The sequence below is a fragment of the Triticum aestivum genome, chromosome 1B (assembly GCF_018294505.1).
Source record: "Triticum aestivum cultivar Chinese Spring chromosome 1B, IWGSC CS RefSeq v2.1, whole genome shotgun sequence".
Taxonomy (NCBI): Eukaryota; Viridiplantae; Streptophyta; class Magnoliopsida; order Poales; family Poaceae; genus Triticum; species Triticum aestivum.
Window position 1 is genome coordinate 514,332,247 of NC_057795.1, and position 72,089 is coordinate 514,404,335.

The window sequence follows — 72,089 nt, forward strand, 5'->3', positions numbered from 1 at the left end:
TACACGGGTCTTCGAGCTACGGTAGATGGTACACGTTTTTCGGAGAGGTACTTGGCGGACCATGCAGTCGATCTCGGCGCATCCGAAGGGGTACTTGACGAAATCCACCTCGGATGTAGTCGTACACGGCGTCGGTAGAGGAACTTGGCGTACCCATGTGCTTCACGGGTCGTCGTTGAACTTGACGAAATCCATCCGCAGGTAGCCGTCTGTGGTCGTACTCATGTTGGCGTGCAACTCGATGGTCTCGAGGATCGTAGTCGAACTTGGCGGTCCAAGGGGCTCCGACTGTCGTGGTACTTGGCGAAAATTCTCGAAGATGACCTTGACGATCCTGGTTTTGGAGCAGAGGCGAGGCTGGCTGGCTACGACCGGCCTTGCAGCCGCTGCGGCCCACGCGAGCGAGCAGAGGAGGCTCACGCAGGAACTTGGCGGGCGCGGCGAGTCATCGGAGGCCGGGGACGGGGCTGTAGGGCCGGCTCGGCACGGGGACCTGGCGAGCGTGTGGAGAGGCGAGGACGGGGCGTCGGCGAGGCTCCGGTGGCCGGCTGGCCGGGGCCAGCGCGAGGAGACGCGGGTGACGGGGAGGCGCGGCGCCGGAAGACTGCTCGGGGATCCGTCAGGCGGGGCCCACGCCGCGACGGCGACGGACAGACGAGGAGGCGGGCGAAGAGGAGGTTGGGCGCGCGGCGCGCGGCCGGTGCTCGAGGGGCTCCTCTCCTCGACGCTCGGCGACAGGGAGTTGGCGAGGAGGAGGCGCGGGGAAGGAAGGCAGCAGGGGCACGGCGAAGACTGGCGGCGGCGGCCGGTGCTCACGGGGCTCCTCCTCGTGGCGCTCGGACTGCAGGGAGCTCGGGGTCGCGGGAGAGAGATGGGATCGAGCAGGAGAGGCGATGGGATCGGACGATGGGTGACTGGCGGCGCTGGAAGAGGACGAAGGGAGGGAGAGATGAGGGGATCGGGAAACTAGGGTTAGAGGGGGGCGCTGCTGGGCCTAGGCCTTGGGCCGGTCTGGCTGCGCGGGTGGCTGGGCCGAGCTGCGGTAGCTGGGAGGCCCAGTTGGGCTGGCTTCTCCATCTCTCTTTTCTTTTCCTTAATTCTTCAACCAGAATTTAGGAGAAAAGAAAGAGGTGCTAGAGGTGGAATATTTCAGAAAAGAAAAATATCCCTGGAGTCTTGAGAGTATGTAGAATTTGAATAAATTGGTTTGGCAATTTTTAGGGGAAGAAAAATAATTCAAGTTTGAATTAAATTCAAACTTGAGCCATTTTAAAACCTAACCAAAACATTCCCAAAAGAGGTGAAATTTGGCGGTGGGGTTTAGGGCAATAAGTTTGACTATTTGGGAGAAGGTGAACATTAAAGGAGAAGGGGAAAAATGGCACTTGTCAAAAGAAGGAAGTAGAGGGAAGGAGAAGGTGGGTGATGCGAGATTCATGCATGGAACATGCAACAACATAATATGTATGAGAAATCACACCATGCACATGATGACATGATGCAATGCAAAAATAAAAGAGCAAGCACAAAAGAAACACATGGCAAAACTCGGAATAGCTGGAAGTCTTCTGAAGCATCGGTCTCGGGGCGTTACACTAGCACCGCCACTACTCCATCATCGTCGGTGAGGAAGAGCTTCACTGCCTCGACCTTGTCACCATCGTACTCGCACCGGCCGCGGAAATCTTCACTCCGCCGCCGCCGTAGCTGTCTTCCTCCGCCGAGTTAGGGCATGGAAGATCTACACCGACAAACTTCACTGTTCTACTTAATAGTTTATCGTGTTCTTCATCAAGGGTAATTAAAAGTTACTTTTACTGCCCTCTTTGATTCAGATTTTCACTACAAAATCTTCAAAGGTGTTTTATTCTTCAAATCCTCACACACAAAACACCTCACTAGTCATCTGTTCTTGATCCGTTTCTCTAAGCATCATTTTTCTTCAAGATTCCTCAATTGTGTGGATCCTCGATCTATACAACTCTGGAACCTAAGACAAAGAATGCTTAGTGAAATTCTTCAAGGCTCATCTGGTCAAATTCCTCAAACTTGTTTTTTTTGAAAAACCTTCTGAGAACGCATATGACCTCTCCAAATTCCTCGCAACTATACTCTGTTCACAGGTACTCATGTCTGCTGGTGAATCACTAGGTTCTCATCAACTTAACTCATTTGCAGTGTTCCTAGAAGAAAAGTTGCATACTTCTTCAGAGAATTCGATTGTTCAAATTCCTCATCTGAAGAATATGGCAGACGGTAAGAAGCCGCAGAAAGGAGGAAAGAAGCCTGAGGTCATGACTGCTTTTGAAATACCTGAGGCCATCTATGCTGACTATTGCACACCTGATGAGGCTAAGTTCGGAAAGGAAAATAAAAATCAGCGCAAGGTGCGCATACAGAAGATTGAAAGGAGATGGGCAAGAGAATGGAGGGAGTACAGATATGTAACTCCGAAGTATATGAAGAAATTCACACTAAATCCTCCATGGCCAAGAGCTCCATTGGCACCTGGCCAAGAAGCTGACCCTACCAGCATCAAGCGTGGTGAGGACTTTCCTGAAGAATGGGCCAAGCGCCAAGCCAAGTTGGCAAGACAAGCCAAAGAAGCAGTGAGGAAATTCAATGAAGACTCTGCTGCTGTTGCTGCCACTGAGGCCTCTGTCAGGCCTAGAAAATCAATGGCAAAGAAGCCCGCTCACAAGCCAAGTGCTTCACCAACTATGCCAACATGGCCAAGTTCCTCAACAATGCCCTCACGGCCAGAATCTTCAAGGCCCTCACGGCCAGTTCCTCATGCTGCTCCTGCTCCTCCAAAGTCCTTAGCTCCTCCTACAAAGTCCTCAGCTGCTCCAGCAAAGTCCTCAACACCTATACATCTGGCCACGTGCCAAAGGACTACAGGCATCTCTATTGCCTCTGGTGCCTCAGTGAATTCCTCAGCCGCACCAAAATCTTCATCAGGCCCCACTCTGCTGAAGACAAAGGCAACGGCTGGTCGAGGTCCTCGGCCAAGTCCAAAGAAGAAATAGGTTGCCTTCCAAGTGTCGTCTGACGATGAAGCTGATGATGATGAACTTGCTGAAATCATTAGAGACAGACAAGAAAGGGCCGCTAGAGCCAAAGGCACAAATGTGCCACTGCTTTTGGATCAAAGGGCGATCCTAGATTACATTGATCTCTGGCACAAGGACCCAAATACGCCTATGCCTGATTTCAATTTGACTCCTGGCCAAAGTCACATGCTGACCCATTTCACCACTGAAGAGAAATGGAAATTTGAGAAGGCTAGGCAAATCAAGAAGGCTCAGTTCAAGAAAGAGAAGTTCCTGAGGAAAAACGTTGTCAAAATGACAACTGATGAACTCCTCAAGATCCAGTCTAAAATCAAAGCCCTCAGCGATGATTTCAATGCTTACTATGCTGATTGGCAAGGAGCCAAAGTCAAGTTTGTGAAACTGACTGAGAAGTTCACCAATGTTGCAGCCCCATCGCAACAAGAAATTCCTCAAGCTGAAGTTTCTGCTCAGCCAACTGAAGAACATGCCAGCACCGCTGATGACATTCAGGCTGCTGATGAAAATGCTAGTTCCAGGGCTGATGATTCCATTCCAGCCACTGAAGAAATTGCCAGGTCATCCACTAGTGGTGCGCCTGAAGAAAATGAAGAAGTCAGGGCAACTGCTTCAGTTGCGCCTGAAGAAAATCAACCAGATTCCTCAGCTCCTCCTGCGTCTACACCAACTCCTACCCTTCCATCTGCATCAGATGTGAGGAAGACCAAGGCTGCAGAGCGAGCTGCAGTGAAGAAAAGGAAAACATCAAGTGCTTCAGAATCTTCAGCTCCAAAGAAGATGAAGCCTATGACTAGCTCACTTGAAAATCCAATTGATGTTGTTCCAATTTCCACCATGCCATCAAAGGACCTTGTTCCGTTTGGTGAAGAATATGTGATCCCTAGCGGATCTGATGAAGAAAATCATTCTACTGCTTCGTCAGAGCAGATTGATGAAGAAATTGAAGTGGATACGATCCCTTCAATGCTTGTTTCTTCCTCGCCAATGCCTCAGTTCACAGCTGAAGAGGCTGGCGTTCAAGAAAATGAAGATGAAGACGTGGACATTGGCTGCACAATGCCCGTGATGAATGATGACTTTTGGGAAAGTCAGCACCCCAATTCTCCACTCTTCACCCTGTTACAACAAATACCTTAGTCCCCTGCACCAACCGTTCAAATGGGCTCTGAAGAAACTCATCCCACCTCGTCTATGCATGAAGAAATTCCAGCCACTAGTGCTGAAGAACCTGCTGCTGCTGATCTTTTGAACACGTAGACTGCAAATGAAGAGGAACCAGAAATTCCTCAGTCTGAAGAACCTGAGATTGCGATTCCTGAGATTGTGATGCAACTCACTGACACTCCTGTTCCCAAGCCAACGGATCCATTCTCAAAGAAGCAAAAGTTCAAGGCTAAAGATTTCTTCAGCGAGCATGTATTCTTCACAAACTACAACCCCTATGATTCTGCTCGCATAAGGAAGAGGCGTTTCTGGACTGCTAGTCAAGCAAATTTCTATTCCTCAGTACTGTTCAACAAAGACAAAGTCTTAGATCATGAACATATTCCTCATGTGGACATGGAGTCTCTGCCGTGCTTCGAGCCAGTCCTCGGTGTTCTTCATGATGCTGGATTGCTAAATTTCTGCACTGATATCTGTGATTGGAATGAAGAACTCATTCTTCAATTCTATGCGACGCTGCACATCACAGGGAATTCTGAAGATGTGAATTCATGGGTGCTGGACTGGATGTCTGAAAATACTCACTACAAGGCACCAGCTACTGAATTGCTTCGTGTCTTACCACTCAGTCCTCCCCTTGACGGTGCTCGTTGCGTCTACAGTGAACCTGAGCTTTCAAATCATTACATGCAAGTGCTGATGAAGCCTCTGAAGCCGGGGCAGGCCCCTCGAACCAAATTCCTCGTCAAGGAATTACTGTATGTGCCTCGGACTATCTATCGCATTCTGACGAAGACAATGAGTCCTATCAAAGGCCACGACTCAAATGATGAAGAAGTCGTTGGTATCATGAAGAATATGCTTTTCAATATCATTCATGGTGTTCCTGTCAACTTCCATGATTTCTTCATGAGGACTCTGGCGAATATTGCTATGTCACCATTTGAGCTGAAGCCTTATGCACCATGGATTATGAGATTCATCAGGACAAGGTCTTCACTCAATTACAAGGCTGATACTCTGAACCACGGCAGCTACTTGCCTCCAATTGAAGTCCTCAAACGGACATTTTCCTCAGCTGATGACAAAGGCAAGGCAACTGCTGTGATAGATGAAGGCATTCGTCCATTGGATGGTCAATTTCGCAAAGCTGCATCCTACTCCACCAATGATGACTCTGCCACACATGACTTTGCCGCTAAGCAAAATCCTCAAGCCACAGCACCCAGGGTGATGACTGATCATGAGTTACTCCTCAGTCTTCATCAGAAAGTTGATCGCAAACATAAATGGGTCAAGTGTCAGTTTGGTTCAATTCTTCACAACATGACCTCAACACACAATGCAGTGAAGAAAAACCACTACTACCTCCATGAAACCTTCAACCATACCTGTGTTGTTCTATCTCATGTCTACAACGCAGATGATCTGAAGAACATGGGTCTCAAGGAAGAATTTGACTGGTCTGCACCTCCACCGAAGAAATTCAAGAAGGTCAAGATTCCTTCCTTGGTGGCCAGCTCCTATTCTTCATCGGTGACACTAATGAAAATGAAGACTTGGACGACACTGCGGCAGGCCCTACTACGACAACCAACCCTGACAACGCTGGCACTCCTCCATCAACTTGATATTCTTCAGGGGCGTTAGTCCTCAGTTTCGAGCCTTTTGGTCATTCGATGACAAAGGGGGAGAAATTTGAGTTAGTCTTCAAGCGGGTCTATTATATGGGCGTTTTTGCTAAGTTACAACTCTCGTTCTTCTGAAACTTTATTGGATCGAGTTGTAAACTTAAACCCGATGGTGCTCTGATACTTTTGATGCACTGTGCTCTGATACTCTGATGCGTTATTCTGCATGCTTGTTCCTCATTAATATTATTGCACGCATGCTGAATTTCATCAGGCACCATATTTCATCATGCATTTCAAATTCTTCATATTATATGTCAAATGCGTGTATGAATTACAAGATATAGGGGGAGATCTCCATGATTTAACTCTTCTAGTGTGCATTGCTTCAAAAGCAAATTCCTCACTATGCACATCTTCATGGGGAGTTCTTCTATATCTTGCAATCAAATTCCTCAATATTAGTACTTACACTTCATATGTTTATCCCCGTTGAAAACTTAACCTATATTGTCATCAATCACAAAAAAGGGGGAGATTGTAAGTGCATCTAGTGCCCCTTAGTGATTTTGGTGTATTGAAGACTTATAGGTTAAGGGACTAATGCGTTTGTGAGTGTACACAGGTCTATAAGTCTATGAGGAGTTTGATATTTACAGAGAAAGTCGACCCCTAAAAATGTATATCTTTGACTGAAGATTTTGGTATTCCTGAAGACTTTCATGAAGACTTTGAAAGTGAAGAAATTGGTGTGTCCGTGAAGACTTGATATTCATGCGAGGAATACGAAGCTTGAAGACTTTCATTTTCATAGTTTTGTTTTTTCTCTTTCTTGAGTCATAGGAAACACCGTACTGTTAAAGGGGGTCGAGGAAATACTAAGGAAAAAGTTCCATGTGATGCTCAACTCAAAATCCTACACCTACCAAACCCTTCGAGTGAAGCCTTTGGAAATCTCATACAGTTCAGACAATTTCTTCAGTGATAGAGATGAAGTTCTTCTGGTCGTTGAGGAATTTGTTCTGGCTGAGGAGTTAGGAATTCGCCAGTGCGGATTGCCTACACAGTGAGGAACATGATAGCCCTGAGGAATTTGAGAGTCAAATTTCCGACCGTTGTTGTGCTGCGCGCCAGCTGTCCCAAAATATCTTATCCACCTAACGGTCATATCATTGAAGGGCATTTATGTCTTATCATGTCGGGCTGCTCCCCAGGCTATAAATAGCCGCCCCCTACAACCACTAGCTGGTTGGCTGCTCCGAGAGAAACTGACACTTGTCATTTGAGAGCAACCCATCCTCCGAGGACTTTGAGAGAAAATCATCGAGTGAGAAAAACCCAAACCCAAACACCTACTGAGGGAGTCCTGGATTAGGGGGTGTCCGGATGGCCGGACTATGACCTTTTGGCTGGACTCCCGGACTATGAAGATACAAGATTGAAGACTTCGTCCCGTGTCCGGATAGGACTTTCCTTGGCTTGGAAGGCAAGCTTCGCGATATGATATGAAGATCTCCTCCCATTGTAACCGACTCTATGTAACCCTAGCCCTCTCCGGTGTCTATATAAACCGGAGAGTTTTAGTCTGTAGGACGAACAACAATCATACCATAGGCTAGCTTCTAGGGTTTAGCCTCTTTGATCTCGCGGTAGATCAACTCTTGTACTACCCATATCATCAATATTAATCAAGCAGGAGTAGGGTTTTACCTCCATCGGGAGGGCCCAAACCTGGGTAAAAACATCGTGTCCCTTGTCTCCTGTTACCATCCGCCTAGACGCGCAGTTCAGGACCCCCTACCCGAGATCCGCCGGTTTTGACACCGACATTGGTGCTTTCATTGAGAGTTCCTCTGTGTCGTCACCTTTAGGCCCGGATGGCTTCTTCGATCATCAACCACGACGTGGTCCAGGGTGAGACTCTTCTCCCCAGACAGATCTTCGCATTCGGCGGCTTCGCACTGTGGGCCAATTCGCTTGGCCATCTGGAGCAGATCGAAAGCTACGCCCCTGGCCATCAGGTCAGATTTGGATGCTTAAACTACACGGCCGACATGCGCGGGGACTTGATCTTCGACGGATTCGAGCCACGGCCGAGCGCGCCGCACTGTCATGATGGGCATGATCTAGATCTGCCGCCGGACAGCGCCCAGAGCGCCGCTCAGGTGTCCACTCCGACCCTTAGCTCGGAGCCGACCACGCCAGTCGGGGACGGATGGTTGGACGCCACCCCGGGAGCCACAATTTCTACGGCGATCGAGCCGGATACCGGCCTACTCCTTTGTGAGGCCTGTGACTCCAAGGTGCCGGACTCCTTTCCGGATTCCGAATCTCCCGCACCCCTTCCGATCGAACCCGATTGGGCTCCGATCATGGAGTTCACCGCCGCGGACGTCTTTTAGCACTCGCCCTTTGGCGACATCCTGAATTCACTAAAGTCTCTCTCTTTGTCAGGAGAGCCCTGGCCGGACTATGGTCAGCGAGGTTGGGATGCGGACGACAAAGAAATTCGAACCCCACCCACCACCCACTTCATAGACACTGTCGACGATCTAACCGACATGCTCGACTACAACTCCAAAGACATCGACAGCATGGACGCCGATGAAGGAGACAATCGAGAACCAGCGCCTATACAGCACCGGACAATCACCTCATCACACGATGTATACATGGTGGACACACCTAAAAGAAGCAATGACGAGGATCAAAAGGGCACAACCAGGGATCGTTCCCTCGAAAAACAATCAAAGCGGCGGCGTAAGCGCCGCGCCAAGCCCCACCTCGATAGAGACCCAGCCATAGAGCAGGGCAAATCAACGAAAGACGAACATGCCATCGAGCAACCATCCAAACAGGGCGGACAAACCGAACAATCCGTCCCCAGCAAAGATAATAGTCCGGACGACCTCAGGCCGGACAAGTCGTTGGAGCACCAGAACCTCCACCAAAGGCTCGTCGCCACTGCGTGTAGCCTGAAAAAGCAGAAGCGGAAGCTCAAAACAGCAGAAGATGCATTCAGAATCAGATGGGGCAAAGTACTCAATACCGCAGACAAGTACGGCAACAGTCATCACACAAAGAGCTATCCGAAGCGGAAATTACTACCGGAATTTGATGAAGAGGCCTTAGAGCCCCCACGGTCAAAAAACAAGGAAGCCACCAGGTCGGATAGACGACCCCACGATCGACCTCAAGCGACAAAGGGCGCCACACTCAGTACGGCACGCGATCCGCCCCAGGATTCACATCAAAAAACCGGTCCAACCAGATCCATCTACGGGCCAAGAAAGCAAGCTCCAGTGAGCAATGCAACGCAAAAAATATCCGAACATCACGGCACACCTACATACAGGGGCGCCGCACATCCCCTATGTTTCACCGATGAGGTACTGGAAATTTCCAGCGGGATTCATGCCTGTAAATATAGAAGCATACGATGGAACAACAGACCCTGGAGTCTGGATCGAGGATTATATCCTCCACATACACATTGCCAGAGGAGATGACCTTCACGCCATAAAATACTTACCCCTTAAGCTCAAAGGGCCAGCCCGGCATTGGCTTAAAATCCTTCCCAAAAACACCATGGGAAGTTGGGAAGAGCTCGAGGATGCTTTCCGGGCAAATTTTCAAGGGACCTATGTCCGACCTCCGGATGCAGACGATCTGAGTCATATAACTCAACAACCCGGAGAGTCAGCCTAGAAACTCTGGAACAGATTTCTTACTAAAAAGAATCAGATAGTCGACTGTCCGGACGCCGAAGCCCTAGCAGCTTTCAAACATAGTGTCCGAGACGAATGGCTCGCCAGACACCTCGGCCAAGAAAAGCCAAGAACAATGGCCGCATTAACAAGCCTCATGACCCGCTTTTGCATAGGAGAGGATAGCTAGTTGGCAAGAAGTAGCACCAGTGACCCAAGTACATCCGAACTCAGAGATGGAAACGGGAAACCGCGCCGTAACAAAGAACATCGCCGGATCAAGGATAACAGCCCGATGAGCACGGCAGTCAACGCCGGCTTCAAAAGCTCTCGGCAAAATCAGAAAAAGCCGCCCCCAAAGATGACAGGGACGAGCTATCTAACCTCAACAAAATCTTGGATAAAATATGTCAAATCCACAGTACTCCCGGGAGACCTGCAAACCACACCCACAGAGATTGTTGGGTCTTCAAGTAGTCCGGCAAACTCAACGCCGAACACAAGGGGCTCGACACACCAAGCGAGGATGACGACGCACCCCACAAGCAGAACACCAGAGAACAAAAGAAGTTCCCACAAGAAGTCAAAACAGTAAATTCACTTTAGGTGACAAAAGGGAAAAACAGAATGGCGCCTGCGAAGATACGCACCATACGGCCTGCCCCAGAGGAGCCCCGCCACTGGTTGTTATAGCCAATCACCTTTGATCATCAGGATTACTCCAGATGTATCCGGAACACGGCCTGGACTGCCTTGGTCTTGGGTCCGATTATTGACGGACTCCAATTTACACAAGTCCTAATGGACGGCGGCAGTGACCTAAACCTGTTATATCAGGACACAATCCGCAAACTGGGGGTAAACCCAGCAATAATTCGCCATGGCAACACTTCCTTTCAAGGAGTCACGCCGGGCCCAGATACCTAGAGTATGGGTTCCCAGATACCTAGAGTATGGGTTCCCTTTCATTAGAAGTCATGTTCGGCTCACCCGACAACTTCCGAAGCGAAAAGCTAACCTGTCACATTGCCCCATTCATAAGTCTCTATCAAGCGCTACTGGGACGCGAAGCTTTCGCCCGCTTTAACACAATACCGCATTATGCATCCCTTACACTCAAAATGCCCGGTCCACGAGGCATCATCTCATTAAAGGGAAATATCAGTTGATCCCCGAAGTACGGGTAATGGTGCGGCCGCCTTGACAGACGCACACTAATCCAGCCCTATTACCCCGGACACGGCTCGACGAGTCCGGCGTAAACACACAAAGGCTTAATAGCCGCATAACCCTGTACAAGGGGCTCCGCGTGTTTACACCAGGAGGCAATACAGCTCAATTTTACTCATGTCTCTGTATTATATTTTGTTTATTTTAATATAGATTTCTTGCATGATTATTTCTCACTAAGTTCCTCTCTTTCACAGACGAACACCGTGCTACGCCCGTCCAGGATACGGCACAACGGAGACACAGGCGCAGATGTGCAGTAGGGACCCGTTTTAAGGATTCTTTTCAAATTAAGTCCCTGCGTAAACCTTTTTTACTGTCTCTTGTTGATAACATCCCCCGGTTTTCACTATAACCGCGGAAGAGGCTGGCGTCTTGGCATGTGGCCACGCCAGAATTTTGCGCGTTCCTGGGCACCAGGGGCTTCTTACCAAGGGCTTTTGATCGGCCCATTTTCATAAAGACCGAATACCTTAGGGAGTGTTCGGCATCGTGAGTTTGGCCTTATATGCATCAGCTCCGAATCATTTCTTTGGTCAAATGTTGGGTTTGCTCGGCTCCTGTGTTTTGCTGCCTTACGTTCCGCTCTATCGGCTAAGGCGGCACCAAGAGAACAACTGCGATTGTGCCCCGGTTCGGCCAGGCGAGCACCTTAGTAGGGAAAGCCAAAAACTGACTGTCATGATATAGCGAGAGACTAGTCAACCACTCAATGACTTTCGGAATCTTTAGGATTCCTCCGCATTAATGAAGGGCCGCTTCCCGGTCAGGCACACACGCGCCCTGAATTCGGGCGAGCGCGGTGCCCCTAGGGGCTATTCAGTAGCCCCACTGTCAAACTCCTATGGCTAAGTGAAAGTGATAAAGCATTATAGTCCGGTTGCCTAGTTCGCTGCGCTATCACCTCCTTTATAGGACCAAGACGTTGGATTAAGTGTGAAAAGGCGCCTTTTCATGAACACCCCCGCATTATATGTGTGGGGGTTGAAGCCAACGACTGCCATCTTCCAGGTTATATACACATATACATTAACGGCCGCATAGAAGGCATTATAATTCTTGCAAGCACAAGTATAAAAAGCTTTTATATTCTATCAAAATATTTGTTTTACAATAGCATATTCTATTCGAACACAACATCCTTCGAGCACTGCGCTTCTATTAAACGAGTGCCCTGAAGAACTTCCTCAAAGTAGTGCTTGGCAGGTACTCGGCTTTCGTCCGAATCCCGGGATGCAACAACACTTGCCTTCATATCCACCCAGTATGTTTTGACACGGGAAAGAGCCATCTGTGCACCCTCTATGCACGCCGACCTCTTCATTGCATCAACATCCGGCACTGAACCAAGGAACTGCTACACCAAGCTAAAATAACTCTTCGGCTCTGGCTCTTCCGGCCACAGACGACTCACAACATACCTCATGGCGAGTCCGGATAACCTGTTCAGCTCCGCCCAGGCGGCCAAACGGTCGGATACCGAAAGTGGGCGTTCTGGATTGTGGAACTGCGACCAAAAAAGTTCTTCCAATTCATGGTCACCTCGACCCCGGAAGTGTTCGGTCGCGTCTGCCGCACTCACTGCCAAATCCAGATAAGTGTTCTCCGCACTCCGCTGCCGGTCTAACGGAGCATACTTAGGATCCCCGAACTTCATCCGCAGCATATAGGGCTTTCCAGCCATGATATCTCCTGCCTGACGTAGCTCCTCCTTCATAGCTCTCATTGCAAAGCACGTATCCTTGGCCTCAGCAGTGATCTTTTCAAGGTCCTTCTGAGCCGCCCTATCTTCTTGTTCAAGAAATTTACGCGGCCGGCAGCATCCTTCAATTTTATAGCCATCTCGGCTGTTACTTTCTTGCTCTAGCAGTGAGCAGTCTGTTCGGCTTTTAGCTCTTCAGCCGCTTTAACGGCAGCCGCATCACTTTTTCTTGCTTGCTCCTTGGCTCGGGCAAGTTCCGCCCGAAGGTTCTCCATGGCAGCAGCACCATCTACATTAAGCACATATCTTATAAGGCACGAGCATCGAGCTCCTCTTATCAGATGTCTTTGGAACATACCTTGTGCCTCGTCTAGCCGCTTATTTACAAGCGCGATGTCGGCATCTGCTACGTCAAGTTGCCGCTTTAGCTCGGCAGATTCGTCAGTCCGGCTAGCCACCGAACGCCTCGCCACCTTCATAGAAAAGGTGACATATTATACCTGGGGTTATGATCCTCTGTGCGCCGTCATTTTTGACAACACACAGAGTCTCAGGGGCTACTATTTATACAGGGCGCATTTTATATATGCGGCTCTACCAAAAGGTACACCTTTTCACGTACCTCAAAGCCTGTCAGTAAACTCCTGGCGGCCTCGTACAATCCGCTTTCCGCGGATGAAATCCTTCCAATCACCGTGTTCATCAACATACGGTGTTCTTCTGAGATAGACGCTCGCCCGAGCAGATCCTTCAGCCCCTCCGACCGCGCACCAGAGGGTGCCGGACTAGCCTGACGACCTTTTTCAGGGTCCGGACTTGGAAAAACCCTCCGAGACGACACCTCAGGGTCGCCTGCCTCGTAAGACGGTGCAGCTAGGGGAGGCGTTTCGCTCTCCATCATCTCCGGACGAAGATCCCCTGAGGATGAGCTCTGCTGAGAAGGGTTGAGATCCGAACTGCAAGGTAATATTTCGGTTATCTTCCTCAGAAATAAAACGGGGATGTCACTCATTTTGGAACCCCACTCCTTACTTACAGCTCGGTGGAGAGCTGATCCCCTTGGGAGCGTAATGCGGCCGGGGCATTCTCCGGCGCCGGATCCTCTGGTGAAGATTTCTTCCCCCGTTTTGAGGCCATCCCCTCCGGGTCTTCAGAGGCAGTCCTTTTTTCCCCTGGTTGGGGGAATTCTCGATTCCTCCCTTTCTGACAGCCTCCTTCATAGAGGCGGTAGCTCCTTGGTTCCCCTCTTCGCCTTCTGCCAAAGGCGCAATCTCCAGCATCCTGGTTAACACAGGATCCGACGTGGTCTCAGGCAGGGGGGCTGGACACCTGATAAGCTTTGCTTTCGCTATCCACTCCTGTTCAAAGGATAGCTCTGTTAAGGGCAATTTTATGATAAAAATACGGAAGGCGTGTCCAAATACGGGGCTACTTACTTGGGCATCCGGGCGATTGCAGCTCAGACCTGCTTCCTCGGACAAGTCCGGACACCTTGCTTGTGATCTGAAGAACAATTTGTACATCTCCATGGGTGTCGTGCCCATAAAGTGTTGGAGGACTCGTGGTCCCTCCGGATTAAATTCTCACAGGCGGAGAGGGCGACGTTTGCAGGGCAGTATGCGGCGAATCAGCATAACTTGCGCCACTACGGTCAAGTTGATATCTCTTTCTAGGAGATCTCGAATGCGGCCCTGCAGCAAGGGCACGTCTTTGGACGGCCCCCAGATAAGCCCTTCATTGACCCATGACGCTAGCCGTGGTGGGGGACCCGAGCGAAAAGCAGGTGGCGCCACCCATGTGGTGCCCCTGGGGGCTGTGATGTAAAACCAGTCCCGTTGCCATAAGCCGAACTCCTCTTGGAAAGAGCCCTCGGGCCATGGAGCATCGGCCATCTTGCTTATGATAGCTCCTCCGCACTCAGCGTGCTGCCCCTCGATCATCTTCGGTTCTACCTTGAAGGTTCTAAGCCACAATCCGAAGTGAGGAGTAATATGGAGGAAGGCCTCACACACGACAATGAACGATGAGACTTGGAGGATGGACTCCGGAGCTAAGTCGTGAAGTTCCAGCCTGTAATAAAACATAAGCCCCCTCACAAAGGGATCAATCGGGAAGCCTAGCCCCCAAAGGAAGTGAGATGCAAACACCACGCTCTCATCGGGCTGGGGAGTGGGAATGGCCTGCCCTTGAGCAGGCAGCCTATGCGAGATTTCGCCGGTTAGATACCTGGCATCTCTCAGTTTTTGCACGTCTTCTTCCGTAACGGAGGAAGTTATCCACCGGCCTTGAAGGTCGGAGCCGGACATCATCGAAGGTCTGAAGCGCCTAAAACTGGAGCTTTGGGTGTTGGAACTCGAGGCCAGGGGCGGATTCGATTGAATTAAAAAGAAAGGAGTCGAGCCTTGGTCTCTTTATAAAGAGGTTGAATACCAAGAGCCATCCCCGTAACCGTTTGGGACTCGCTTTCAATCAGGGAGTCGTATCAAAGGCACGGTTGGGTTACCCACACTCGTATTGATGAGAATCCCGGAATAAGGGGACACGATCTCTGCTTTGACAAGATGTGCCAAGGAAACCGCCTCGCTAAACGCGCTAAGGTGGAACAGTAAAATGATTCGAATAAAGGCTTGGCCGTGGCGTGATGTCACGCTGCGGAATACGTCAGCAGATTAGATTTGTGCAGATATTATTCTCTCTACGGTGATATGTGGAACTTATTTTGCAGAGCCGGACACTATCCTTGTGTTCAACATCTTCTATGAAGTATTCGGAGGAGGAACCCGCCTTGCAATGCCGAAGACAATTTGCGCGCCGGACTCGTCGTCATTGAAGCCTGGTTCAGGGGCTACTGAGGGAGTCCTGGATTAGGGGGTGTCCGGATGGCCGGACTATGACCTTTGGCCAGACTCCCGGACTATGAAGATACAAGTTTGAAGACTTCGTCCCGTGTCCGGATAGGACTTTCCTTGGCGTGGAAGGCAAGCTTGGCGATATGATATGAAGATCTCCTCCCATTGTAACCGACTCTATGTAACCCTAGCCCTCTCCGGTGTCTATATAAACTGGAGAGTTTTAGTCCGTAGGACGAACAACAATCATACCATAGGCTACCTTCTAGGGTTTAGCACCTCTGATCTCGTGGTAGATCAACTCTTGTACTACCCATATCATCAATATTAATCAAGAAGGAGTAGGGTTTTACCTCCATCGAGAGGGCCCGAACCTGGGTAAAAACATCGTGTCCCTTGTCTCCTGTTACCATCCGCCTAGACGCACAGTTCGGGACCCCCTACCCGAGATCCGCCGGTTTTGACACCGACACCTACAAACCCAAAGTGATTGATCATCACTGAAGAGATTGATCCTGAGTGGATCTGATGCTTGTTACCTTTGAAGACTGTGCTTCTTCCAGATGGTTAGGCGTCATGGTCTAGAGCATCCAAGAGGAATTGTGGATCGCCGAGTTACCGAGTCTGTGAAGGTTTGGAAGTCGCCTGAAGACTTACCACGAGTGTTTGGATGAGGTTTGTGTGACCTTAGTTCAAGGAGAATACGGTGAGGACTTGGTGTCCTGAGCTGCGTGCTCAGTGACTGGGTGTCCGGGACTGTGTGTCCTCGAGTTTAAATACTCAGCCGCTCCAACCAGACGTACAACTGAGACAGTAGTTGGAACTGGTCTACCAAATCATTGTCTTCACCAACCTTACTGGTTCTATTTCCTCAACTCTTTCATTTCCTCATTATTGTGTTGAGTGATTGTTCATATCTGTGTTTGAAGACTTTGACTGAAGACTTTCTCAATTTCCTCAGTTCAATTTCTTCAGTCTGTTTGTCTTCATCTTGTGTTATCCTGTGTTTATGCTTTCTGTACTCTGTGTGTCTTCATTTCATCATGATGACCATGCCTGTATTCTGTTATGCTTACTTCTGAGTACTTATTCCGCTGCAAGTAGTTCTTCGCTAAGGAATTTCCTCACCGGCAAATTCCTCAGTGAAGAATTCATAAAAATCGTCTATTCACCCGCCTCTAGTCGATATAACGCACTTTCAGTTCTGTCTCCCGCGTGATGTCCTCCATAAGCTTCAGTGTGACATTTCCGTAGGATTTGTTCTTGTTCATGCTCAGGTACACAATGTCTAATAATACCATCTACTCCTTCTTTATAAAGATGTGGGTCATCCCAAAAGTAATGTCTTAAATCATAGAAGATTTCTTCTTTTGTTGGTATGTGAAGCTAGGTGGTACGTATTTAGCAACAATATAATTAACATAGTCAGCATACCAAGGCGTACTATTATAAACATTTATTGCAGCTAATTGTTCATCAGGAAAGCTATCATTAATAGGTTGTGGTTCATCAAGAATATTTTCAAGCCTAGACAAGTTATCAGCTACGAGGTTCTCTGCCCCTTTCGTATCAGTGATATGCAAATCAAATTCTTGTAGCAGAAGAACCCACCTAATGAGTCTAGGTTTAGCATCTTTCTTTTCCATAAGATATTTTATAATAGCATGATTGGTGTGAACGGTCACTTTAGAATCAACAATGTAAGATCTGAATTTATCACAAGCAACAGCATTGCTAAGAATTCTTTCTTAGTAGTAGCATAATTTCATTGAGCATTGTCTAGAGTTTTACTAGCATAATGGATAACATTCAGTTTCTTATCAACTCTTTGTCCTAGAACTGCACCAACAGCATAATCACTAGCATCACACATAATCTCAAATGGCAAGTTCCAATCAGGTGGTTGAACAATAGGTGCAGTAATTAAGGATTTCTTTAGTGTTTCAAAGGCTTCCAAGCAATCATCATCAAACTCAAAGGGAATATCCTTTTGCAAAAGATTCATAAGAGGCATAGAAATTTAGAAAAGTCTTTGATAAACCTCCTATAAAAACCAGCATGACCAAGGAAACTACGAATACCTTTGATATCTTTAGGACATGGAATTTTCTCAATTGCATCAACCTTGGCCTAGTCCACTTCAATGCCTCTTTCAGAAATTTTATGGCCCAAAACGATACCTTTGTTAACCATAAAGTGGCACTTATCCCAATTCAAAACAAGATTTGTTTGTTCACATCTCTGCAAAACTCGATCAAGAGTGCTTAAACAATCATCAAAAGACTTCCCATAAACAGAAAAGTCATCCATGAAAACCTCAACAATCTTTTCACAAAAATCAGAGAATATAGCAGTCATACATCTTTGAAAGGTAGCAGGTGCATTACATAAACCAAAAGACATACGTCTATAAGCATAAGTTCCAAAAGGATAACTAAAAGTGGTATTTTCTTGATCAGGTTGTGAAACAGGTATTTGTGAAAAACCAGAATATCCGTCGAGAAAGCAAAAATGTGTGTGCTTAGATAATCTTTCTAACATTTGATCAATAAAAGGCAGAGGGTAATGATCCTTTCTAGTTTCTTTGTTTAATTTTCTATAATCAATTACCATCCTATAGCCTGTGACAATTCTTTGTGGAATGAGATCATTCTTATCATTAGGAACAACTGTTATACCTCCCTTCTTAGGGACACAATGAATAAGACTTACCCATCTACAATCATCTATAGGATAGATTATACCTGCTTCCAGAAGTTTCAATATTTCTATTCTTACCACTTCTTTCATCTTCGGGTTTAACCGTCGTTGGTGATCAACAACGGGTTTAGCATCAGGTTCCATATTAATCTTGTACTGACATAGAGTGGGACTAATGTCCTTAAGATCATCAAGTGTATATCCAATAGCAGCTTTGTGCTTCCTTAGAACTTTCAATAATCTTTCTTCTTTATGTTCTGAAAGGTTAGCACTAATAATAACATGATATGTCTTTTTCTCATCAAGATAAGCATATTTCAAAGTGTCTGGCAATTTTTTTAATTCAAACACAGGATCACCTTTAGGTGGAGGACGACCTCCTAGAGTTTCAATGGGCAAATTGTGTTTAAGCAGAGGTTGTTGTTCGAAAAAGATTCTATCTATTTCATTTCTTTCACGCATATGCAAATTATTTTCATGGTCTAGCAAATATTTCTCCAAAGGATCAGTAGGAGGTACAGCAATAGAAGCAAGACCAATAATTTCATCCTTACTAGGAAAATCTTTCTTATGAGGTTGTCTACTAAACTTGAAAAAAATTAAATTCATGAGATTCATCACCAAAGCTAACACCGATAGTTTGTTTCTTACAATCTATTCTGGCATTGACGGTGTTCAAGAAAGGTCTACCAAAGATAATGGGACATAAGTCATCTTGTGGGGAACCAAGAACAAGAAAATCTATAGGGTATTTTATTTCCCCACACAAGACTTCAACATCTCTAAGAATCCCAATTGGTGATATAGTATCTCTATTGGCAAGTTTAATAGTGACATCTATGTCTTCTATTTCAACACGTGCTATTTCATTCTTAATTTCTTCATATAAGGAAAAATAAATAGCACTGACACTAGCATCTAGGTCACATAACCCATGATATATAACAGTGATCTCCTATCTTAAATGAGACAACAGGCATGCCAACAACTGGTCTATGTTTATCCTCTTTATCAGGTTTGGCAATTCTAGAAGCATCATCACAGAAGTAAATAGCATGCCCATCTATATTATCGACTAAGAGATCTTTAATCATAGCAACACTAGGTTCAACTCCAATTCGTTCAGCTGGTTTGGGTGTTCTAACATAACTTTTGTTAACCACAGTTGAAGCTTTAGCATGTTCCTTCATCCTAATAGGGAAAGGTGGTTTTTCAATATAAGTAGTGGGAACAACTGGATCAACATTCTAAATGACAGTTTCTCCTTTAGATTTTACCGGTTATTTAATTTCTTATTTAATAGGTGGGTGATATTTAAACCACTTCTCCTTAGGGAGATAAACATGAGTAGCAAAAGATTCACAAAAGGAAGCTACTATCTCAGAGTCAAGTCCATATTTAGTGCTAAACTTTTTAAAAGCATCGGTATTCATAAAATATTTAACACAATCAAACTTAGGTTCAATACCTGACTCTTTACCTTCGTCGAGTTCCCAATGTTCAGAGTTGCGTTTAATTCTTTCTAAAAGATCCCATCGGAATTCAATAGTCTTCTTCATAAAAGAACCAGTACAAGAAGTATCGAGCATGGCTTGATCATTATGAGAAAGCTGGGTATAAAAATTCTGAAAAATAATTTATGTTGAGAGCTCATGATTGGGGCATGAATATAACATTGGATTAAGTCTTCCCCAAGCTAGAGCGATACTTTCTCCTTCATTAGGCCAAAAATTATATATATAATTCCGATCATGATGAACTACATGCATAGGATAATTTTTCTGGTGAAATTCCAATTTCAACCAATTCCAGTTCCAAGATCCAAAATCATCGCATAGCCTATACCATGTCAATGCTTTTCCCTTCAAAGATAAAGGGAAAACCTTCTTCTTAGCTTCATCTCCGGGCAAACCTGCAAGCTTAAACAATCCACAAATTTCATCCACATATATCAAGTGCATATCAGGATGTTCGGTTCCATCTCCTGCATAAGTATTAGCTAGCAGTTGTTCTACCATACCCGAAGGAATTTCATATTCAATATTTTCAGTAGGTGCAGTAGGTTGAGGGGCAACTAATTGTGGTTCCGATCGACGTGAAGATACCCCGAACAAACCCCTCAAAGGATTGTTTTCCATAGTAGCAAGCATTGTTGAGGAAATTGTTAACTGGTAGCTGCTCGGTTAGCTGACGAGTAGGGGATTAATAGGCTAATCGGCAAGTTAATCGGCCATTTAATCAATTACTCGGGCGATTAATTAGTTAATCGGCTACTCGGTGACCCTACGAGTAGGGATTAACCGGCAAGTTAACTAGTTAATCGGATGAATTCTTGAACAGGGGTAGCAAGTGACAATAAATTTCAGCACATAGTAATAATGTTTTCTTACCAATTTCCACTTACCAAGAGCGCTTCACTCCTCAGCAACGGCGCCAGAAAATAGCCTTGATGACCCACAAATATATGGGGTCAATTGTAGCCTTTTCGATAAGTAATAGTGTCGAACCCAACAAGGAGCAGAAGGAAATGACAAGTGGTTTTCAGCAAGGTAATGTCCGCAGGTGCTAAAATTGTAAGTAGCGGAGTAGTTTGATAGCAAGATAATTTGTAACGAGCAAGTAACGATAGTTGTAACAAAAGTGCAGCAAGGTAGCCCGATCCTTTTGAGGAAAAGGATAGGCCAAAACGGTCTCCTATGATAAGCAAAGTGGTCTTGAGGGTACACGAGAATTTCATCTAGTCACTTTCATCATGTTGGCTTAATTCGTGGTCGCAACTTTGATAATTTCATATGTGGGTGGACCAGTGCTTAGGTGTTGTTCTTACTTGAAAAAACCTCCTACTTATGATTAACCCTCTCGCAAGAATCCGCAACTACGAGAAAAGTATTAAGAATAAATTCTAACCATAGCATTAAACTTTTGATCCAATCGGTCCCTTACGGAATAGCGCATAAACTGGGGTTTAAGCTTCTGTCACTCTCGCAACCCAGCATCTAATAACTACTCCATAATGCATTCCCTTAGGCCCAAATATGGTGTAGTGTCATGTAGTCAACATTCACATGACACCACTAAGGGAATCACAAAATACATATCATCAAAATATCGAACACATATCAAGTACACATGATTACTTGCAATATGATTTCTCCCGTGACCTCAAGAACGAAAGTAACTACTCACAAATGATAATCATGCTCAAGATCAGAGGGGTATTAAATAGCATAATGGATCTGAACATATCATATTCCACCAAATAAACCATATAGTAATCAACTACAAGATGTAATCAACACTACTAGTCACCCACTGACGGAGTCCTGGACTATGGGGTCCTCGGAGAGCCGGCCTATGTGACATGGGCTGGACTAAAGGGTTGTGAAGATACAAGAACAAAAGGCCTCCTCCCGTGTCCGGATGGGACTCCCCTTTGCATGGACGGCAAGCTTGGTGTCCGGATGAATAGTTTCCTTCCTCTATAAGCCGACTTTGTACACCCCTAGTCCCCTCCGGTGCCTATATAAACCGGAGGGTTTAGTCCATAGAGGCAATCACAATCATACAGGCTAGACATCTAGGGTTTAGCCATCACGATTTCGAGGTAGATCAACTCTTGTAACCCCCTAAGGGAGTCCTGGATTAGGGGGTATCCGGACAGCCGGACTATATACATCGTCCGGACTATTGAAGCGTGAAGATACAAGACTCAAGGCTCCGGCCCGTGTCTGGATGGGACTCTCCTTTGCGTAGAAGGCAAGCTTGGCGATCCGGATATTATATTTCCTTCCTTGTAACCAACTCCATGTAAACCCTAGCCCTCTCCGGTGTCTATATAAACCAGAGAGGATGGTCCTTAGAAGGCCGATCACAATTACAATCATACCATCATAGGCTAGCTCTTAGGGTTTAGCCTCTACGATCTCGTGGTAGATCTACTCTTGTACTACTCATATCTTCAATATTAATCAAGCAGGAAGTAGGGGTTTACCTCCATCGAGAGGGCCCGAACCTGGGTAAACATTGTGTCCCTTGCTTCATGTTACCATCGGCCTAAGACGCACAGATCGGGACCCCCTACCCGAGATCCGCCGGTTTTGACACCGACATTGGTGCTTTCATTAAGAGTTACTCTGTGTCGTCGCTTTGAGGCTTGATGGCGTCTTCAATCGCTAACGACACGGTCCAGGGTGAGACTTTTCTCCCCGGACAGATCTTTGTGTTCGGCGGCTTCATGCTGCGGGCCAATTCGCTTGGTCATCTGGAGCAGATCGACAGCTGTGCCCCTGGCCACCAGATCAGGTTCGGAAACTTGAATTGCACAGCGGATATTCATGGAGACTTGATCTTTGACGGATTCGGCCCTGCGCCAGGAGCACCGGACAGTCAAGACGAGCACGGCCTAGACCTGCTATCGTACAATGCTCGGGACATCACCCCTGTAGTAGCCCCGGATCTAAATCCAGAGCAGGTTGCGTCGCCCAAGGACGGAGGGGTAGACCCCGCGCCGCAGGCCGCATACTCATCGGCGGTAGAGCCGAACACAGGTCTCACCTCTATTGGGGCCTGTAACCTCGGGCCCCTGGACTCGTATCCGGTTGTTGGTCCCGGTCCACATACCCCCGAGCCAGCTGACCTAGATTGGGCTCCGATAAGGGAATTAACCGCTGTGGACGTCTTTCAGCACTCGCCCTTTGGCGACATGTTGAACTCATTAAAGTCTCTCTCTTTGTCAGGAGGCTCTGGGCCGAACTATGTCCGGCTTGAGTGGGAAGCAGGCGACGAAGAAATTCGCTGCCCACCCACCACCCACTTCATAGCCACGATCGATGATTTAACCGACGTGCTTGACGGTGACTCCGAAGACATTGACGATATAGACGACGATGCAGGAGAAGTACAGGAGCCACCGTTCATAAGACGATGGACAACCACCTCCTCATACGATATATATATATATATGGTAGACACTCCGAAGGAAACCAATGGCGAAGAGGCAGTGGAGTATAACCCCTCGAGAGGAAAAGCAAAACATGGGCGTCTTCGGCGCCGCTCCAAGCCCCGCCACATCAATACCGGCCCCGGAGATGATCCAGATAGTGTCGAAGAGGAATATAGCCCTGATCAGCCTACCTTCAAGCAGGCCGGACAGGCCACGGTGGGATACTTGGAGAGGGACAACTATACACCCCCCCCCCTCCGAAGACGAGGTAAGCCTCGGCAATGACAAATTCGGCGTGCCTGATGATCCAGTGGAACAAGTTCGCTTCAAGCGACGGCTCATGGCCACAGCAACGAGCCTACAAAGGAAGCAAGAGCAGCTTAAAGTCAACCAGGATTTGCTAATGGATAGGTGGACCAAGATCCTGGCCACCGAAAAATACAGACTCGACCGCCCTAACAAAGGGCATACACGGCACAACCGGCTACCTCAACCTAAGCAGGAGATCCAAAGGCACACAACCCGACGTCCGCACACCACTACGGTCCAAGGAAGCAAGAAGGATACACGAAGAGGCATTCTCAAGCCTCGTCGCAATGGTCATAAACGTCAAGTCAGGGAAGCTGGTGCCAAGTTCAGCAACTCCCAGTCCGGTCAACAGACAAAGAACAGCTCAAGCCTATTCGGCCCGAGCCACCAACTCGATCAACCATGTGAAATTCATAGTACTCCAAGAAGGACGGCAAAACATACCAACAGAGAATGTCGGATCTTCAAAACAAAGCAACCGGTCGTGTGCCGGAAACAATGAAGGGAGGTGTCTAGTCAAGAGACCCCCCCCAGAGCACAACAGTACGGCCAATCGCCCCTATCATACAAACCACAACAATTCAATTGCCGTACCCCCAGACCTAGTAGTCCAGGGGCTCCATAGCACATAAAGCCCTCGCGGGTATGAATCTACAAATAACACCTTCTACAAGATGTCGGGTGCAAAGGCCAAGTTCATTGGCCCACCGCTCTAACGGTTGTTTTTCAGATAACCAAAAAATGCCACGTCATCGGCGCATTCCCCTCATACGGTAACCCACCGTCTGCTAATCGGATGAACCACGTTGACTAGATTCCACGTGGTAAACCATCAGGCCAACACCGGTGATATATTCACTCCTACGTACAAGGCCAAACCCCGCCCCTAGAGCGGAAATCATACAGCTGCCGGAGTAGCAAGTCGAGCATACCTATCAATATTTTGATATGAAAGCCAACTATCTGGACACCAACTGAGGAGTCCGCGTTGCTTCCCGGTATAGCGGCTTGGGTCACCAGGGTCCGATCAGGAACCTTTAGACCAACCGCAGGAGGACGTTCGGCTGCCTCCGAGCATCTACCTTCACAAACTAACTTTTATGCAGAACAGGGTTGGCGGCGTGGAATCGGCCTGGACACACAAGGACAGGACCATGCAGGTAGAAGGCAGTTCGGATTCACTTTCGATCCATTCACAGCATCCTCCAGTCCGGCCATCACAGGTTCCGCCAAAAAACCATCTCTTTTTCATAATCATAAATCGCACTCGTATGCATAGACATATCATCCTACTGCAATGCGTAGACTTAAAATAACATGCACCGGCCGTCGTTTATCATCAACACCTCTTTGCCACAAAACGGCAGACACGCTTCGTGTTACGCCTGGTTATGCCAGGGGCTTCACAGTACGGCAATAAAAGTCCGACCACCTTCTCGGTAGCTCGGCACCCCGAACTTATAGCACTATATGCATCAGCTCCGAATCATGTCTTAGGTCATTGGTTGGGTTTGCCCGGCTCCCATGTTTTGGTACCTTACATTCCGTTCCATCGGCTAAGGTAGCGCTGGGAGAACTACTGTGATTGTGTCCCGGTTCTGCCGGACGAGCACCTCAGTAGAGAAAGCCGAAAACCGACTGTCATGATACAGCGAGAGCTGGTCAGTTGTTCGAGAGGTTGTAAAATCCTTAAAGATTTATTCCGCATAACACCATCATAAATGCAGATTGCGACAGATCGGTCTTTCAATCAGGCGCCAATAGAGCCCCTAGTTCGGCCTTCCGAACACTAGGGGTTGCGCCGACCATACTCGAATTCCTATGGCTAAGTGAGAGTAGTAAAGCCCTATAGTCCGATTGACTGGTTCGTGGTGAGAAACACCTCCTTATAAGGACCCAATCATGGGATAAAGAGTGTTCAGAAATATCCCGAACACCCCCGTACTTCTCACGTGGGGGCTGAAGCTGACGACTGGCCAACTCTCGGAATTTACATACAATAAACAGTCGCACAGGAAGAACATATGTTCAAACAAAACAGGCAATATATAATAAAAGTGCCATTATCCCATATTACAAATATTGGCAAGAATGCCCTCAGAGAAATATAATGTCTTTGGTGCACTTATCCGCCGCCAGGCGGGCCCCCTTCAGTACACCTTCATAGTACAGTCCAGGCTTGCGATGCTCCTTACCCTCCGGTGGCCCCTCAGTCATCAGCTTCTTCGCATCAAGCTTCCCCCAATGCACTTTTGCATGGGCAAACGCCATGCGTGCACCTTCTATACAAACTGATCGCTTGATAGCATCAAGCCGAGGACATGCGCCCACAATCCGCTTTACGAGTCCGAAGTAACTGCTCGGAATTGGCTCTGCAGGCCACAGCCAGACAACCAAGTCCTTCATGGCTAGTTCGGCCGCCTGGTGCAGTTCGACCAGCTGCTTCAGCTGATCGATAAAAGGCACCGGATAGTTAGGAGCCAAATAATGCGACAAGAAGTTCCTCTCCGCAGACCCCCCCCCCCCTCTCCTCGGTCCGGTAAAATTGGGCGGTGTCCGATATGCTGCGAGGCAGATCCGCAAACGCCCCTGTAAAATCAAGAATTCAGCTTGCCGCTTAGAGTTCTCCCCACTATCACATAATAATGGCCATGGATACAATAGGACTTACCAGCCGCAACTTTCCGGGCCTCCTGAATGTCCTGTACAGCACCTCGGGCTTCTTCTCGAGCATCTTCCTCTGCTTGGAGAGCTTGGGCGAGTTCAGATTCTTTCCCTACTAGACTCTGCTCCAAGCTCTCGCTTTCGGTCACAGCCTCCTAGAGCTCCTGCTCAGCTGTGATAACCCTGGCCTCGTGTTTTTCATGAAGCGCCTGTTCGGCGGCAGCCTTCTTGTGGGCATCAGCCACTGCCTTCTTCAGCGCCTCATATTCGGCACTCACTCCTAGGGCGTACAACATAAATACTTTTCAATAGGCACACTTATTCTTTCGTGCCCAATGCAAGACATTGTTTAAAACATACCTTGCTTCTCCTCTAATTGCTTCTTCACATGGCCAAGTTCTTCCTCGGCCCGTTCCAGGCTCTGCTTCAGTTCAGACACTTCCGCATCATGAGCGGCCGTCTTCTCCGCAGACACCTGTTTTCAAACAAATGGGTATACATCATTAAACAAACGTTCCCACTACAAAATAGGGTTTGATCCCTTGCTCGGCTCTCTTTTGCTGGACAGTGTATCAGGGGCTACTCCTCATATCTTGATGATTCTTCAAAGGTTCCTTAGAAACCATACCTCAAAAGCCTTTATAAGTCCAAGACAGGACTCATTCAGCCCGCTTTCGGTAGCCTGAACCTTTCCAACCACCATAGCCATGAGGGTCCGATGTTCATTGACGATAGACGCGTTCTTTAACACTGTCGATAGACTGCCCGGCAGCTCTGCGTAGATAGAGGTTGCCGGCGGAGTAGGCAAACCTCCCCCCGTGGAGGGTGGCCGCTTGCCCGATCCTGGAGCCTTAGAGGCCTCCAGGACCTTATCCGGCTCTGAGTCTCACGACACCACGGTGTCGCGCCCGGACCTCGGAAAAGGAGCCTCGAGAGGCGTCTTGCTCGCCACAACATCCGAGCTCAATGAATCCTCCGATGAGGACTGTCCGGCAGGCGATCTCGCCGGGCTGTACAAGATGTGGCAACAGTTAAGACTACTGTACCCAGACAACCCTGGATGCATAGGCGCATTCGGCTTTCGGTTACTTACGATTTTTTTAGGGGCTGGGCCTTGGGATCCCACTCTGGCCTGTTATCGGCAGCCGGGGTGGATGCCTCTGGATGGGAACCTCTCCCCCTCTTGGGCGATTCGGCCTCCAGGGACGGGGAAGCCGCACACTTCTTCCCGCCTTCAGAGCGAGGCTCATCCTCCTCTGCTTCCTCCTCTTCGTCTTCGGAAGTAGGAGCGTCGTTGGAGCCTTCGGAGTTGGCGTACAAAGCCTCGTGACAACGGAGGCCACTTTGGGTCTTCTTGACCTTCTTGGAGGCCTCCTTCTTTGGCGCCTCGTAAGGCGCAGGGACCAGCATCTTCGTTAGAAGAGGTCCGGCCAGTTCCTCCGGCAGCGGGGCCGGACAATGCATCCGCTCCACCTTCTTTATCCATCCCTGAGGTCACAATGAAACACGATTAAAATGTCTCCCTCATGACATGTCAGCTGAAGCATGGATGGACAGGGCGTGGCTGTAACTTACCAGGCTTGCAGAATGGGATAACTGATACCCCCGGTCCTCGGCGGAGTCCGGCCATGATTTGCAGGACTTGAAGAGCACCTTCCAGATATCCTCGTGTGAGGAATCATAGAGCTCCTGAAGGGTCCGGTGCTCGGTTGGGTCGAACTCCTACAAAGTGCAGGCTCGGCGTTGGCAAGGGAGAACCGGGCGAACTAGCATCACCTGGACTATGTCGACGAGTTTGACGTCCGTGTCAACCATGCTCTGAACGCACGTCTGGAGCAGCGATAGCTCATCGGACAAGGACCAGTTCGGGCCCTTCTTGGGCCAGGACGTGAGCCGCAGTGGAGCTTCGGATCTGAACTCAGGAGCTGCAGCCCACTTTTTGTCGCGTGGTTCGGTGATATAAAACCACTGCTGCTGCCATTCCTTGACAGAGTCGTTGAAAGTGCCCTTCGGCCAAACGACCTTGGGCATCTTGCTCACCATGGCACCGCCGCACTCGGCGTGTTCGCCACACACCACCTTGGGCTTCACGTTGAAAATCTTCAGCCACAGGCCGAAGTGAGGCGGAATCCGGAGAAAGGCCTCGCACACGATGATGAACGTCGAGATATTGAGAAAAGAGTTGGGGGAAAGATCATGAAAATCAATCCCATAGTAATACATGACTCCACAAACAAATGGGTGGAGGGGAAACCGGAGCCCGTGGACAAAATGGGGAAGGAACACGACTCTCTCATAAGGCTCCGGAGTAGGGACAACCTGTCCCGCCGGTGGGAGACGGTGGCCAATCTTCTTGGCCAGATACCCGGCTTCCCGGAGCTTCTTGATATCCTTCTCCCGGATGATAGATGCCATCCATCTGCCTCTTGCTCCGGATCCAAACATCTTTGGAAAACCTCTCTTCAATGGAAAAGAAGAGTGCTTGGGCATTAGGGCTCGAGCAGAGGGGAATGAGTTAGCGGAAGGAGAAGGCGTGGGTAAATAGGAAGGGACCTTATCTCTTTATAAGAGGTGGTAAAAGCTTTTTGCGCCTCCCCACTTGCCTAGTGGAACCCGCTCACCTCCCACTTGCCACGATTAGCGATGCGGTTGGACTACCCATACCCGTATTGATGAGAATCCCGTGATAAGGGGACACGATCTTTGCTTCGACAAGACGTGCCAAGGAAACCGCCTCGCAATATACGCTGAGGCTGGATGTGGGAAAACGGCTCAGATAATGACCCGACCTTGATGACATGTCGCACTGTCTAGAAAGTTGTCAGCAGAATACATTTGTGAAGTATCATTCTCTCTACGGTGGTATGTGAAGATCATTTTGCAGATCCGGACACGGTCTACGTGTTCGATAATTACCTTGGAGTGTTCGGAAGGAGGAACCCGCCTTGCAATGTCGAAGACAAGACTATGCGCCAGACTCATCGTCATTGAAGCCTGGTTCAGGGGCTACTGAGGGAGTACTGGATTAGGGGGTATCCGGATAGCTGGACTATATACATCGTCCGGACTATTGAAGCGTGAAGATACAAGACTCAAGGCTCCGACCCATGTCCTGATGGGACTCTCCTTTGCGTAGAAGACAAGCTTGGTGATCCAGATATTATATTTCCTTCCTTGTAACCGACTCCATGTAAACCCTAGCCCTCTCCGGTGTCTATATAAACCAGAGAGGATGGTCCTTAGAAGGCCGATCACAATTACAAGCATACCATCATAGGCTAGCTCTTAGGGTTTAGCCTCTACGATCTCGTGGTAGATCTACTCTTGTACTACTCATATCTTCAATATTAATCAAGCAGGAAGTAGGGTTTTACCTCCATCGAGAGGGCTGAACCTGGGTAAACATTGTGTCCCTTGCTTCCTGTTACCATCAGCCTAAGACGCACAAATCGGGACCCCCTACCCGAGATCCGCCGGTTTTGACACCGACACCCTTATACTCATCATAGTCAATCAAGCAGGAAGTAGGGTATTACCTCCATTAAGAGGGCCCGAACCTGGGTAAACATCGTGTCCCTTGTTTCCTTGTTACCTTCGATCCTTAGACACACAGTTTGGGACCCCCTACCCGAGATCGCCGGTTTTGACACCGACATTGGTGCTTTCATTGAGACTTCCTCTATGTCATCGACAAAAGGATTGATGGATCACCTTGTCATCAAAGATAGTATCACTTCCGGAGAATCCCTAGCTTCAGGGCAAACCCTCCGGCTCGGCAGCTTCATCATGGGCGCTCGCCCTACCATTAAGCCTGAAGCAGCCCAACTCATCGCAAAAAATCGCCTCCACGTCGGCCCTAAATACTACGAAAGGATGGATCCAGTAGATGTATCGGTCTTAAATGAACTGCTAGATCGCATTGCCGCCCTGGGGGTTGCAACCGACTACGATCGGATTGGGCTTAAACCCGATCAGAGAGAAATCAGATCTCCGCCAATCACCCATCATGTGGCAATCGTGGAGGAACAAGCCGACAATGACTCTTCTCCTATGTTGAGAACAAAGTATGTTCGGGTTTCCAAACCTAGAGAACTAGACTCTCCTCTTCTGGAAGACACTTCTTGTCCTCCGAACAGTGAATTGGGCACTAAGCCTAAAAACACACCGGACGCTCCGGAGCCCAGGCCTGTTACCTCGGAAATTCTTCAGAACCCGGATTTCTCAGTGGGTCAGGGTTCAGATTCGATACCGCCCACCCACCACAAGCAATATTCCCCAAGCAACTCCAGTCCTCTAGATATATGCGACTTAATGTATGTGCGGCAGCAGCCTCAGGAAATAGTCGACCACTTTTGGGCTAGATTCCTGCTTGTTAAAAACAAGATCGGGGATGGATGTGATGATGATGCAATCTCAGTATTTTGCAACAATTGCACGGATGAGGGAATCCTTAATGCCCTCAACCGCTGTCGCGTACTGCACTTTGCTGATATGGCACACATAGTACAGAAGTACTACACAATGGAAAGCGCCTGGAAAATCCAGACGGCCTGCTGGGAATCACAGGCCTTTAAGCAATCCCCAGGACAAGCAAAGAGGATGCACCCCCGCGGAGCACCCAATCATCATCCTATGGACAAGAAAATTAAACCCATTATGGGGCATAAAACTATCCTTGAGGAATGGCTCGACAAACCCTGCAGAATTCACATGACGCCAGACAGCAAACCAACGCATAGCCTTCGGGCATGTTGGATACTCATGTAGGTGGCCAAAAGTGGCGAGGGTATCCTCACTAACAACACTCCAGAGAACTATTATTCGAAGGACAATGAACCCGAAGTATTCATGGTCTTCGAGACCTTTTCTTCGAATAATCAGTGCAAGAGAGCGCTCCGCGACCTCGCCAAAGTCTGCCACATGGCAGTAGTAAATCCTTGGAACGACACGGCGATCACTTTCAACGCCGATGACGAACCAAGAGCCCGCTCAGTCCGGGCACCAGCCGCTTTGGTCCTAAACCCAATCGTAGACGGCTTTCGGCTCACTAAGGTGCTCATGGACGACGGTAGCAGACTGAACCTCATTTACGAGGACACGATCAACAAAATGCAAATGGACAGGAGTCACATTGAGCAAAGTAACACAACCTTTCGTGGTATTATCCCCAGTCGAGAAGCCAAATGCTCGGGAAAAATCAAACTCGATGTGGTATTCGGCACATCGGAGAACTATAGGTCCGAAGAGTTACTCTTCCATGTGGCACCATTCAACAATGGGTATCATGCTTTGCTAGGGCGAGATGCATTTACGCGCTTCCAAGCCATACCCCATTACGGGTATATGAAGCTCAAAATGCTCGGGCCCAATGGAATTATCACTATCGCTAGTGATCCGGACATAGCACTCTGTGCTAAAAACAAAACCGCCTCTCTGGCCCTTGAGGCATTATAAGAGGCCCTCGCAACCGAGGAATTGACCACTCTACGTTCCACAGTAGACAGGGACGATGTAATCCTCGATAAGAGACCCAAGTCTACCTCCTTCAAGCCGGCAGACGAAATAGTCAAATTTCAAGTACACCCGACGCATCCCAATAAAACAGCTTCCATTGGAGCACAGCTGGATCCAACGATGGACGCCACATTACGCACATTCTTGCGTGAGAACTGGGACATTTTTGCCTAGCACCCTTCGGATATGCCAAGTATCCCATGAAGACTGGCCGAGCATAGTCTCAACATACTGAAAGGATACGAGCCAGTCAAACAAACTCTACGCCAATTTTCGAACCCAAACGACAGGCTATGGGGGAGGAGCTAGCCAAGCTACTCAAAGCCGGGTTCGTCAAAGAAATCAAACATCCGGACTGGCTAGCAAACCTGGTCATGGTACCTGAGAAGGATAAATCCTGGCGCATGCGTGTCGACTTCAAAGACCTTAATAAGGCTTGCCCTAAAGACCCCTTCCCACTACCTTGGATCGACCAGATTATTGATGCAACTGCAGGGCACGATTCCCTGTGCTTCCTCGACACATACTCCGGATATCATCAAATTAAGATGAAAGAATCCGACCAAGCCGCATTGGCATTCATCACTCCGTATGGGCCCTTCTGCTTCAACACTATGCCTTTCGGACTCAAAAACGCCGGCGCAACCTACCAACGCATGATTCAAACATGGCTGGAAAAACAGATCAGCAAAACTGTGGAGGCATATGTAGATGACGTATTCATCAAAACAAAACATGCCGATTCATTGGTAGATGACTTACACCTTACATTCGACAACCTCCGAGCATATGACATATGGCTCAATCCGGAAAAATGTGTTTTCGGCGTTCCAGCCGGAAAGCTACTGGGGTTTATCGTCTCCAATAGAGGAATCGAGGCAAATCCCGCTAAAATCCGAGCCCTGTCATGGCTGGCAACACCAACAGACCTCAAGCAGGTCAAAAAATTAGCTGGGTGTGTGGCAGCTTTAAGCCATTTTATCTCCAGACTAGGGGAAATGGCGCTGCCATTATATCGCTTGCTACGCCGCACAGACCACTTCGTGTGGATGGACGCTGCAACAGCCGGATTGGAAGAAATAAAGGCTTTGTCAGCAAGTAACCCAACCGTGGCCGCACCGAACATCGGTGAACCGATGCTTCTCTATATATCTGCAACTCACCAAGTGGTGAGTGCGGTGCTCGTCGTCGAACGAGATGAGGAGGGACATAAATTCCCACTTCAAAAACCAGTATATTATGTATCAATGCTCCTTACACCATGTAAATCCCGATACCCGCATTATCAAAAGATAGCATATGCGGTCTTTATGGCATCCCAAAAACTGCAGCACTACTTTCAAGAGTGCTCCATCATGGTGGCTTCCGAAGTACCACTTAATGATATTATCAATAATTGAGACGCCACCGGTCAGATTGCCAAATGGGCCATTGAGCTCTTACCATTTGAAATAAATTACAAGCCACGCCGAGCTATTAAATCTCAGGTGTTGGCTGACTTTGTCACCAAATGGACAGAAGCCAAAATCCCTAAAGTATACGGCACATACTCCAACTGGGTGATGCACTTCGACGGCTCTAAGATGTTAGCCAGATTAGGGGCAGGTGTCGTCTTGACATTCCCCACAGGAGACACAATCGGTTATGTGCTCCACATACTATATACAGTAATAATGCTGCCGAATATGAGGCTTTATTACATGGTCTCCAGATGGCCGTCTCCATGGGCATACAACACCTTGAAGTGTGCGGGGATTCAAACCTCACCATATCTCAGATAAATGGAGACTTCGACGCAAAAGATTCGAAGATGGCGGCTTATCGTAACGCCGTACTCAAAATTTCAGCTCGGTTTGAAGGGCTCGAGTTTCATCATGTGGCACGAGAGAGTAATCAAGCTGTGGACATACTTGCCCGCATGGGCCCTAAACGCGACCCCGTCCCACCTAACACCTTCGTGGAGAGGCTCTTCAAGCCATCCGTAGTGTCGCAGGATGATGACCCACAAGTACAGGGGATCTATCGTAGTCCTTTCGATAAGTAAGAGTGTCGAACCCAATGAGGAGCAGAAGGAAATGACAAGCGGTTTTTAGTAAGGTATTCTCTGCAAGCACTGAAATTGTAGGTAATAGATAGTTTTGTGATAAGATAATTTGTAACGAGTAACAAGCAATGAAAGTAAATAAGGTGCAGTAAGGTGGCCCAATCCTTTTTGTAGCAAAGGACAAGCCTGGACAATTTCCTATAATGAGAAAATCGCTCCCGAGGACACATGGCAATTATCGTCAAGCTAGTTTCATCACGCTCATATGATTCGCGTTCGGTACTTTGATAATTTGATATGTGGGTGGACCGGTGCTTGGGTACTGCCCTTACTTGGACAAGCATCCCACTTATGATTAACCCCTATTGCAAGCATCCGCAACTACAAAAGAAGTATTAAGGTAAACCTAACCACATCATGAAACATATGGATCCAAATCAGCCCCTTACGAAGAAACGCATAAACTAGGGTTTAAGCTTCTGTCACTCTAGCAACCCATCATCTACTTATTACTTCCCAATGCCTTCCTCTAGGCCAAATAATGGTGAAGTGTCATGTAGTAGACGTTCACATAACACCACTAGAGGAGAGACAACATGCATATCATCAAAATATCGAACGAATACCAAATTCACATGACTACTAATAGCAAGACTTCACCCATGTCCTCAGGAACAAACATAACTACTCACAAAGCATTTTCATGTTCATAATCAGAGGAGTATTAATATGCATTAAGGATCTGAACATATGATCTTCCACCAAGTAAACCAATTAGCATCAACTACAAGGAGTAATCAACACTACTAGCAACCCACATGTACCAATTTGTGGTTTTGATACAAGATTGGATACAAGAGATGAACTAGGGTTTGGAGAGGAGATGGTGCTGGTGAAGATGTTGATGGAGATTGACCCCCTCCTGATGAGAGGATCGTTGGTGATGATGATGGTGATGATTTCCCCCTCCCGGAGGGAAGTTTCCCCGGCAGAACAGCTCTGTCGGATCCCTAGATTGGTTCCGCCAAGGTTCCGCCTCGTGGGGGCGGAGTTTCGTCTTGGGAGCTTGCCTCTGCTTTTTTCCAGGATAAAGCAGAAGATGGGCACCGGAGGGCCACCAGGGGGCCCAGGAGACAGGGGGAGCGCCCTGTAGGGGGGGCACCCTCCTGGCTAGGATGTGGGCCCCCTCAGGTACTTTCTTTGCCCAATAATTCTTATTAAATCCAAAAATGACTTTTGTGGAGTTGCGGGACTTTTGGAGCTGTGCAGAATATGTTTCCAATATTTGCTCCTTTTCCAGCCAGAATCCCCGCTGCCGGCATTCCCCCTCTTCATGGTAAACCTTGTAAAACAAGATAGAATAGCCATAAGTATTGTGACATAACGTGTAATAACTGCCCATAATGCAATAAATATTGATGTAAAATCATGATGCAAAGGACGTATCAACTCCCCCAAGGTTAGACCTCGCTTGTCCTCAAGCGGAAGCCGAAATTGAAAAATATGTCCACATGTTTAGAGATAGAGGTGTCGATAAAAATAAAATGTGGACATGAGGGCATCATAATCATTCTTATAACAGCAACATATATAGATTTTGTCATATGATTTATTATGCTCAAGTAACAATCTATTTACAATGTCAAGTATGGAACATAAACTTCATTGGAAACTAACAAACTATAATCTTAGTCATTAGAGCAATTGCAATTTATCATAACATCAGAAAGAGTCAAGAATAGAGCTTTTTAGCAAGTCCACATACTCAACTATCATATAGTCTTCTAGAATTGCTAACACTCACGCAATACTTATGGTTATGGAGTTTTAATCGGACACTGAGAAAGATAGGGGCTTATAATCTTGCCTCCCAACGTATTCACCTTTAGGTGATGTCAACAATAGTTCATGCTAATGAACATCCAATTGGATATATATATCAGGATCTTTCTAACACGAGGTGCTTGCCAAAGGATAAAATGAAAAAGGGAAAGGTGAAGATCACCTTGACTCTTGCATAAAGTAAAAGACATAAAGTAGAAAATAGGCCCTTCGCAGAGGGAAGCAGAGGTTGTCATGCGCTTTTAGGGTTGGATACACAAAATCTTAGTGCGAAAGAACATCACTTTATATTGCCACTTGTATATGGACCTTTATTATGCAGTCCGTCGCTTTTATTGCTTCCATAACAAGCTCGTATAAAGTTTATTTTCTCCGTACTAATAAGTCATGCATATTTAGAGAGCAATTTTTATTGCTTGCACCGATGACAACTTACTTGAAGGATCTTACTCAATCCATAGGTAGATATGGTGGACTCTCATTGCAAAACTGGGTTTAAGGATATTTGGAAGCACAAGTAGTATCTCTACTTGGTGCTAGGAATTTTGGCTAGCATGAGGGGGAAAGGCAAGCTCAACATGTTTGAATGATCCATGACAATATACTTTAACTGAGATGCGAGAAAACATAAACCATTACGCTGTCTTCCTTGTCCAACATCAACTCTTTAGCATGTCATACTTTAATGAGTGCTCACAATCATAAAAGATGTCCAAGATAGTATATTTATATGTGAAAACCTCTCTTTCCTTATTACTTCCTATTAATTGCAACGATGACCAAAACTATGTTTATCAATTCTCAACAACTTTTAAGCCTCATACTTTCTATGTGTGAAGTCATTACTGTCCACAAGATCAATATGAACTCTTTTATTTCTTTTTATTCTTTCTATTTTTTTCTCAAGATCATAGCAAGATAGCAAAGCCCTTTGACTCAACACTAATCTTTATTATAGATAACTCACGGACTTGATTACATAGAGATCACAAAGCAAAACTCAAAACTAATTCATACCAAGACTTCAATCTACTAGATCAAGATATTACTAAAAGGATTGAACTAAGTAAAACGGTAAAGATAGGAGTGTGATGGTGATACTATACCGGGGCACCTCCCCCAAGCTTGGCAATTGCCAAGGGGAGTGCCCATACCCATGTGATTATGTCCTCGGAGGTGATGAAGGTGGTGATGATGACGATGGATAATCGCACATCGAGCGTAAAAGCTCCTCCAACTTGCGGATAATGCCCTTGAGTCCGGCAACATGATCTTTCAACAAAATATTTTCCTGTGTGAGATACTTGTTTTGTATGTGAGCCAACTCAATCATCTTGAAAGCTTCAATCTCAGTCGGGGTAAAGAGGTTAGGAAGAGGTTGAGGGATGTCTTCTTCTTTCGCCACCGGAGCTTGATCCTCCATGACCTTCTTGATCCCTTCATCCATGTTGATCTCTTCCGGATCTTCTCTTTTCAGCCCTATCTTCAATAGCCAAGCATCCTTGTCTTCATTGTTGGAGGAGGGTGACGTCATGATGCTCTAGATCTGTCAGAAAAATAGCTCAAAACAAAGACAGAAGATTTCTGCGTCATATGGTGGTCAAAACTTTCGGGGGATTATATAATGAATTTTAACCGACCAAAATACGTAACGTGCAAGAAAACGGAGTCCGGGAAGCACACGAGGTGTCCACGAGACAGGGGGCGCGCCCTATAGGGGGGCACCCTCCACCCTCGTGGATGCCTCATGTCCTTCCCGGATTACTTCTTTCTTCCATAAATTTTTAAATATTCCAAAACGGAGGAAAATTGCCATTAGAATTGTTTTGGAGTCGGTTTACTTACCGTACCACATACCTATTCCTTTTCGGAGTCTGAAACGTTCTGGAAAGTGTCCCTTATGTATTCCTCCGGGGTTACGGTTTCAATAATATTAGTTTCAACATTAATAGGGTTACCTGAGATATAATGTTTGATTCTTTGATCGTTCACCACCCTCGGACTTGTGCCTTCGAAGTTGTTGATTTTTATAGCACCGGAACGATAGACCTCCTCGATAACGTAAGGACCTTCCCATTTAGAGAGAAGTTTTCCTGCAAAAAATCTTAAACAAGAGTTGAATAGCAACACATAATCACCTACGTTAAATTCTCGCTTTTGTATCCTTTTGTCATGCCATCTTTTAACTTTTTCTTTAAACAGCTTGGCATTTTCATATGCTTGGGTTCTCCATTCATCAAGTGAGCTAATGTCAAATAACCTCTTATCACCGGCAAGTTTGAAATCATAGTTGAGCTCTTTAATGGCACAATATGCCTTATGTTCAAGTTCAAGAGGTAAGTGACACGCTTTTCCATAAACCATCTTATACGGAGACATACCCATAGGATTTTTATATGCAGTTCTATAGGCCCATAATGCATCATCAAGTTTCTTGGACCAATTCTTTCTAGATCTATTAACAGTCTTTTGCAAAATTAATTTGAGCTCTCTATTGCTCAACTCTACTTGACCACTAGACTGTGGGTGATAAGGGGATGCAATTCTATGATTAACATCATACTTAGCAAGCATTTTACGGAAAGCACCATGAATAAAATGTGAACCACCATCAGTCATAAGATATCTAGGGACTCCAAACCTCGGAAAAATAACTTCTTTAAGCATCTTAATAGAGGTGTTATGATCAGCACTACTAGTTGGAATAGCTTCTACCCACTTAGTAACGTAATCAACAGCAACTAAAATATGTGTATATCCATTAGAGGCAGGAAAAGGTCCCATATAATCAAAGCCCCAAACATCAAATGGTTCAATAACAAGAGAATAATTCATAGGCATTTCTTGACGTCTACTAATATTACCAATTCTTTGACATTCATCACAAGACAAGACAAACTTACGAGCATCTTTGAAGAGAGTAGGCCAATAAAAACCGGATTGCAATACCTTATGTGCAGTTCTGTCTCCAGCGTGGTGTCCTCCATATGATTCGGAGTGACACTTGCGTAGGATTTGTTCCTGTTCATGCTCAGGTACACAACGTCTAATAACACCATCTACTCCTTCTTTATAAAGGTGTGGGTCATCCCAGAAGTAATGTCTTAAATCATAAAAGAACTTTTTCTTTTGCTGGTATGTGAAACTAGGTGGTATAAATTTAGCAACAATGTAATTAGCATAATCAGCATACCATGGAGCAGTACGAGAAGCATTAATGACCGCTAATTGTTCATCAGGAAAGCTATCATCAATAGGTAGTGGGTCATCAAGAACATTCTCTAGCCTAGACAAGTTGTCTGCAACGGGGTTCTCAGCTCCCTTTCTATCAATAATATGCAAATCAAATTCTTGAAGCAAGAGAACCCATCTAATAAGTCTAGGTTTAGCATCTTTCTTTTCCATAAGATATTTAATAGCAGCATGATCAGTGTGAATAGTAACTTTAGAATCAACAATGTAAGGTCTGAACTTATCACAAGCAAATACAACTGCTAAGAATTCTTTTTCAGTAGTAGCATAATTTCTCTGGGCAGTATCAAGAGTCTTACTAGCATATTGAATAACATTTAATTTCTTATCAACTCTCTGCCCTAGAACAACACCTACAGCATAATCACTAGCATCACACATAATTTCAAAGGGTAAATTCCAATCAGGTGGCTGAACAATAGGTGCAGTGATCAAAGCTTTCTTAAGTATTTCAAATGCTTCTACACAATCATCATCAAAGACAAAAGGAATATCTTTTTGCAATAAATTAGTCAGAGGCCTAGAGATTTTAGAAAAGTCCTTAATGAACCTCCTATAAAAACCGGCATGACCAAGGAAACTTCTTATCCCTTTAATGTCCTTGGGAGATGGCATCTTCTTGATAGCATCAACTTTAGCTTTATCAACTTCAATACCTCTTTCAGAAATTTTATGCCCCAAGACAATGCCTTCATTAACCATAAAGTGACACTTTTCCCAATTCAGGACGAGACTAGTGTCTTCACATCTCTGCAAAACTCGATCAAGGTTGCTCAAGCAATCATCAAAAGAGGATCCATAGACGGAGAAGTCATCCATGAATACCTCACAAATCTTTTCACAAAAGTCAGAGAATATAGCCATCATGCATCTTTGAAAGGTAGCAGGTGCATTACATAAACCAAAAGGCATACGTCTATAAGCAAAAGTACCGAAAGGGCAAGTAAAAGTAGTTTTTGATTGATCTTCCGCTGACACAGGTATTTGAGAGAAACCAGAATAACCATCTAGAAAGCAGAAATGTGTATGTTTGGATAGTATTTCTAGCATTTGATCAATAAAAGGTAAAGGGTACTGATCTTTCTTAGTAGCTTTATTTAACTTACGGAAACCAATTACCATCCTATAACCTGTAATAATTCTTTGCGGAATCAATTCATCTTTATCATTAGGAACAACAGTAATACCTCCCTTTTTCGGGACATAATGGACAGGGCTTACCCATTCACTATCAGCAACGGGATAAATTATACCTGCCTCAAGGAGCTTTAGTATCTCCTTTCTTACCACTTCTTTCATCTTAGGGTTTAGTCGTCGTTGAGGATCCCTAACGGGTTTGGTATCTTTCTTCACTTTAATCTTGTGTTGTCATAGAGTGGGACTAATGCCCTTAAGATCATCCAGAGTATATCCAATAGCAGCACGGTGCTTCTTCAGAGTTTTCAATAATCTTTCCTCTTCCTGCTCTGAAAGGTTAGCACTAATAATAACAGGATATATCTTATTTTCATCAAGATAAGCATATTTAAGATTATCAGGTAATGGTTTGAGCTCAAACACGGGATCACCCTTGGGTGGAGGAGGATCCCCTAGGATTTCAATAGGTAAGTTGTGTTTCAAGATAGGAACCTGCTGAAGGAATACTTCATCTATTTCCCTTCTTTCATTCATAAACATATCATTTTCATGGTCTAGCAAATATTGTTCTAGCGGATCAGTAGGAGGCACGGCAATAGAAGCAAGACCAATTATTTCATCTTTACTAGGTAATTCTTTATCACGGGGTTGTCTACGAAATTTAGCAAAATTAAACTCATGAGTCATATCATCCAAGCCAATCGTAACAATATCCTTTTTACAATCAATCCTAGCATTAACGGTATTCAAGAAGGGTCTACCAAATATAATGGGACAAAAGTCATCTTGTGGGGAACCAAGAACAAGAAAATCAGCAGGGTATTTGACCTTCCCACACAAGACTTCAACATCTCTAACAATCCCAACTGGTTAATAGTATCTCTATTGGCAAGCTTAATTGTAACATCAATATCTTCTAACTCAGCGGGTGTAATATCGTGCATAATTTCTTTATATAAGGAAAAGGTATTGCACTAGCACTAGCACCCATATCACATAAGCCATGATAACAATGATCTCCTATTTTAACAGAAATAACAGGCATGCCTACAACAGGTCTATGTATCTTAGCATCTGGTTTAACAATATTAGCAGTTTCACCACAGAAGTAAATAACATGCCCATCTATATTATCATCCAAGAGATCTTTAACCATAGCAATACTAGGTTCAACTTTAATTTGCTCAGGAGGTGTATAAGTTCTAGTATTACTCTTACGAACAACAGTTGAAGCTTTAGCATGATCCTTTATTCTAACAGGAAAAGGTGGTTTCTCAACATAAGTAGTAGGAACAATAGGATCATTATAAGTAATAGTCTTTTCTTCAACTGTAATAGGTGCAACTACTTTTACTTCAATGGGAGGATTATATTTAAACCACTTCTCCTTAGGGAGATCAACGTGAGCAGCAAAAGATTCACAGAAAGAAGCTACTATCTCAGAGTCAAGTCCATATTTAGCGCTAAATCCACGAAAAGCATCGGTATCCATAAAAGATTTAACACAATCAAACTTAGGTGTTATACCCGACTCCTTACCATCGTCGGAACCCCAATCTTCAGAGTTGCGTTTAATTCTTTCCAATAAGTCCCACTTGAATTCAGTAGTCTTCAGCATATAAGAACCAGCACAGGAAGTATCGAGCATGGTGCGATCATTGAGAGAAAGCCGAGCATAAATTTTTGAATAATCATTTCTCTTGAGAGCTCATGATTGGGGCATGAATATAACATTGACTTAAGCCTCCCCAAGCTTGAGCGATGCTTTCTCCTTCGTGAGGCCAGAAATTATATATGTAATTACGATCACGGTGAACAAGATGCATAGGATAGAACTTCTGGTGAAATTCCAACTTCAATCGTTTATAGTTCCAAGATCCCGTATCATCACATAGCCTATACCATGTCAATGCATCTCCCTTCAAAGATAAAGGGAAGACCTTCCTCTTAACAACATCATCGGGAATACCTGCAAGCTTAAATAATCCACAAACTTCATCCACAAAGATAAGGTGTAAATCGGGATGCAATGTTCCATCTCCTGCAAAGGGATTAGCTAGCAGTTTCTCTATCATACCCGAAGGAATTTCAAAGTAAACATTTTCAGTAGGTTCAGTAGGTTGAGGAGCAACTCTTTGCTCTACTGGTCGGGGCGAAGATACCCCGAACAAGCCCCTCAAAGGATTAGTTTCCATAGTAACAAGTGACAGAAAATTTCAGCACACTATATAAATGTTTCCTTACCAAGTTCCACTCACCAAAGGCGCTTCACTCCCCGGCAACGGCGCCAGAAAAGAGTCTTGATGACCCACAAGTATAGGGGATCTATCGTAGTCCTTTCGATAAGTAAGAGTGTCAAACCCAACGAGGAGCAGAAGGAAATGACAAGCGGTTTTCAGTAAGGTATTCTCTGCAAGCACTGAAATTGTAGGTAATAGATAGTTTTGTGATAAGATAATTTGTAACGAGTAACAAGCAATGAAAGTAAATAAGGTGCAGCAAGGTGGCCCAATCCTTTTTGTAGCAAAGGACAAGCCTGGACAATTTCTTATAATGAGAAAAGCGCTCCCGAGGACACATGGGAATTATCGTCAAGCTAGTTTCATCACGCTCATATGATTCGCGTTCGGTACTTTGATAATTTGATATGTGGGTGGACCGGTGCTTGGGTACTGCCCTTACTTGGACAAGCATCCCACTTATGATTAACCCCTATTGCAAGCATCCGCAACTACAAAAGAAGTATTAAGGTAAACCTAACCACAGCATGAAACATATGGATCCAAATCAGCCCCTTACGAAGCAACGCATAAACTAGGGTTTAAGCTTCTGTCACTCTAGCAACCCATCATCTACTTATTACTTCCCAATGCCTTCCTCTAGGCCCAAATAATGGTGAAGTGTCATGTAGTCGACGTTCACATAACACCACTAGAGGAGAGACAACATACATCTCATCAAAATATCGAACGAATACCAAATTCACATGACTACTAATAGCAAGACTTCACCCATGTCCTCAGGAAAAAATGTAACTACTCACAAAGCATATTCATGTTCATAATCAGAGGAGTATTAATATGCATTAAGGATCTGAACATATGATCTTCCACCAAGTAAACCAATTAGCATCAACTACAAGGAGTAATCAACACTACTAGCAACCCACATGTACCAATTTGTGGTTTTGATACAAGATTGGATACAAGAGATGAACTAGGGTTTGGAGAGGAGATGGTGCTGGTGAATATGTTGATGGAGATTGACCACCTCCCGATGAGAGGATCATTGGTGATGATGATGGTGATGATTTCCCCCTCCCGGAGGGAAGTTTCCCCTGCAGAACAGCTCTACCGAAGCCCTAGATTGGTTCCGCCAGGGTTCCGCCTCGTGGCGACGGAGTTTCGTCTCATGAGCTTGCCTCTGCTTTTTTCGAGGATAAAAGACCTCATATAGCAGAAGATGGGCACCGAAGGGCCACCAGGGGGCCGAGGAGACAGGGGGCGCGCCCTGTAGGGGGGTGCCCCCACCCTCCTGGCCAGGGTGTGGGCCCCCTCAGGTACTTTCTTTGCCCAATAATTCTTATGAAATCGAAAAATGACTTTCGTGGAGTTGCGGGACTTTTGGAGCTGTGCAGAATAGGTTTCCAATATTTGCTCCTTTTCCAGCCAGAATCCCCGGTGTCGGCATTCCCCCTCTTCATGGTAAACCTTGTAAAACAAGAGAGAATAGCCATAAGTATTGTGACATAACGTGTAATAACTGCCCATAATACAATAAATATTGATATAAAAGCATGATGCAAAATGGACGTATCACAGGACGACAGCGGCAACATTGTTCCGGAGCCGACCATACCCCCAGATTCCGAACACAGCTCCGATATCATTGAGGGTTCGGGCACCGAGATAACACCATCGGCCCACGAAATCATGGCTGTAATTGCCCCAAGGACCGAACCTTTCCTCACCTACCTTACTAGTAACGAGCTCCCTGATGATCAGATGGAGGCCCGTCGCATTGGTCGACGCTCGAAGGCTTACAAAGTCCATGAGGGGGAACTGTACAAGAAAAGTACCACCGGAGTTCTACAAAGGTGTATCTCTGCATAAGAAGGACGGGAGCTCTTGGCCGAAATACACGCCGGTCTTGGTGGCCATCACGCCACTGCTCGGGGCCTTGTAAGTAAGGCCTTCCGTACGGGTTTCTTTTGGCCCACGACCCGAGCAGAGGCACAAGACCTTGTACAGTGATGTGTCGGATGCTAGATTTTCGCAAATCAAAGCCATATGTCACCCACTGCTTTGCGAACAATCCACATTACATGGCCTTTCGCGGTCTGGGGGCTTGACATGGTCGGACCCCTTAAGAGGGGAGCCATAAGAAGAAATATTTATTGGTTATGGTCGACAAATTCACTAAGTGGATAGAAGCCCAACCAGTCAAAACAGCCGAGGCCGGACCAGTTATAGACTTCATATCCGGTGAGGTGCACCGTTATGGTGTCCCGCATAGTATCATTACTAACATCGGTTCTAACTTTACGGGTGATGAGGTAAAAACATGGTGTGCTAATTTGGGCATTAAGCTCGATTACGCCTCTGTATATCACCCTCAGACAAACGGTCAGGTTGAACGAGCTAATGGCTTGATAATGAGCGGCATTAAACCAGACTAGTACGATCCTTGCGTGAATCAGACAAGCACTGGGTTGAAGAACTCAATTCCGTACTCTGGGGGTTGCGTACCACGCCCAATTGCACGACCGGGTACACACCTTTTTTCATGGTGTACGGCATCGAGGCAGTACTGCCTTGCGACATTATTCATGACTCACCTCGAGTGCTGTCGTGGAAAGGTCATGACAGATGTCCTAGCAAAAGGACTTAGTCGTGGAACCATTGCAACTAGGAAGCTTAAAGGGGTTAAAACAGGACAAAGGACACGGGAGTTTATACTGGTTCGGCCCCTTGCAGTGAAGGTAAAGGCCTAATCCAGTTTGAGGTGGTATTGCTTATGTCTCGATTACCAGGGAGCGAATTCGCTTGACCTAGCTTTCAATCTGATGTTACTTGTCTTGAACCACCGTCGGGCCGTCCCTTTATATACAGAGGTCGACACCCAGCAGCTCATAGAGTCCCGGCCGGCTCATAAATAGTGTACGGCTCGGTGACTATCTATTATTGCCTTACAATACAAGTCATACATACATGGCAGTTTATCTCTATGGGCCTTAAGTCACCTTTGGGCCTTGGGCCCTTAACTGAACCGCCATCTTCAAATATCTTTGTGGGCTTCATAATGATGAATCACCATAGGTATGACCCAGCCCCTCCTAGGCGGGTCATACCTAATAGTTATATCCCCAACATTAGGCCCCAGATTGATTTGAACTGGTTCATGTCAATCTTCAATACTTAGAAAAAAATCTTCTCCTCTTCATTTGTGCGAGAATTTATAACCCGCCATGACGTCATCTTCTGGATTTGTGAGAACCCGTCATGACGTCACCTAGCATTAATTCATATTTTATCAAACATACCTCAATGGATCTTTATCTTAATGATTGTTCCGAAAATCGAGGCACCGGGGCTGCTGGATAACCATGTTCTAGTCTCCTCGTTTTTTGCACCCACTTATCGGCCCTTCCTTATAAACAGCAACGACTGGTCTTTCCTCATTCTCCCCCTTTCTAGCGTCTTCTTCCTCTCGCGATCCTCTGCCGCTCGAGCTCCGCCGCCATCATAGAGCACCTCGTCGTCCTCATCGTTGGCCGTTGCATCACCCTAAACGAACCAGAGAACAACGGCGCCCCTCCGCCGTCGATCTGCACCTGTAAGTACTCACCTTCTTATACCCCAGATCTGCATTAGGGTTTCTGCACTTCTCTATGTTCTTCATAGTTCATCGCAGCTCATCCTTAGTGCCTGCACCGTGACCCTCTTAGATCTAGAAATAGCGTAGAATTTATGCGACGGTAGTTTTGCCTCCGCTTTCCATACTAGCGGATCCTTTTTCCTTGAAGAAAGATCCCTTAGAACTCATGAACTTATCCGTACTAGTTTTTTAGGTCTTGATTTATTATCGTTTTCTGAACTGCCGCTGATCCAAAATAATGATTGCAATCTGTGAAACCTGTTTGTGCAACACTTAGCCAAAAAACTGCACTTTGATAGATCCACCTAGCCATGGCGGCTCATACCACCGGATTTTAATGGTAATGCTCAATAGATAACATCAAACTGCTCATGGCGGCTTTAAATAACCTGATTGCTCATGGCGGCTTAAATAACCTACATAACTAGTCATATACCATTAGGCCCCTTTATAAGCCGCCAGTCTGAATATGTGCTTGTAATATTTTTTTCCTCCGGCTTAAGGTTGAACCGGCAAATTTAGTCTTTTTTAGGCTTCCTTCTTCACGATGCCGCCTAAAACAACCACTTCTTGCAATTGGGTCAAATCCATCGTCACGGAGAGTACACTTGACGACTTTGTGAAAACCGGATATCTGCACAAAAAGGATGTCATGTCTTATCGCCCTCCTAAACCGACAGAAGAGAAGCCTGAACCCAAAGATGGGGAGGTCATCATTTTTACTGATCACATGAACCGGGGCTTCTCACCGCCTGGCTCTAAATTCTTTAGAGACATTCTGCACTTTTTCGACCTCCATCCTCAAGACATTGAACCCAATTTCGTGTCTAATATTTGCAACTTTCAAGTGTTTTGTGAGGTGTACCTTGGAGAAGAGACCAACTTACTTCTTTTTAGAGAATTGTTTTACTTGAACCGCCAGAATGAATACTCCAATGGACATAGTTTGGAACTTGGCGGGGTCTCAATCCAACGATGGAGAGACGCCATTTTTCCTTATGCGCAGCTGCTGAGTCACCCCAAGGACTGGAACCAGACATGGTTCTACTACCAAGATACTTCTCTGGCTGATGAGAACCCTCTGCCCAGCTTCCGCGCCCTGCGTCTTGAATCCAATCACCTGCTCCTCGAAAAGTTGTCAGCTGCTGAACGCCAGAAGCTCGCCCCTACCCTTGCAAAGATCAAAGCTCTGCTGGGAACTATTTAAATGGCATTGATTTAGTCCGGTGCTGGGTCGCATGGCGGATCATCCTGTTGAGTCGCCGCTCCGGGTTAATGTGCACTTACACTGGTGACAAAAAGGATCACCTGCGCCACAGCCCTAACGATTTACCTGATGATGTTGTCAATGATATGACGAAGTCGCTTTTGAATGAAAGCCTAGCATACTGTGGCAAGGTGGGCCTAAGCCCTTTCTGCAAAGCTAACCCGGCTCCAGGGGTAAGCCGCCAAACTTAGTTATTTTACCTTTATCTTTGATGTTTTGTCTTAACTCAAACCTTTGCTGATTTTCACAGGCTGATGATGAGTTTTGGAAGAAAAAATATGACCATGAGGCTACAAAGAGAACCAAGAAGGCCAAGAAATCCGCCGTCAAGAAAAGAGGAAAGAAGCCCAGCTGGAGGACTCCTCTGAGTCGAAGGTAGCCTTTGACTCTCTTGGCTCCTTTTTCAACCATCTTATTGACATTGACTATCATCGGGATAACACGGGAACGAGTCAGGGAGTAGAAGAAGAGGTAACTATTATTTCCTCCAACTCCGAGCCTTTGCCAAGACAAAAAATCCAAAGAGTAACCCAGAAAGTAAGATTTTCACACCCCTTAGCTCATCTGGATCCTCACTTTATTTTGAAGCAACAGCTGCTCGAGAGCCGGAGGCAAACTCGGACAAGTAAGGATGCAGAACTTTCTTCCAGCTTGTCGAACACACCAAGGAAACGTCGAAATGAGGTCACCTCCAACTTAAACTCTTTTTATCCTTTGGAGGGTCTTACTCGTCAGCCACTCAATTCTTCCGACTCAAATTATCAAGATACATCTCATTCCTCTTCCGGCGATTCAATTCAATCCAACCTGTCGGCTTTCAAAACCGCTCCTGGGTAATGACAGTTTACTTATCCTTTAATCATTATAATCCTTTATACTTATACGGACCTTTTTTATTCCGTGCAGTGGAAAAGCAAAACCCAGCAAGAGGGTGAAGAAAAACAAGTTGGTCGAAGAACCGACCGTCAATGAGCCGGGGCTCCAGACCGCAGCGCCTGAGGCCTCTGTTCCTGAACCGCCGCTTGACCCAGTTCATGACATGCCAACAATGACTGCTGACCCGCGTGTTGACCAAGCCGCCGACGTCTCTTTAAACCCTGAAGCTTCAAGCCCGGCTAAGACAGCCAACCCACAAGATGTTGATGTGGAAATCACCAAGACTGGCTATACTGAGCCGGGGAGACCTACTGTGCTAGCCAAGTGTTCTGCCAAGGAGGAGTGTAAAGTCAGATTTGACATGGCTGATTACTCCCACTTGAGCATTGGCGAGGTTTTTTCTGGTTATCTTAGCCAAGTGCATAGCAGCCGCAATCTTGAAGAAGACATGGTGACCCAAATGCACCAGAAGTTTGAGGTACGAATTCTTCCTTTACCGAGTTATGCTTACTATGCCAACCCCCAAGTCTACTGTTTATGGTAAATATGTTGTAGACTTAAATGAACCATGAGCATAAGTCATAACCTTTGGTAGAATCCTTTGATCATCCGATTTAATCCGTAGTCCCCAAGGGCCGGTTTAATCAGCATGAATGAGCAGGTGCTTTATATTCACATACGAAAGATGATACTTGTTTAGTTTTCAATAGCAATATGCATTAGTCCCCAAGTGCCAAGTACTCTTGCTTGCAAAGTGCTTGGGACTTATTCTCATAAGCCGCCACTTAAATAGAACTTTCGGTATACATTAGCCCCCAAGTGCCAAGTGTTATTGCATGCAAAAAGGCTTGGGAATTGATATGTTGAACTAACTCTTGAATTATGATGTTGATCCGACTTACGAATAGACCACCACTGCTCAACTTCAAACTGAGCTATCTAAGCTGAAGACCCGTCTGGAGCTGCAGGAGCTTGAGACCCAGAGGGCAAACTCAAAATTTGAGTTCGTCGTTTCTGAACAAGAAAAACCGAGGGCCGACTTTGAAGTCGAGAAAAATGCCTGGGTTGTAGAAAAGACCGCCTTGACCCATCAAGCTAAAAAAGCAGAGGCGACTCTTGAAGAAGTGACCACTGAATTATCCAACTTAAACTGCCATGTGTCTCAGATGGTCTTGGCTATCTTTTGTAAGTCGCCTTACGAGTGTCAAGTGTTGAATATCTCTCTTGATCATATGAATTGTCTTTAATTCACCTGTTACTGTTATGCAGGCCCTAGGAGGACCAACCTCAACCAGGACATGTTGGTGAAGCTGAAGGCGGTTTACATGCTCATAGAACAGCTTTATACTAGAACTCAATGTGCCTCAGCCACCGTTGCCCTGTCCAATGAAGCACCCATGCTCTTGGTTGACGTGCTAAGGAATATTTTTGTGCTTCCCCAGCGGCTTAATGAAATAAAATGATCTTCTGCGAGAGTCGGAGCCGTATCTGCCTTAAGCCGGGCTAAAGCATGGCTGCGAGAACTAGACCCGGCCGACATCTCGATTGGATATCCAAGCCTTAAGGAGGATGGCACTCCGTTTGAATAGACGGACTTTGTCGCTTGCATGAAGGAGATACGTCATGTGGCCAGCCTGATTGCCAATGAGACGGACCTCACCAAGTACCATTCGGCTTACGACGTGGGAAATCAGAGGATATCAACGCCGACTTATAAAGTGACAAGCCTGATCCCCCCAATCCGTAAGCACACCTTCGCCCCTGAAGTTGACCCATCCAGGCTAATTGATGATTAAGCTGAGTTTGAAGCTTTGAATGGCATTGATTGGTCGTCATCAACCTTCCAGGACAGGGAATAGGACAAAGAAGTGGAGAGGGTTGATCCAGAAGCCTCAGGCCAGCAAAGGCAGGAAGATTAATCCGCTGGGCGGTTCATATCTGTGATGTTGAAAAAATGATTGATCATTTAGACTCGGGGAGTCATGTAATAGGGTAGAAATGACTTTGCCCTGTCGTGCCATCGTGCACATTTTGGTGATCAACACTATTAAGCCGCCATCTTATATTTACCCTTGTTATACTTATCATATGTTTTCCTTATGCATAAGAAAGTCCTTGAACTATCCTGCACACAAAAATAGATCACAAGAACCCTTGGCGGTTTACCGCAGGGCGGGTCATAATATCTCACATATAATCACTGATGTGTAAAAAAGGAGTCACAAATAAGCCTATTATGAATCATAGCTTTAAAACATAACTATAATAATAATATCATACCTGTGACACTTAATTTGCACTGCCGGTTTATGTGACCTGTGTAGTAAGGGTGATAATCCCAATCTTTAGAAGCCAATACTTCCAAGTGTTTTATGTATCTCTTGTGCTGGCAACTTATTGTTCAAAGTCAAGCCGGGTTAATTGAAACGACTTATATGCTCCAAACGTAAGAAAAAAAGTATCAAGAGAAACCCGGAAAACCGTTTCAAAAGACTTAAATCAGTAAATAGAGAAAAAACACGAGGCTATGTTCTCTTTGGTGAACGACACCTATGTTTGAAAAGGAAGCCGGACCAAAAGGTTAATGGATATGTTCTCTTTGGTGAACGACACCTATGTTTGAACAGGAAGCCCCCAAGTGGTTTTTGGCATTGCGCCGATCAAGTGGGTACCGACAGCTATGTTCTCTTTGGTGAGTGACACCTATGTTTGAACAGGAAGCCCCCAAGTGACCTTAAGTTTTGGCATTGCACCGATCAAGTGGGTACCGACAGCTATGTTCTCTTTGGTGAGTGACACCTATGTTTGAACAGGAAGCCCCCAAATGACCTTGAGACATTTTTTAACGACTCTGATTCGAATACGATCAGACTCAGACCAAAAGGGGTTAAGATATGATTTGAATACGACCCAGCCCCCAAATGATCAAGAGGTTTGAACATCTATGATTCGAATACGATTAGGAAGTTGTGCCAAAGGAGTTAAGCTTGATTCGAATACGATCAGCCCCCAATGTTCATTTATGATGATGAAGACACATGATCCTTTGAAGATAAAACAACAGAGACCCTGCTTTATTATAATCATCATAATATATATATGATAAAAATATGTACATTATAAGAGCCGGTGGCTCATGTGTAGTAAGGCCGAAGATGAGCAATATTCCACGGCCGGCGGGTCTCCTCCTCTGACTTACGTGAGTCTTTGTGCTCTCGAATATTGATAAGGTAGTATGACCCATTGTTCAAGTTCTTGCTGACCACAAAGGGCCCTTCCCAAGGTGGGGATAACTTGTGTGCATCAGTTTAATCCTGGATGAGCTGGAGCACCAAATCACCTTCTTGAAAGGTTCTGGACTTAACCCGGCGGATGTGATAACAGCGCAGGTCATGTTGGTAAATCACCGAGCGGGCTGCCGCCAAGTCACGCTCCTCATCTAATAGGTCAAGTGCATCCTGACGCACTTGTTCATTATCAGCTTCAACGTACGCCACCACACGGGGTGAGTCATGACGGATGTCACTAGGAAGAACCGCCTCTGCTCCATAAACCATGAAGAAAGGCATGTAACCCATAGACCTGTTGAGGGTAGTATTGATGCTCCATAGTACTGAAGGTAACTCCTCCACCCAACAACCCGACGTCCATTGCAAGGGAACCATAAGCCAGGGCTTGATGCCTTGCAAAATTGCTTGATTGGCTCTTTTAACTTGACCATTGGATTGGGGGTGAGCTACTGATGAAACATCAAGCCGATATGCTCACATTGACAAAACTCCTCCATGGCACCTTTGGACAGATTAGTGCCATTGTCAGTTACAATGTTGTGTGGAAAACTAAAGCGAAAAATCACCTTTTTCAGGAATTGAACCGCCGTGGCTGCATCACACTTGCTAACTGGCTCGGTCGGTAGGACGATCCAGATGGCTTGGAGGAGGAGCGTGACGTTGCGAAGGCCCATTCCTCATTTTACCGACAACAATCTCGGTGATATCAAAGCAGGAAAGTACGGGCAAAGACTTATAATATCGGTGAACTCGTCCTGCGCCTACCAGAGAAGAAAAAGGACAATCTCAAGCCCAAATTGGAGGGTCCCTTCATCATAGATGAGTTCTCACTAGAGGAGCCTATCGCCTTCACAATGCTTCGGATAATTGTTTGGAGCCAAACACATGGAACGCTGCTCGGCTCCAAAGATTCTACGCCTAAGTCTGCACTTGTAACTTTTTTCATCTTTTCTCCCTCTCACCTCTCTTTTTTCTTTTTTTCGGTTTTCGTACAAACTTCTACCAGTGTTCGGATCAACCGCATTCTCAAGGGATATACATCATTAAATGTACATACCCCATATCACCTGGGGGCTTCTTTTTACAGAAGCTTATTCTGATTATTATTTTGGAGCGTCAAGCTCACTGTATATATGTGTTGTCTACTCATATGTGTCCTGTCTTCGCCATTATATGCACCTTTATGACTTAAGTTTTTGCCAAGCTGGGTTGCCTGGCTCCTGTGCTTATGCCCTATGTTCCCGCTTGTTCGGCTAGGGCATAAAGGGAGCACCTCTGTGATTGTTACAGCCTGGTTATCCGGACGTGTACCTCAGACAGGTGAAGCCGAAATCTAGCATTCTTATGGGAATAATCCGTCGGCGAACAAGAGAAGAAATGCCCACGTTGCAATATACGCCCCCAATTATAAAGTGTCCTATGATTTCTCGCATCACAGTTTATGTATGACTTAACAGAACTATTCTCTCTGGAAGATGTTTCTTACAATCAAATGTAATATAACATAACTCCCCGAATACAACTTGTCTATTCAAGCAACTATGACCGGACTGCCTAGTTTCTGAACATGCTTGGTGTTCACCAATGGTTTAAATATCCGGAAACACTCCAAACCTCGGGTTCTGGATGTTGAAGCAGAAAATCTGCCATAACAATCATTTTACAATTCCGCTGGAGAAAAGTTTGTTGATAAAGTACATTACTACTATCACTCAAAAACTTTGTTCTACCTCTAGACCCTCTAGTAGGTTGTCTAGTTTACAATCCTATTGAGAAAACTTAGTTGCTGTTTTCACTTGGTCGTACACTAAGCTAACAGGAATTTCTTGTCCATCTTGTCCCCGAGGTCCGACCCGGGCCATATGATTCGGAACAAGCTTGGTATACCGTGTTTTCACGATGGCCCGGGCTTCTCAAGCGCCTTCCCGACATGATAATATCTTCCATAGCTCCAAACGGCGATGAGCTCCCTTGAATAAATTCGCAAGCTCATCCATACTTCCTGGAAGGGGATCAGACGGCCATAAAGCCTTCGCCATGTTCCTCAATGCTTTCTAAGCTCGCTCGTGCACTTTGAAAAGCTCTTGTAGCATGTCGCCTTGGAATCCGGACACTTCTCCTTTGGGACGTCCGGTTAGCACACCTACAGAAGCAAACTTGTCAAAATTTCAAACAGGAGACCGTTTGACTGATAGGTTATAGAGCATACTGAATATGCCGCCTTTCAATTTCTTGTTCTCCTTCAAAGCATCCGATAATTGGGCTCTCAAATCCTTGAGTTCGTCGGCCTGCTTGATGTTTGCATCCTGAAGTTTGTTCTTTTCAGTAATGGTCCGTGTCAAAACACGTTGACCAGCGGCTTCTTGCCCTTCGGCATGTTGCTTATTTGCTTGAGCAGCCCTTAGCCTCTCCTCTAGCTGATCTATCGATCCTACCAACGAGACAAAAGCATAATTAAGAAACCTTGTTGTATTCACGGAGCCTTATCTCCGAACTGCTGCTGCACTTACCATCAGGTGCCTTCTTGGATTTCTTCAAATCTTCGAGTTTGGGAGTGACAGCAGACAGCTTTGTTCGGCATTCTTCAAGCTCCTTCGATAACTTGTTACTCCTATTCGTGAGTACCTAGTAATGTAAATGACTCTTAAATCAGTTGGGCTAACTACTTCAAGACTCGGGGGCTACTGGCATATGATTATTGAATCTGCGCAAAAAATTCTTACCCGCATATCCTTGGAAAGCTGGTGAGTGGCTCCAGCAACTCCATCACGAGCAGCTCGGATATAAGCATCCACTGAACTAAGAGCATTGAAAGCCTCTTCGGTAAAATGTGGGTCCCGCATAGCCGCTCTCCGCCACCGGTGACCCATCGCACTCTCCACTTTGGAGTTTGTGACGGATACATTATCCGAATCCTCTGGGAGATGAAAATCCGGCATCGCTCCCGCATCCCCTCCAGTCCTTGTGGCAGGGTCCAGGGCTGGATCAGTCTGTGCATGGCCGGCCAGGTCTCTGGTTGTAGTCCGATGTACACTCCTCCTGCAATATGGCACATCAGGGAACGTCACCGTCCGATCTATCCGCTGAGTGCGTACTAAAGGATTATACCTCTTCGACGCAGAAGAGGGCCCGGCTGTATCATTGTTCACCTTTCTTTTCAGAGAGGCGCCTTGTGCAAGCGTCATCTTCTTATAGGACGCCTTTGTTGCAGCGCACTGGTGCGAGCGTCACCCCTTGGGAGCACGATATGGTGCGGTGGGTGAGTCACGGTGGGAAAACTCTTTTTGAGGAGATGTCTCCTGGGTAATTACATTGGAGGAAGGAAGGAGGCCAGGGTAGTGAGCTATAATGGCCACTTTCGTGCCATCGTATCTCGTCTGATAAAAGTCTCCATCCTCAAAATCCACGAATATGTATGTATCTTCTTTGTATCCAGGATCAAGGTCTCGATTCTGGTCCTCCGGTTGCGGAGCAGGGCTGTAGATCCCCTTGACGACCTTTCTCCATTCCTATTAAAGGCAGTCGGATTAAATTCGGCTATAAACCATAGTTAAGATCAATTAAGGCCTATAATCAAAGACTCACCCAGTCAATGGAGGTATACATGGAGAAACCTTCTCGACACTTCAGGCGAGCGAAGTCTTCCTTTTCCCCTTTGAAAAGGTCAGCCAATGTGGCGGCCAGCGCGGCAAAATTAGCCGGACCCTTGCACCCGCAACATGAGGTGTCGTCCTCACCGTTGTAATGCCACATGGAAAACCCCTTGGATTGAAGCGGCTGAACGCATCGCGTTATTCAAATTGCCATTACCTCGACTATAGATAGTCTGGAGTGGGCAAGTATTCGGATCTTGTTCGCTAGCCGCTTAACCTACGCGCTATCATCTTATTTATAGCTTCGGGGACGCCAGCTGGCACGCTTCTTTAAAGGAGCGGAGGAGAATTCGGGAAGATCTTGCCGGATAGGGTCCGGAAGGACAACATCTGCAATGTAGAACCACTCCGAGGGCCACTCTTCGGAGTGCCTGGTGATTATGCATGACCCAAGCTTGCTCTTTGTCCTCTTGGTGGAAGAAGTTTTCATCTCTTTGGTGCTCTCAACCAAATCAATGGTTTCCATTAGTGGTCGGTTGTCACCTCATAGTCTCGAGATGTTTTCCATAAGCCCACTACAAGCTTACTCGTTTCGTTGTGGGTTTTCCAACAACCCCGTTGTAACATTCTTGGAAGGGTGCTTTCCAAGCTCATTTGTGGAAGAAGTTGGCATTTTCTTCTCCATTCTTTTATTCCAATGGTCTATCTTCTATTATTTCTTCCAGAAGCATTGTGATGTTGCTCTTTTCACTCATCATCTCGAATTGTGAGGATCGTGTTTTTTTCATGCTTATCCATTTAACCGGAGTGTTGTGTATTCTCTTCAAGTTCTTTTCATCTTATCAAGTTTTCCTTCTTCTATCAGTCGGAGTGCTGCCCAAATTATATCAATCTTATTCCTTTTCTATCTAGTTTTAACCAGAGTGGTTTAAATATTAATCTTATCACTAAACCTCTTGGTTCTCGTCGTATCCCTTGTTCCTCTTTTCTAACGGAGTGTTTTCAACTTTGTTCATCTTCGTTGTTTTCTTTCATTCAATTTGTCAACCTCTCAAGGTTCTTTGGTTTCACTCATTGGTTGAAGAAGCAACTTAGTTTTACCTCTTCTCTTCCTCCTCCGTTTCTCTCCGGTGCCATCCAAGATCTCGGGACGAGATCCTCTTGTAGTGGTGGAGTGTTGTAACGCCCCGGATACAACTTTCCATATTCGTAACTCCAACTCTTGCCTTTTCCGGAGATGCGATATGATATTTCCTCCGTGGTTGGGTTTTTGTCTTTCGTTTTGCATTTTGTTCATGTCATGCATCTCATCTCATAGCATCATGCGCATTGCATCTGCATGTTTTCATAAAGTTTACATTCGTTCGTAGTTGCCGCGTTCCCCCCTTTCCTTCGTTATCCCTTTCGAGACCAACAGTTCATTTGTCGTCCGGCCGTTTGACCCTCTCTGCACAGCCACCAACCCCTTTGCGCGCGTCTGAAACTGCCTCGATCCCGAACCGGTCGGTCATGACCGATGGGTCCGGATCATCCCCCAACATCCCTAAAGTATCTCCGCTTTCTTATTTGGACTCCCTACCTATTTATTCTCATCCGTTGGATTTCGATCCGATGATCCGAACTCCTCTTTTCCTTATATATATATATAGTCCACCCTAGTCATTTTTGGCAAACCCTAGAACCTAGGCCTCCTGTCCCATCCACCCTCGCACCGCCGCCACTCCTCTCCCTCGGGATCCAAGCCTGCAGCCAGCCTCTCTCCCTCCCTCGTTTTCAGCGTCACCAACCAGAGCCCGATCCAGATCCTCTCCAACCTCCGACCACCTCCTCTGTTTTCCACGCCGGCCAAATCATCAGCAGCCAACCAGTGCAGCTCCGAGCCCTCTTCTTCTTTCTCGTCGGCGACCACAGGCACAACCTCCTCTTCCCGAAGCCCGAGCCCGTCCAACCACGTGACCCCGCAGTGCCCCTTCCTCCTCTGCCTAGTCCCCAATGCAGGAGGCCACCTCCCGTGCCTCACGACCCCCTCACGCTGACAAGCAACCGCTGCTGCCTCCGCACCCTCGCCTCCTCGCACTCCAGATCGGGAGAGGAGCTCCCGATCCAGAGTCATTTGCTGCACCAGGCCTCGTCTTCGTGCCTCGCCGCCGGCAACCCTAGGATCGGCCTCCTCCCTGCCTTTCCTCCTCCTTCCCGTTCTTCCCTTCCACTCTCATTTTTCCTCTCTCTCCATGTCCAGGAACCCAAGCAGCAGCCATGGCGCCCTGTAGCAGGAGCTTCGCCGCGCTCGTGCCCCGGATCTGGATCTCCTCCGCCGCCCTTGCCCGTTCTGGCCGGATCCCGCCGCCTGGGCCACGTCCCCGGCCACCGGTGCCCTCGCTGGAGACCATCTGTGCCTCATCCCGCCTGCTGTTGCTTCTGTTCTTCAGAGAAACAAGCAGCTCGCCCACTCTCCTCGTTGACCGCAGTCGAGCGTGGGTCGCATCCCGCGCCAAGCCAAGCCAGATCTGGGCCAAGCCCATGGTGAGCATCAGATATCCAGCGCCCCCTGTGCACTGTTGGGCCAGCAGATTCGGCCCTAATGTTTTTTTCCTGCTGCTGCGGTTTTCGCATTTATCCACAGGAAACCTATTTTACAGAAAAGTCCCTCTAGATCATGCATTTAATAACTCACAATTGGTGCATCGGATTAAAATGATTTAAACATGTAAAATGCTTAGAATTTTGTGTAGATTAATAATATGCCACTTTCATCCATGTTTAAAATGTTGTTTGTTTAAATTTGCTCAAAAGCCATGTTAAAATGATTTATTTCATAACTAAATAACCATAGCTCCAAATTTAATAAACTTTATATGTAAATGGGGTGGGAAAATGCAGAGATTAACTTGCTGCACTTTGTTTTACTGTTTAACAACTTTAAAATTGTGTTTTGGGTAGAACAGTACCAAATTCATAATTTGCATGTGGGGATTTTCCGGAATTGTTGTTTGTAACTCCCGGCCTCATTTAAACTTGCCTAGATATGTAGTTTCATTATGTTTCACCTCTTGCCATGTTTAACAACATTTAATATTGTTGTGTACCTAAACGAGAGCGAACTAAATAACTTGAGTTTCGTCAATATGCAACTCGTTGCATATTGAGCTCCACTTAACTTGTAGTATTGTTTGTTGCACTTTACCATGCCATGCTCTTTAAACCGGACATGCATCATACTTGTTTGTGCATCATGCCATGTTTATGCTTGTGCATTTACCATGTTGTTTGTTTCTTTCCGGTGTTGCTTCTTAGTTCCGGTAATGTTGCGATTGTGAGGATTCTTTCGACTACTCCCGTTCGTCTTCTTCATGGGCTCGTTCTTCTTCCTAGCGGGATTTCAGGTAAGATGACCGTCGCCTTGGATCTCATTACTATCATTGCTATGCTAGTTGCTTCGTTCTATCATTTGATGCGCTACCTATCACTTGTTCTTCAAGCCTCCCCAATTTTCCATGTTAGCCTCTAACCTTTTCACCCTTCCTAGCAAATTGTTGCTTGGCTATGTTACCATTTTGCTCAACCCCTCTTATAGCGTTGTTAGTTGCAGGTGAAGTTGAAGATTGCTCCATGGTGGATAGGATTATGTTTGGGATATCACAATATCTCTTATTTAATTAATGCATATATATATACTTGGTAAAGGGTGGAAGACTCGGCCTTATGCCTGGTGTTTTGTTCCACTCTTGCCGCCCTAGTTTCCGTCATACCGGTGTTATGTTCCCGGATTTTGCGTTCCTTACGCGGTTGGGTAATTTATGGGACCCCCTTGACAGTTCGCTTTGAATAAAACTCCTCCAGCAAGGCCCAACCTTGGTTTTATCATTTGCCTCACCTAGCCCTTTTTCCCTTGGGTTTCCGGAGCCCGAGGGTCATCTTTATTTTAGCCCCCCCCCCCCCCGGGCCAGTGCTCCTTCGAGTGTTGGTCCGAAACGAGCTGCCTGCGGGGCCACCTCGGGGAAACTCGAAGTTTGGTTTTACTCGTAGCTAGTCTCATCCGGTGTTGCCCTGAGAACGAGATATGTCCAGCTCCTATCAGGATTTGTCGGCACATTGGGCGGCTTTGCTGGTCTTGTTTTACCATTGTCGAAATGTCTTGTAAATCGGGATTCCGAGTCTGATCGGGTCTTCCTGGGAGAAGGTATATCTTTCATTGATCGCGAGAGCTTATCATGAGCTAAGTTGGGACACCCCTGCAGGGTATAATCTTTCGAAAGTCGTGCCCACGGTTATGTGGCAGATGGGAATTTGTTAATGTCCGGTTGTAGATAACTTGACACCAGATCCGAATTAAAAGGCATCAACCATGTGTGTAGCCGTGATGGTCTCTTTTCGGCGGAGTCCGGGAAGTGAACACGGTTTTGGGTTATGTTTGACGTAAGTAGGAGCTCAGGATCACTTCTTGATCATTGATAGCTTCACGACTATTCCTTTGCTTCTCTTCTCGCTCTTACTTGCGTATGTTAGCCACCATACTTGCCTAGCCGTTGTTGCAACCTCACGACTTTACCCCTTCCTTACCCTTTAAGCTTTGCTAGTCTTGATACCCATGGTAATGGGATTGTTGAGTCCTCGTGGCTCACAGATTACTACAACAACAGTTGCAGGTACAGGTTTTGTGATGATCATGACGCGAGAGCGATGTTTGCTTGTTTTGGAGTTCTTCTTCTGCTTCTTCTTTGATCAGGGGATAGGTTCCAGGTCGGCAGCCTGGGCTAGCAGGGTGGATGTCGTTTGAGTTTCTGGTTGTGTTTCATCCATAGTCGGATGTTGCTCTTATGTATTGTGATGTTGTATTCGTGTGGCATTGTATGCCTTTTGTATGTATCCCCATCTATTATGTAATGTTGATATAATGATATCCACCTTGCAAAAGAGTTTCAATATGCGGTTCTATCCTTGGTGGGACCTTCGAGTCTCTTTAGGATAGTATCGCATATTGGGCGTGACAAGTTGGTAATCAGAGCCTCGACCGACAATAGGAGCCCCCTTGATTGTTGGTAGTTGTTGAGTCTAGAAGAAAACTATTTTGAGTCTTAGGACTATATATTTATCGGAGAGTAGGATTCTTTTTACTCCTCAGCCCCCTCCGTTGCTCTGGTGAGGACTCTCGACGTAGATGTTTTATCTTTCCTGTCCTCAATTTTTCACAAAAAAAATTTAGGATCACGCGGGTATCTTGGGATCGTTCCGATATTCTTATGATGAGAACATTGTTCTTGGTGCCTCCTGACATTTAGGGGTTGTGGCAGTGTCCCGGGGAGTTGAGCTCCAAGGTGTTGTCATAATTTTGTCGTTGCAGTTCTGGAATACCTGAGTTTTGCCGACATGGAAAATCTCTTTTATGCAGTTGTTGGTGAGATAACCTCGACGCCACCTAGTACTGGGGCGGGAGTTCGGGAGTATTGCCATAACTCGTATAACGGATGCTTTTCGAAGGTTGAGGTACACGATTTCCGAAGTTTTCTTGGTTATGTGTTGACGGATGGATACAACTTGGATGTAGGTATTGTTAGTTTGGGTGAGATATTTATTGCTTCCCCTGTATCCCCAACACCAGATTGCATAACCAGAAAGTTTTGGGAGTTTTATAGGTGGGTGAGGGAGTCCCGGATTAGGGGGTGTCCGGATAGCCGGACTACCATCATCGGCCGGACTATCATCATCATCGACCGGACTCCAAGACTATGAAGATACAAGATTGAAGACTTCGTCCGTGTCCGGATGGGACTTTCCTTGGCGTGGAAGGCAGGCTTGGCGATACGGATACGTATATCTCCTACTATTGTAACCGACTCTATGTAACCCTAGCCCTCTCCGGTGTCTATATAAACCGGATGGCTCTAGTCCGTAGGATCCAACAACAACAACCATTACAATCATACTATAGGCTAGCTTCTAGGGTTTAGCCTCCTTGATCTCCTGGTAGATCCACAATATCAATATCAATCAAGCAGGACGTAGGGTTTTACCTCCATCAAGAGGGCCCGAACCTGGGTAAAACATCGTGTCCCTTGTCTCCTGTTACCATCCGCCTAGACGCACAGTTCGGGACCCCCTACCCGAGATCCACCGGTTTTGACACCGACATTGGTGCTTTCACTGAGAGTTCCACTGTGTGATCGGCGAAAGGATCAATGGCTCGACTGCAGGTCAACTGCGACGTCGGCTTCTTCGTCACCAGCTTGACTGGTCACCTTGGTTCGACCAAGGACAGCTCCTACCTCCGATTGTCATGTTCGAATGAGGGCCTTCATCAACATCAACTCCGATCTCTATCAAGATCATGGAGGAATTATCCAGGGAGCCCGGGGGCTCAACGTCAACATTGCCCTCGGGCAACCGTGCTGTTTTCTGGACAGCAAACTTGCATCCGCCGTCACCGCCTCCTTGAGCGTCGCTTTGACGATTGCTTCAGTGGAATTGTGCGGAACGGAGTCTACAACAACCCTGGAAAATTTCGTCGAGTTCCGATGGAGGAATCTCTGGCAATCTCCGATATACCGGAGCCGCATTGAATCTGGACGAGAATCCGGACGAGTTTAGGGCGTGGTGTCCAGCTTCTAGCTCGGAATTCCTTTGGAAGATCCAACCGTTGATCGGCTGCGGAATTCCTGTATCTACCACCCCTCAAAATTTCAGCTCAATCCGACCGTCCAAACTCCGGGAACCTTCCGATTAGTGCATCACTTTTCGGATCTGTTTTCTGCGCGAAAACGAATCCGACCCGAGTTCATCTTTTTTATGAACAGGATTTCGGACATCCTTTTTCAAGGAAGTTTTGTATGGGGTATTGTGTTTTGTTCCCGAACACATCCCACTAACTCTAAGATCTTTTGAACATGATCTTCAACATCATGCTGGTGTCAAACCAGTCCGGCAATATTACTCCACGGCCGTCGACCTGCGCTAGACACGTCGTCACTTTGTTGAGCCGAGCTCAACTTCTTCGGATCATCATCTCAGCAAGCCGAACAAGAGTCCGGCATTACGGAGGATAAATCATCACCAACATCGCCGCCCCACGGATTACATGGAGCGGGCATACCGGCATCGCCGCATGGTCGCTTCATCAAGCCGGCATCGACCACGTCACGACCTGCATCGGCAGGGCCACACTATTGCTTCTTCAAGCTGGTGTCCATCACGCCGACCTACTTCGACATCTCGGTTGGACCGGGGGCTTCGTCATCTCTTCATCAACCTACTCCGGACACTTCGGCGTCACTAGCCGACCAGGCATGGGTGCGCGGATCGAGTCCCAATTTTGGGAATCACCTTCCTTCGGATTGCTACAACAAATAAACCAGGTGCTATTAATCCTAGTATTTCTTTTTGCTTGTTTGGGTTAAATTTTTCCCAAGAAATTATTACTCTGGTTAGTCCAGCATATGTACGCAGGTCTATCAAATGGTGGCCGCATTATCGACGGTCGCGGGATGGTTCGGTCAGTTTCCGTACACAGTCCGGCGAACGCCGCATCCGGAACTCGGACCGACCTGTGAATCTAGGCTTCGCCACGCCTTTATTGCATCACGCCGACGACCTGCATCGACATCGACTTGGGCGCCAGGCCATATTTCTTTTACTACTCACTTTGCATAAATTATTTATTATGCAACAATTTTATTTTTTATTATTATTATTACTATTATCTCTGGTCTGCACTATTTTTTGTGCACAGGAAAATGATCCAGCCGGACTATATCCTTTAACGTCACCTCAGCTGGACGGGGGGCTTCGTCAACACTTCATTACCCCATGCCAGGGACTTCGGCATCACTCTGCCGTCCTGCATTGACCGTGCTATGTCACCACTTCGGAGTGCCGAGCTCTTTGCTCCGCCACCTCGGGACCGGCTTGGGGGATGGAAACTTGTCCCGCATCAAGCTCGGACCGTGTCGTCAATACCGACCACATTAACCAGCTAAGTTGCCTTCATGCTCAAAGTTTTAAATTTCTAACTTGTGTTCGGTTCGACCAAGCATTATACTTTTTTAGAAAAAAAGTTGCTTGTAAAAATTTTCCTTGTCCAAACTTTGTTTGCACATACTTGACGCGCTACCCGCGCTCATTATACCTGGGGGCTTCTTTAACAGAAGCTTATTAATATGGGCTTTATGCCCAACACATGTGTCACACTTCCGCATGTACCTTTTATTCACCATTATATGCATCGATATGACTTAAGTTTTGGCCAAGCTGTGTTGCCTGGCTCCTGTGCTTACCCCTACGTTCCCGATTGTTCGGCTAGGTGGTAAAGGGAGCACCTCTGCGATTGTTACTGCCAGGTCAGCCGGATGTGTACCTCAGACTGGGTGAAGCCGAAAGCTAGCTTTCTTAAGGGAATACTCGATCGGTGAACTAAAAGATGATTTCTTACCTATTCATTTACCTGCCCCCAGATGTTTTTCTGCTCTTTTCGCAGTCCGGACATGCACTTTAGGGCATGCCTCCCAGGGAAAGGAACCCCTAACGGAACTATTCTCCCTGGAAGATGTTTCTTACTAACCATGTAATATAACATAACTAGTTGGGCACTTGTCTGATAAAGCACTAATGACCCCTACGCCTGGTCTCCACGCATGCCCCGGTTTTTATAACCGCGAGGGTATTCGGACACACTCCAGACTATTGGGTCCAGAGGTTGAAGCAAAAAGGCCCGCTATGACAAACGATCTACAATCTGGCTAGAAGGTATTCTACATGTCACCTTACATTTTATAGTCAACTTTTACCCAAGTCGCTTGGGGGCTCTTATGTTTATTTGAGCCGTTTCATACTAAGTGTTTTTCTTCTTAGTCGTTGCAAAGTTAAAGCACGGCAGAAGCACTTTTTTTCCTAAAGTCCAATTTTCGGATTGGCACCGAACACTTGATCTAGTTCGGACATTAACCTTTTGAATAAGTTTTTTGGCTTTTCGAGCCCATGGCACTATTAAACTATTTGTGTGTTTTCAGCACAAGTCTCGCAGTGCAACGTCGGACACCTTTAGAGATTCGGCAAAAACATTCTCGGATATTGCTATATATGCATCGGTTTCGAATTGTGTCTTCGGTCAATAGTTGGGTTGCCCGGCTCCTGTGCTTGCCTCCTATGTTCCGCTTTGTTTGGCTAGGTGTGCAAAGGGAGAACCACTGCGATTGTGCTTCCAGCTCACATGGTCAAGCACCTCGGTGGAGAAAGCCAAAAACTGACTGTCACAATAGGTGTAAACTGGTCAGCGATCCGATGACTATATTAAATGACGGTCCATTCATAACATTGGCCGAAGTGTTTCCGGCTTGACCTCGACTATCGCTGAACACTACCGGGGGCTATTAACTGGCCTCCCAAACTAAATCCTCGATCTTTTGCTCTTACATTGGAGCTGAGGTTTCATGATCATGCTTAGCATGACAACCCAAAGAAAGGAACCGATAGCGGGACTATTTTCTTTGGAAGACATTTCTTCTGTTAAACAGCAATATAACATATCTCTCTGCGTACCTTTGTTTAGAAAGCTGTATGACCAGATTGCCTTGTTTGTCATAAATCTTTGCCCTCATAAAGGCTTTATAAAGTAGGACAAACACTCCTCGGCTACCGGCCGAGGAGATTGAAGCCCATGGTCAGTCAACAAAGTTTTGTACAATGCGGATCCGAGCATTAATGACATAAAGTACTTGGATACATTGAGTTATTACACATAATTTGTGATTTTACTATGGATATTGATCCTTAATTCGGCCACCCGTGCCCGCATTAAGGCTCAGGGCTACTGGGCTTCGGGCTTATTATTTACAAATATTAAAGGGGCACATTGATCCCCTGATCTGGTGATGCCACCCGACCAGTGTCTCGGGGGCTACTGCATTGCTTGTTCTATGCAGAAAATCTTAAGTGCAATACAGTTTCCGAGGAGATTTTGATCCTCAGGTTGGTCGGCCGCACCCAACCTGAGTCTCGAGGACTGAGCACGCCGCTTTTTGTGTCCCGAAGTATTCTGCCGAGCTAGGACTTGATCCTCAGGCCGATTTTGCAAATCAACCCGAGTCTCAGCGGCTACGGGGATCAGCGGTCTTATGTCATCCTTCATGTGCATCTTGGGTTTTCGAACGATACACACCTTGAGGGCTACTGGCTATATATCTTGTCAGAGAATAAATTGCATCAACAAAAAATATTGACAAAAATCGGCCCACATTCGGGGTGGTGCACCACCTCAGAAGCAGTCCGGCATAAAGCTCGGGCGCTAGTGGCTGGCTCCATAGAGGGCATTTCCAGCATTAAGCTCGGCTAAACTCCTTCAAACTTCTTTGAACCAAGGTGATTTACGACACCTCGGATACAATCCGGCGTTGGAGGTCGGATACATAGTCCGACGTTAGAGCTGGGAAGCAGTACGGCATTGGTGCTCGGCTGCAAAAGATACCTCGAATGCAGTCTGGCGTTGGAGCTCGGATGCAAGAGGACACTGCCTTCTGGGAATAACTTCAAACCCGATGCATGGAATAAAAATAACAAGGCATTGATAAAGGCCGGAAACTTAAAGGGGCTCCTCGGATACCCGACGCGTAAACTCGTCGAATGCATTTCGGCGATCCTCAAGATCGAAGATGAGAAGATTTGTTGAACCAGTTTTCAAGACCGGCAACCGAAGATGAAGAACAGTTCGGAAGAATCGAGGAGCATCCCCAACTTGAAGGAGAACCCGCCTTGCAACGCCGAAGACTACACACACGCTGGACTTATCATCATTGAAGCCTGGTTCGGGGGCTACTGAGGGAGTCCCGGATTAGGGGGTGTCCAAATAGCCGGACTACCATCATCGGCCGAACTATCATCGGCCGGACTATCATCATCATCGACCGGACTCCAAGATTATGAAGATACAAGATTGAAGACTTCGTCCCGTGTCCGGATGGGACTTTCCTTGGCGTGGAAGGCAGGCTTGGCGATACGGATATGTAGATCTCCTACTATTGTAACCGACTCTATGTAACCCTAGCCCTCTCCGGTGTCTATATAAACCAGATGGCTCTAGTCCGTAGGATCCAACAACAACAACCATTACAATCATACCATAGGCTAGCTTCTAGGGTTTAGCCTCCTTGATCTCGTGGTAGATCCACTCTTGTAAACATCCACAATATCAATATCAATCAAGCAGGACATAGGGTTTTACCTCCATCAAGAGGGCCCGAACCTGGGTAAAACATCGTGTCCCTTGTCTCCTGTTACCATCCGCCTAGACGCACAGTTCGGGACCCCCTACCCGAGATCCGCCGGTTTTGACACCGACAGTGGGAATTCAAGTAGCTCCTAGAATATCTTTCCGACAAATGCATGATATGGGATTGGGTAAATCTCTATCATATGTATTTGTTCCGGCTTATTCTGCAAGCCAAATCCTTTGTTTTGTTTTATTTGTGGTATTCGAGTTGCTTCGAAGTCAAGTGTTGATTCCATACCTTTTTCCAAACGGTGTTCTCATATTTCTATGGGAGTACTAATCCTTCTTGATCACTAAGGTTGTCATGTCAACTCTTTTTTAACCGACGTGCTTCTCTCGAGGCTAATACTATCATTTTTCCCATTTGCAATATCTATTCTAAGTTCTCTCAACGGTGTTTGTCTCATCCGTCCCAAGTCGCATTTGTTTTCCCGCCCTCCCACCCTTTTCTTCAAGGACTCAGATATCTTAATCAAGTATCCATCTTATGGATGTGAAGTTTCTCCATTCTTTTCCCGTCAATGTTCTTATCCGGTGATTCTCAGGAAGATACTAACGGAGCTTTGAGTTCATTGTTCTTCATTATTTTTCTTCTCCGGTGGATCCAATTCAAGCTTTTGATATTCATCATATTTCTTTTCTCGTTTCTAATGCTTTCTCATGCCGATGCACCTCTTAATCATTCACTTCTTCCTATTCATTTGTTCTAGAGTGCTGAAGATATCTCACAAGACTTGTGTTTCCATTCTCAATCCGTTCAAGATATTTCGAGGTTGTTATCTCATTCAAGCTATTTAATTCTACTGGTGCAATCTCTATTTCAAGCAATCCTTCAACGACGTTTCTTTCGAGTGGGCCCTAACCCACATGTCTTTTCTCAGGATCTTACCTAACTCTTCTAATTATTCTGGAGCCATTCCTAATTCTTTTTGAAATCTGACGTAAGAATGAATTTCATCAGTCAAATGTCATCTACAAGATCGCTTTCAAATTCTTTTCATCTTTGGTTCAACCCTTCCTCTTTTTCATTCTACCGGAGTACCTCAGTAATTTTGGTGGTGTTTCTTGTCGTCATTTGAAGACCGAAGAAGATTTTTTCCCTCTAAATTTTGCTCGTTCTCTCGAAGATTCATGGTTCTAGCTTCATGCCACCCTCATAATTGTTTTGATTGTGGATATTCTTTTCGCCCATCCGGAGCATTTCATGAGTTGTTTCCATTTCTTTCCTCCGAAGGCCATCATGTCATAATTATTCATTCTCAGCTTTCAACTCTCGTTCTCGAATTCTTCCGATGCATCATTCAAATACCCTCTAGTCAGTCCATGATCTCTTCGTTCTCATGTATCTAAATCGCCTCAAGTATCTTCATTCATTTTCCAATTCTTCCAGGTGAATTGTGCCTTTGCTACTTTCATTTTCAATTCTTACGGTGGTTCGTTCAAGATTTCCTCTTCCCTTGTTATTGTATCAATTCATTCGTTCTTTCAAAAACTACCGGTGGATCGTTGAAGACCTTCCCAAGTTTGCGCTATCTCTATCCTTAATCCCTCAAGAAGAATAAGTAGTATGCCAAATCCAATGTTTGTCATCAATTTAAATTGGTGAATGATATGCATGACATAATTCTTATTCTTGTTTCATCCAAGTGATTAATTCCTTCTTTCGGAGTTTGTTCATCAGGAAGTAATTCTCGGTTTCAAGTTATTCATCTTTCTTGTCCAGAGTTCAAAGTTTACTCATTTTGTAGCTCCATCTAAATCATTGCAAGGCTTCAATTATGGTTCTCTTCAACCTCCAATTTTTCTTCATAATCATTTTCTTTTCCAGAGATCTTCCAAGAGGCTCCTCATGGGGGTTCATCAAGGATTTAATTCATTCTCAAAGTGTTCTTCAAGATTCTTGTTGGAGGAGTTCAAGTATTCTTCATCTTGCATTCCAAAGTCTCATTCTTTCTACCTTATCTTTTGAGGTGGTGTTATGTCACTCTTGACAATTTCCTTCATGTTTCATGATTCAGATGTTGTCAAGAATGAGGTATTTTAAATCCATCATTTTTCTCTTCGTTCAAGAGATCTTTCCGACCAATCAACTTCTTCGTTGGAGTTATCTTGTGTCAGATTTCACCTAAAGCCTTTCCTTAAGGGTTGTTCCTATTTGTGGTGATTATGCATGACCCAAGCTTGCTCTTTGTCCTCTTGGTGGAAGAAGTTTTCATCTCTTTGGTGCTCTCAATCAAACCAATGGTTTCCATTAGTGGTCGGTTGTCACCTCATAGTCTCGAGATGTTTTCCATAAGCCCACTACAAGCTTATTCGTTTCGTTGCAGGTTTTCCAACAACCCCATTGTAACCTTCTTGGAAGGGTGCTTTCCAAGCTCATTTTGGCATAAGTTGTCATTTTCTTCTCCATTCTTTTATTCCAATGGTGTATCTTCTATTATTTCTTAAGGAAGCATTGTGATGTTGCTCTTTTCACTCATCATCTCGAATTGTGAGGATCGTGTTTTTTTCATGCTTATCCATTTAACTGGAGTGTTGTGTATTCTCTTCAAGTTCTCTTCATCTTATCAAGTTTTCCTTCTTCTATCAGTCGGAGTGCTGCCCAAATTATATCAATCTTATTCCTTTTCTATTTAGTTTTAACCGGAGTGGTTTCAATATCTATCTTATCACTAAACCTCTTGGTTCTCATCGTATCCCTTGTTCCTATTTTCTAACAGAGTGTTTTCAACTTTGTTCATCTTCGTTGTTTTCTTTCATTCAATTTGTCAACCTCTCAAGGTTCTTTGGTTTCACTGATTGGTTGAAGAAGCAACTTAGTTTACCTCTTCTCTTCCTCTTCCGTTTCTCTCCGGTGCCATCCAAGATCTCGGGACGAGATCCTCTTGTAGTGGTGGAGTGTTGTAACGCCCCGGATACAACTTTCCATATTCGTAACTCCAACTCTTGCCTTTTCCGGAGATGTGATATGATATTTCCTCCGTGGTTGGGTTTTTGTCTTTCGTTTTGCATTTTGTTCATGTCATGCATCTCATCTCATAGCATCATGCGCATTGCATCTGCATGTTTTCATAAAGTTTGCATCTGTTCGTAGTTGCCCCGTTCCCCCCTTTCCTTCGTTATCCCTTTCGAGACCAACCGTTCATTTGTCGTCCGGCCGTTTGACCCTCTCTGCACAGCCACCAACCCCTTTGCGCGCGTCCGAAACTGCCTTGATCCCGAACCGATCGGTCGTGACCGATGGGTCCGGAACATCCCCCAACATCCCTAAAGTATCTCCGTTTTCTTATTTGGACTCCGTGCCTATTTATTCTCATCCACCGGATTTCAATCCGATGATCCGAACTCCTCTTTTCCTTATATATATAGTCCACCCTAGTCATTTTTGGCAAACCCTAGAACCTAGGCCTCCTGTCCCATCCACCCTCGCACCGCCGCCACTCCTCTCCCTCGGGATCCAAGCCCGCAGTCAGCCTCTCTCCCTCCCTCGTTTTCAGCGTCACCAACCAGAGCCCGATCCAGATCCTCTCCAACCTCCGACCACCTCCTCTGCTTTCCATGCCGGCCAAATCATCAGTAGCCAACCAGTGCAGCCCCGAGCCCTCTTCTTCTTTCCCGCCGAGGACCACGGGCACAACCTCCTCTTCCCGAAGCCCGAGCCCGTCCAACCACGCGACCCCGTCGTGCCCATTCCTCCTCCGCCTAGTCCCCAACGCCCGGAGGCCACCTCCCGTGCCTCACGACCCCCTCGCGCTGACAAGCGACCGCCGCTGCCTCCGCACCCTCGCCTCCTCGCACTCCAGATCGGGAGAGGAGCTCCCGATCCAGAATCATTCGCTGCACCAGGCCTCGTCTTCGTGCCTCGCCGTCGGCAACCCCAGGATCGGCCTCCTCCCTGCCTTTCCTCCTCCTTCCCGTTCTTCCCCTCCACTCTCATTTTTCCTCTCTTTCCCTGTCCAGGAACCCAGGCAGCAGCCATGGCGCCTTGTAGCAGGAGCTCCGCCGCGCTCGTGCCCCGGATCCGGATCTCCTCCGCCGCCCTTGCCCGTTCTGGTCGGATCCCGCTGCCTGGGCCCCGTCCCCGGCCACCGGTGCCCTCGCCGGAGACCATCTGCGCCTCGTCCCGCCTGCTGCTGCTTCTATTCTTCAGAGAAACGAGCAGCTCGCCCGATCTCCCCATTGACCGCAGTCGAGCGTGGGCCGCATTCCACACCAAGCCAAGCTAGATCTGGGCCAAGCCCATGGTGAGTCAGATATCCAGCGCCCCCTGTGCACTGTTGGGCCAGCAGATTCGGCCCGTAGTGTTTTTTTCCTGCTGCTGCGATTTTTGCATTTATCCACAGGAAACCTGTTGTACAGAAAAGTCCCTCTAGACCATGCATTTAATAACTCACAATTGGTGCATCGGATTAAAATGATTTAAACGTGTAAAATGCTTAGAATTTTGTGTAGATTAATAATATGCCACTTTCATCCATGTTTAAAATGTTGTTTGTTTAAATTTGCTCAAAAGCCATGTTAAAATGATTTATTTCATAACTAAATAACCGTAGCTCCAAATTTAATAAACTTTATATGTAAATGGGGTGGAAAAATGCATAGATTAACTTGCTGCACTTTTTTTTTCTATTTAACAACTTTAAAATTGTGTTTTGGGCAGAACCATACCAAATTCATAATTTGCATGTGGGGATTTTCTGGAATTGTTGTTTGTAACTTCCGGCCTCATTTAAACTTGCCTAGATAGGTAGTTTCATTATGTTTCACCTCTTGCCATGTTTAACAACATATAATATTGTTGTGTACCTAAACGAGAGCGAACTAAATAACTTGAGTTTCGTAAATATGCAACTCGTTGCATATTGAGCTCCACTTAACTTGTAGTATTATTTGTTGCACTTTGCCATGCCATGCTCTTTAAACCGGACATGCATCATACTTGTTTGTGCATCATGCCATGTTTATGCTTGTGCATTTACCATGTTGTTTGTTTCTTTCCGGTGTTGCTTCTTAGTTCCGGTAATGTTGCGATTGTGAGGATTCGTTCGACTACTCCCGTTCGTCTTCTTCATGGGTTCGTTCTTCTTCCTAGCGGGATTTCAGGCAAGATGACCATCGCCTTAGATCTCATTACTATCATTGATATGCTAGTTGATTCGTTCTATCTCTTTGTTGCGCTACCTATCACTTGTTCTTCAAGCCTCCCCAATTTGCCATGTTAGCCTCTAACCTTTTCACCCTTCCTAGCAAACCGTTGCTTGGCTATGTTAACGTTTTGCTCAGCCCCTCTTATAGCGTTGTTAGTTGCAGGTGAAGTTGAAGATTGCTCCATGGTGGACAGGATTATGTTTGGAATATCACAATATCTCTTATTTAATTAATGCATCTATATACTTGGTAAAGGGTGGAAGACTCGGCCTTATGCCTGGTGTTTTGTTCCACTCTTGCCGCCCTAGTTTCCGTCATACCGGTGTTATGTTCCCGGATTTTGCGTTCCTTACGCGGTTGGGTAATTTATGGGACCCCCTTGATAGTTCGCTTTGAATAAAACTCCTCCAGCAAGGCCCAACCTTGGTTTTATCATTTGCCTCACCTAGCCCTTTTTCCCTTGGGTTTCCGGAGCCCGAGGGTCATCTTTATTTTAGCCCCCCCCCCGGGCCGGTGCTCCTTCGAGTGTTGGTCCGAAACGAGCTGCCTGCGGGGCCACCTTGGGGAAACTCGAAGTCTGGTTTTACTCATAGCTAGTCTCATCCGGTGTTGCCCTAAGAACGAGATATGTGCAGCTCCTATCGGGATTTGTCGGCACATCGGGCGGCTTTGCTGGTCTTGTTTTACCATTGTCAAAATGTCTTGTAAACCGGGATTCCGAGTCTGATCGGGTCTTCCTGGGAGAAGGTATATCCTTTGTTAATCGTGAGAGCTTATCATGAGCTAAGTTGGGAAACCCCTGCAGGGTATAATCTTTCGAAAGTCGTGCCCGCGATTATGTGGCAGATGGGAATTTGTTAATGTCCGGTTGTAGATAACTTGACACCAGATCCGAATTAAAACGCATCAACCGTGTGTGTACCCTTGATGGTCTATTATTAGCGGAGTCCAGGAAGTGAACACGGTTTAGGGTTATGTTTGACGTAAGTAGGAGCTCAGGATCACTTCTTGATCATTGCTAGC